We start from the raw sequence: 72,089 nt of genomic DNA, 5'->3' as shown, positions 1-72,089 counted from the left end.
CTGACTGGTCACTCTGTGTCCATACTCAGGAAGCAGGGTGTGAGCAGAAGTGTGGCTGGGCTACAAAACCTCCAAGTCCACTCGTACTTCCCTTCCTCCAGTGAGGGTCTACATCCCCAGATGCCACACCCTTCCCTAACACCTCCACTAGCTGAAGACCATGCACTCAAAACACATGACACCAGACTCACCTCACAGGGGTGTGCCTCGTTCAAAATCGCATCTGGGATGTTATGTGGACATGGTGTCAAATCGGCCTGCTCTTTCGACAAGGTCAGGTCCTCAGGGTCAACTCCTGCCTGTGCACCCCAACACTGACAGCCTTTCCTGGTTGCTACAGCAGACACTGTTGTCATGGAGAGTCTGGCCTGCCCTCCTCACTCTCCCCTGACCTGGTGAGAGGCCACTAACAGGGCTGTGGCCACACACACCTCGCCCTTTGCTGTGGATGCAACAGAGGCAGCTCAGGTAGCCATGGCAACAAATGTAGGGGCTAGGTACCATGACTTCCCAGGTCTCACCCAGGTGCCTGAGCGACCTGCCCCCCACCCGCTCTAGCCCACAGCTGACTTCGGCTTTCCTCACTGACCTCCGGGCCTCCTGCTAAACACATCCTTCCCCCGACCATCAGCACATTTTCTTGGAGATGCAGCTTGAATTTTCTTTCTTGCCCGTTTGTCCCGGATACCGGTGAAAGTTCAGGAATGATGGGAAAGGACGACGTGGCCATGGAGTCTGTGAGGACCGGGTCCAGCTTATTTTGAAATTTAAATTCAGTTTTAAGTCATAAAAGGGCAATAAAAACCTTACGCTAAATAAGGAAAAGGATCCCATCGGGGGCCTAATCCCTGCCCCGTTCTGCTCGGCTTCTCTTCTTCATTATGCTTATATAATACAGTATGGTTTCTACTGAGTGTCTTCTTGCTGTTTTTACACTTCTTGCTTCACTGACTTTATTATCGGCGGAATTTTTGCCGCATTTTTTTTTACTCGGCCATAAATACTATTCAATTCAACAAATGCATACAAATGGTTTCCATTAGAATTTTAATCTACTCTCCAAATGAAAGAAAAGCTTAATATAAATCTTTTTAAATTACCAGAACATAAATTCAGGCAGGGACAGCTCCACCTAGACTACGCACACGGGGTCACATCCTGCTGTCCTCGCTCATAAATTAATTGAGGTCTCTCGCTGCCGTAAACGAACAGTGTGCATTCCGGAAAGATCATATCTGCCAAGATTGTAGATTGCTTTCCCTCCGACTTTGTAAAAGTCACAGCTTACAATACCTTCATTATGCCGATGAGAACGGCTGTCTCCCCAACTGGAAAGAAATCGGTGTTTTGTTCTGTTGGACCAAGATTTACAGAATGCAATTTTCCTCCATGCAGGAGATATGACAAACTTACTGGGGAAAAAAAATGTCATTTCACATCTCCTTTCACTCCGTCACCTTTTTTTTTTTCCCCACTGTGAGATGTGGACTCTCTCCCCTCTGTGAACGGGGCTGCGCTGACATTTAATGGCTAAGTGAGGTAGTCACCGGTGAGTGAGTGAAGGCATCTTTCCAAGGGGCTGAGCTGAAGAGAGTTCACGTCCTCTTCTTTCGCTCCTCTGGAGAGGTCCCCATGCCTGCTGCAGAGTGAAGGAAGGAGTCATTGGATCCTGGGACCTACTTGAACATGAGAACTCCCACGAGTCTCGACACTCCTTTGAGAACAGGCGAAGTGGCCTCAGTTTCCCAGGTGTTCCCTGCATCCCAGACTCCCAGCCTGCCTGTTCTGTCCTTGGGCAACAATCTCTCTCTCTCTCTCTCTCTCTCTCTCTCTCTCTCTCTCTCTCTCTCTCTCTCAGGAGGACAACTGAAGGGCAGAGTTGGGGCCTGGATTTTTTTTTTTTCTCTCCCAGTTTCTCATGTCATAACCTAATGCTGTCTAGCAGAGCTTCTGCATAATAAATCTCCTTTTAGCAACTGGGAAGGGGGTGGCGGGATGTGGGGAGGAAGGGCCCCTTATGTAAATGCATGATGGTTGACATGACCTCACTGAGAAGAAAGGGCAAGATTAACTGAGAGACCAGGGGTCAGTAAACCCCAGGAAACATCACTCTGCAAAGCCACTTCCCTGTCCTTGAGTCAAGAGCCACTGCTACGGATCTGGGCTCTCCGCCCAAGGCCCTACCATCCCGGATCTGTCACCATTTCGTCTCTGGGCTTTGGTGGGTGAGAAATCCAAGGAGGTGTGAGGAGGGGTCAGGAACTGTGCTCTGAGTTCTGAGGGCTTCTGTGAGCTTTTCATAGCAGAGAAGCAGCAGACAGCTAGGGCAAAAGGGAGACTCTCTCCATCCCTGGGGGTGCCAGGCTAGTCCCAGGTGATGTCCGTCCTGCAGCAAGGCTTCCCACCTGGGTGGCTGCTTAGCTGCAGTGGGCAGGAAGGACAGGACAATGTCCTGGAGCAGTGCTGTTCCCATAGGCTAGCGAGATTTCTGCACGTCTTTCTGCAAATGATGATCTCCAGCCACATAAAGTGGCCTAAGAGCCTCTTCACAAACAGAGCGGTGCTGGGCTGCTCAAGTGCTTATTTCTTGATTCGTAGCCCATTTGCTTCCCATTAGCAGTAATCCCAAGCCTGAAAACTCCAATCACTGAGTGATAATAGAAAGACTGCTCGGCCATGGATTCTCAGGAACCCCGGGTCCAAATGGATTGAGTCCTATGCTTAGCCATGAGCCTTCATTGTTTATGCCACAAGGGCCAGGGGAACATGTCTGCATCGCAGGATCCTAGGGAGCTGGTAGAAACTGGCCCGATGTTCCTGAGAGTCTGAGATCCTGAGAAAGAGAGAGACAGAGAGAGTGCAGAAGATACGGAGTGCAGGAAGTTCAGTGTATGTCTGTTGGATACGTAGTCGGGAGAAGGACTTACTATGAACTGAATCGCATCCCCCCCACCCCCTACCACCAATTTGGTTGAAGCCCCAATGTGATGGTTTTGGGAGATAAAGCCTGTGGGAGGTTGTTGTGGTCAAATGAAGTCTTTAGAGAACTGTCATCATGATAAGATAGATGTGACAATTATGTTTGAATCTGAACTGTCCCCCAGAAGCTCATGCTTTGAGTACCCATGCCTCAGAGCGTGGTGCTATTGGGAGAGGCTGTGGAACCTTTAGGAAATGGCATCGAGTTGGTGGAAATAGGTTATCAGGCCTTTGAAGTGTGTATTAGTCACAGTTCTGCAGAGGAACATGACTGACAGAATAAAAATGTATTGCAATGAGGTTTTGATTAGCTAATGTGATAGGTAGGTGTAGTCAGATTTTTTGGGGGGGAGCCACCAGCTCCCAAATAATAACACAGAGACTTATTATCAATCATGAAAGCTCGGCTTTCAGTTTAGGCTTGCCTCAACGAGCTCTTACAACTTAAATTAACCCATTCATTTTAATCTACGTTCTGTCACGTGGCCCCTTACCTCATCTTTCCACACAGCCATTGCTGCTTCTTCCACGTCCAGCTGGCAGCCCTGCCTTCTTCTTCCCAGGGTTCTCTCTCTTTAAAGACTTTATTATGTTTAAACATTGTTTTCTGTGACTGTCTATACCCATTTTCTTTCTTCAGCATCTAAGCACGTTTTAAAACATACTGTCCCTTTTTTTTTTTTTTTGAGGTTTTCTGTGTCATGTTACTCTAGACAGTAGGCCTTCTTCCTTTTTAAGACTGAAAATTCCACTGCATGGACATGCCAGTTTGCTTACCTGGCCATCCATGGCGGGATAACCCCTGCCTCTTCGCTATTGGGAATGTTACTGCCATGAGCATGGGTGTGGGGTTGCTGGTTTATAAATGCCAGGCATTCTGACATCCCTCACATCTGTTATCTGCCCTCTCACTCCATCTAGCACCTCCTGAGATCTCTCTCATAAGCACCCTGGGACCCCAGCACTGATGTCCTACAGCCAGGTCAGCATTTACCCTGGCTGAATTTCTTATCTGCCTGTCCCACATGTTCAAGACAGGGTGCTAATGTTCTCCTGTCACAACTGTGGGATGCTGACCACCCCAATACAGACTCACAGAGAACTCGGGAAGTCTAAACTTGACTTGACTCTCTAGAGCTTGCGATTCGATTCTCCCCTGAAAGCTGGCTGGTGCTTCTCTGAAAGTGGAAACCTGCCAACCCACAGCTCAGGGACACTGACAACTCACTTGGCCGGTGAGCAACGTCACAGCTGTGTCCAAGAGAGGAGAGGCAGGAGGAGCGAGTAACAGGCAGGAAGCCCACTCCGGGACAATGAGGCTCTGAAGAGTCCTGACTGAGCAAGCAGGCTAAATTGAAACATCATCCCAGTGCCGCAGAGTGATTGCATTGAGGCACATTGGCAAAACATCAGACAGCAGGCAACATGGCTGCCTGTGCAGGGGGCTCCAGCTGACTTCCTAATTGGGCCAAAGCTCCTCCAGTGTTCTGGAGTCCAGCAGCATCAGCACCACTGGCTAAGACACTAATCCTTGAATCAATTAAACCGTGTTGCCAAAGCGGCATGTCATCCTTCCCTGAAGCCACGGGACTTCTTACTCTTTGTGATCAGTCACGGCTTTGAGCCCCACATTCAAGGCTGTGACCCCAGGTAGCTGGGAGCCTGTTGTAACCCTTCCTGAAATCCTGGCGGCTTCTGCTCACTGTCCATTTTGCTCTTCACTTAGACACTCCCAAGTGATGCTTCATCAAGGGGTTGGACGACACGGTATGTTCATTCCATAGTAATCCTTTCTGCATGCACACACCATTCGCCATGAGTCCCCAGGGAAGGAGGAAGCTGCTTTCTACCTCTTAGAGTTGGAACTGCATTCCCGAATCCTCTACCACTTCATCTCCCCGCCACTGTTTGAAATATAAGTAGTTACTTAATCAAATACGTGATACTCCAATGGGGCTGCAAAGGCCTGGCTTGCCTTCGCTGTTGATTGGTTGGTGTGGGTTTTTTGGGGAAGGGTCTCACTATGTAGTTCCTGCTGGCCTAGAACTCATCGTCTTCCCCCTTCAGCATCCGGAGTGCTGGGCTCACGGGTGGCAATTTTTTTAATACCACTTTGCACTTCCCCCATCTTGCATGTCCTGGATGTGACATGGAGCTGTTTGTAGGAGTAAATGAAAACTCAGGGGCACCCTTCCCCCCAACCCCTCACGCTTGGAAGGTAGTACTGGAGAAGGGCTGAACTCTGAACTTGCCAGTTCCTCCTCCCCTTCTGTCTCTTCTAATAACCCACGAGAAGCAAGGTCACAAAACACAAAGGCAACATGCTCACAGTATGGAGTTTCCTCTAAGTAATACTTTGCTGATTCATTTTATTAAGAAATTAAATCGTTGATCTGTTCGAACTCACATTAATAGATATTAAATGTTGCTTATTATAAAAATGCTAATAAATCATTACTTTTTGGTTGTTGGTTTTGTTTTGTTTTGTTTTTTTTAACTAACCATCAAATGGCTAACAAATTAAATTTAAATCACCAAGTCTGATACTCCTAGAGAGGGATCACAGAGGGTGGTACATTACAGAGAACCTGTTTTTATTTTTGTTTCGTTTTAAACACAAAGAGCCGGTGCTGACTCCTGGCTGGCGCCTTCCTGGCCCCTTTCCAGCCCGGCAGTGAGTTTCTGCAGGGTAGCTGACCAAGCAGGGGCTAGCTACAGTCTGGAGGATGGCAGGGATACCTGGGCTGCAGAGTCTGGATATGATCTCAGCCTCATTAGTCCTCACTCTAACCATCCGAGCTAATCAGCACAGACATGCGCTGCTCAAGTGTTAATCACCCTGTGTCTTATAGCCTCTTCCAGGATTGCCATGGGTAATTAAAAGCTCCACCACGAAGGCCAACCAACCTCGCCTGGGCTAGAGCAACTGTGGTCCGCTTTTGAGGGGAAAGGAGGCAAGCATGAGGTTTCCCTAGGTGGACACAGTTTTAATGCAAACTTAGAGCCCAGCATTGTAGCAGTCTGCCCAGACTGCTGAAAATCCCACCCTCTTGAAATGCACCCCATAACTCAACTCACTGTACTGCCTCTTATGAACGTGTGAACACAGGCACGCTAACAGGAAGAGTCCTTGGTACTCTAAATTCGTGAATCAGTAATCGACTGTTCCATTTGCTCAGCATCAGCAAACCACCATGGCCCGGGTATATATCAAGCGGCTCTACCTTTCTCCTTTTGCTGAAGAGACAATATTAATCACACTTTGTGTAGTCACCGTAATACAAGAGATAGTAATACAGGTGAGGAGAAAACGTGTTCCTCGGATTTCTGTGAGTGTAATGCAACACTTGTAAGAGAAGAAAGGTGGGCTGGGGAGATGTCTCGGCAGATAAAGTGCCTGCCACACAGGTGTAAGGACCTGAGTTCAAATCCCCCAGACCCATCTGAGGCAGGACACAGTGGCTTCCCTCTGTAATCCCAGAGCGTCTACAGGAGGTAGAGACAGAATCTCTGGAGTCCCTGGGCCAGCTGGCCTGGAGTTCACAGTGGGGAATTAAAAGCAATTCTGTTTCTAGGTAGAAGGCCAGGACAAATCCAAGGTTGTCCTCTGACCTCCACGTGCGGGCCACGTGCGTACACTCGTGTACACACAGACATACACAGTTCGTTTATTTTTTATGAGGCATGATTTATTTTTTGCTCACTCCCTCCCAAGTTTTGGTCCATAGTTAGCTGGTCCCAAGGCAAAGCAGTATTGCCTGGTGGGAACACAGTGGTACTACTTCCTGGTGGGAGCTAGCAGGACTTCCTGGTGGAAGCAGCTTACCTCGAGGTTAGCAGGAAGCAAAGAGAGGAAGAGCTAAAGTCCTAACTTCCTCCTGTGAGACCCTACCTCTACTTCCTAATAGCACTGTGGGTGAAGAAACTGAAGATCTGAACTGCAGATACACCTAATGACTGGGCAGGTCTAACATGCCCTTTCAGGCTGGAAGCACTGCCCAGCTCTACAGTCTGGGGGCAGATCTATAAAAGTGGGTTCTACCTATCCTTCCTCCTCTTCCTGCGCGATCTTTCCACAGGCCTAAGCACCCCCTTCTATTTCCTCCCCTTAAAAAAGACTCTTAGAGTGGGTTTTGTACCTCTTGGCTTTTCGCGCACAGTAAACAGCACTGCGTAATGAATAACGTTATGCCACTTAATAAATAACACAGACTCTTCTGGGGCATCACCATTAGCAGAACGATTTCCAGGATCACCTGTTTGCCTTTTGCGCTGTGCTGACATTGGAATGGATGCAACAAACCAGAAGTGAAAAGAAATGCTGGGGAGCCCATCAACCCCTGACATCCAAAGCAGGAGTGTGGACTCTGAATGGTTACAGTCAGGGAAGGAGAAGAGAATGAAAAAGGTGAACTGCCTTTAAAAATCTCCTGGGTTGGGGATTTAGCTTAGTGGTAGAGCGCTTGCCTAGCCTGGGTTTGATCCCCAGCTCAAAAAAAAAAAAAAGAAAAGAAAAGAAAAGAGAGAGATTCATGTATGTATGGGGGCTAGAGAGATAGCTCAGAGGTTAAGAGCACTGCTTGTTCTTCCAAAGGTCCTGAGTTCAATTCCCAGCAACCACATGGTGGCTCACAACCATCTGTAATGAAGTCTGGTGCCCTCTTCTGGCCTGCAGGGATATGTGCAGACAGGACACTGTATACATAATAAATAAACAAACAAACAAACAAATAAATAAATAAATAAATAATCTATCTTTAAAAAAAAATTTCCCAAAGGTGGGGAGGGGGTGTCGGGGCTGGAGTGTCAGCTCAGTTCTTCCAGAGGACCCAGGTTCAATTCCCAGAACCCACATGACAGCTCACAACTGTCTGTAACTCTAATTCCAGGGTGATCTGACACCGTCACACCAATGCACATAAAATAAATTAAAATGAAGTATTTAAAAAAAAAAAATCTCCCAAAGGTGCTAAATCTTGGCTGTGGAGTCACTAGCTTTTGAACATTCCGGGGATAAAATGGAAAGTTAATCATAAAGCTCTTCTGCTAGATGCCAAATACAAAGGCTGTCTTCAAGAAAAGCATGCTGCGGTTGTTTGAGCTATAAGCTAAACTAGCCAGTCTGTTCTGATGAGTTCACTGGTGATATCTGCTAAAGGGCTTTTTTTTTTTTTTTTTTTTGTATCAAATAATGAAACGTATTAATAGTTAAATTATCCATGTAACTTGAACCAGTATTTTCCAAATCATCAAAACACATTATGATGCCATTCATAAGAAAAACACCAGTTAAAAATATAGGGCTGGGGAGGGTTCAATAGCCAACACTGCTTATTGCCGAGCCTGACCACCTGAGCTCAATCCACAGGTCCACAAGAGAACCAACTCCTGTGAGTCCATTATTCATCCCTTGCAGGGACGGGGCTTCCCAAGTCTTGTCATTTTCCCAGACCACACTTGGTGGTGTGTGTGTGGGGGTGTCTACCACCTGAACAGCATCCCAATGAGGACCAAGCAGTTGCTACTGCTTATGTGGCACCAGGGCAGGGCCTTGTGAATCTTATAATTTCCTGAGCTTCCTCCACCTTGTAAGGTATATGAGCTTTTCTCCTCCCTGCAAAAAGGAAATATTTCAGTCAAGAGGAAATAGCCACACAACACCAACATTTTTCAAAGCTACAAAAAATGTAAGGCGATGCTACTCTTTTTACTAAACATCTTTGGTTCTTCTGGAGGATTCAATAGTCCTTTCTCATAAAAACATACTATTTGTGTTAACGTGAGGAAGAGTTGTCACTGTTACTTTAAATGAATTAAAACACAATTTAAATTTTTAATGCACTACACACCAATAGCTCTAATATGTGTAAAGGAAAAGTCCATTGGTATTTTCAATAATTTTTAAGAGTGTAAAGGGACCGTAAGACTAAAGTTTGAAAAATGCTGATTCCAAGGGATTGGCTCATAAGGGAACAGGAGAAAGCAGTTTTCTGAAGAATCAACACCCCCCGTGGGAATGTCCTATATTTAAGAGGCTAAAGAGACATGACGGCATAGGCCACACTAAGCCCTAGATGAGACTGTACTTTGGAAAAATGCTACAAAGAAAATTATTTGGTCAAATTTATAAAGTCAATAAACACATTGTGATGATGTATGAAAATATCCCTGTTCTTAGGAAACAGACACTAAATATTTGAGGACCAAAGGCTATAACATAACTCAAACTCAAAAAAAAAAAAATGTTGTGTCTCTCTGGGTGTAAAATTCTTATGATAATCTAAATAAATGAGGTTCTTCACAAAGGAATTTGAAAGTTAATGTAAAGTACACAAAGACCTTATAAAAGACATATCATTTTTCATCTGAACAAATATTTTAGTATGAGGATATGAGGAGAAGCTGAGTAAAAATTATATAATCAGACAGCTACCCAATTTTCTATGAAAGGCTATGCAGCGGCTATTACCATGATTTATAGCTGTTATTCACCTTTCTCCACACAGCCTCCATGATAGAGCTTTGGATGCTGAGTACCCTTGCAGCTTCCCTTGCAGCTAGGAGTAAACCATCTGTGACCAATGAGATGAAAGAGAATATTTGCTGGGGAAGTTTTGCTTTCCTAACCAAAGGGACAGGCTAGAGATGAGAATCTTAACTACCATGTACTACCACAATATCCCCCCCACATACACACACACACACACACACACACACACACACACACACACACACCCTTAGATTCTCGCATTCAATGTGACTTGAGATACTTGGACTCTACAAACAAGCTTGACATCAAGTAAATGCTGGTGAAGACAACATCAAGGGGAAAAGTCTAGATCTTCATTGACATATTAGGCACCTGACCCACTTCTAGGCAAATGCATAAAGCTACACTTTGTTTTATGTGAAGGAAGAGTATCCTACTGTTCAAGCCACCGAGGCGGGTGTCTGCTGTGAAGCCTACCCATTCAGGAAAAGGCTGCAGAAATAAAGCAGGAATCAGGCCACATAGCACTGTGCAGAGGAAGTGACTCCAAAACAGAATGCCTACTTAAAACCTGGACCGAATGACATCCTTAAATTCTTAAACAACACCAAGATGCAATCATTTCCACTAACCAAAGTTAAAGAACCAACACAACATTAAGTATTCCGCAGTGATTTAAGACTAAAAGGTTAAGGCGGCTTCCAGTCAGATGGGTTTCAGCACAAACATCATTCTCAGTGTTCTGCCAAAAGCATCCATTATTGCCAAATTCCTAACTCAAAACCATATATAAGAACACTGTAACTCAAACACAGAAGTTAAAAACAAGACATTTAAATAGTAATCTCCCTTCTCTCTAAAAGATAAATGTGCCTATTAACCCCAGATGCTAACAGGGAGATTTCTTTCTCTTATATTCTAAATGACAATTTTTCCCCCAAGCCATTCACAAGAAAGTTGACCTTAAAAAAAAAAAAAAAAATCAGGAGGCTGGCTCCTGAACAGTTGCTTTGCTTAACTGAAGTGTGATCAGGTTCATAACTCTTAAGTAGAAATATTAAAAACATGGATTAAGCTGTGCGACACATGGTAAGGAGAGGTGGTGGGATATGGCGAGGCAAAGCATGTCTTCTTATGGCCCTTATCATCTAGTTAGAGCAGGAAGCCACAAACACGAAATGAAATGTTTCAATATCATTTCCAGTCAGTGGAAGAGACGTCATAAAACAAAGCTCTTTATCAGGAAGGCTGTTGGTGGCATTATTTGCAGCAGGGTCTCAAAGAGGAAAATGTCAGCTAGAGAGGAAGGTCTGAGGGATGCAGAGAGAAGGCAGAACCCCAGCTCAGTCCTGAAAGAGGTACAGAAATGTGTGGATGGTCAAAGGACACACATTGAGAGTCAAAGAAAGGCTGGTCTCAGAGCCAGATGTTGGGTTGGGGAGGTCGCTAGTGGAGAGAGTACTTGCTGTGTGCACGTGATGATAGAAGGAAGTTTTCCTGTATCCAGCCAGTCCCGCGGCTGCTTGGTCCCAAGTAAACACACAGAGGCTTATATTAATTACCAACTGTATGGCATATGGTTCATGCTTCTTGCTAGCTAGCTCTTTCATCTTAAATTAACCCATTTTTGTTAACCAATGGCTGTGGCTTCTCCTGCTCTTTCACGTTTTGCTTCTTCTGGCGGTGGCTCCCAGCATCTCTCCTGCTCTGCCTTTCTTCTCTATTCCTCTATCCCTCTTGGATCTCCCGCCTGGCTCCATCCTGCCCTGCCATAAGCCAATATAGCTTTATTTATTAGCCAGTTGGAGCAACATATATTCACAGCAGACAGACAAGACATCCCACAGCACTAGTCTGCAACCTACCCTAACAATCTAGGTCTGGTGGGGCACGCCTGTAACCCCGGGCAGAGGCAGGGGAATGGAGACAGGGGGACCTAGGAAGCTTGCTGGCTAGCCAATCTAGCTGAAATGGCTGTGCTCCAGGCTCACCAAGAGCCCGACACCAAGAATAAAGTGGAGAGTACTAAAGGAAGACATCTACCACTGACTTCTGTCCTCTGCACGCACAGGCACAGGCAACCATGGCTGCACACATACACACAGATGGAAAGACCCAGGTGTGCTGGTACATCCCTATAATCCTAGCACTCATGAATCTGTGGCAGCGGGATTTAGAGCTGGAGGCAAACACAGCAATTTCCACATGAAACCCTGTCTCAAAACAGTAACAAAATATAAGCGTGTTGGGGGGGGGGGATGCTGGCTTAAAGAGTCTTTAGCAGAGATTATGTGTTGCAGGACAGGGAGAAAGGAAGGCGCAGCAGGTGTCCAGGGCTGAGGGAGACAGCACAGGTAATGGGAAAACACAAGAGAAAGGCAGTCAAAAGAGCAGCAACCCAAGTGGCTGCCAGTGGATGAATCCATAACAAAAGGTGTCATTTTACATTTCTTCAGTCTGCAACATGGGCTACAACACATATGAATCCTGAAGGCATCATGCTAAGTAACACAACTCATCACTGGAGAATTCTGGGATTCCATTTACAGAATGAGTGGTGTTGTGGGATAAATGCTTTTGTACACTGGTTTAATAAAACGCTGATTGGCCAGTAGTCAGACAGGAAGTATAGGCGGGGCGAGCAGACGAGGAGAATGCTGGGAAGAGGAAGGGCTGAGTCAGGAGTCGCCAGCCAGACACAGAGGAAGCAAGATGACAAGGCAGAACTGAGAAAAGGTACCAAGCCACGTGGCTAAACATAAATAATTATGGGTTAAATTGAGTGTAAGAGCTAGTCAGTAATAAGCCTGAGCTAATGGTCAAGCAGTTTTATAAATAACATTGAGCCTCTGAGTGACTATTTTATAAGTGGCTGAGGGACTACAGGGCTGGGGTGGGACTGGAGAAACCTTCCAACTACAGGGTGGTCTGGGGTAGTCAAAGTCATATAGAAATTATGGTGGTGGTTACCAGGGACCAGGGAGAAGAGGGAGTTAGTTATTAGGGGATGTGGAGTTGCAGCTTGGAAACCACTTATTCTGGAGGTGGATGTGCACAACAGTACTGAGATCAGTACCATTGAGCTTAAAGACGGCGAGGATGACAAACTCTTATGCTACACATATTCAAGAGGATTTGTTGTTGTTGTTGTTGTTGTTGTTATTGGTTTTCAATGAAAAGGAACAGCAGCACGCAAGATGTGAACCTGGCTTGTGAGGGAACACAGTGCTTGAATGGAGATTCGGTAGCCGATGAACACAAAGGGCAATGTTGTGGTGTAAGGCTCCAGAGCTCCCTGGGCTCCACGAAGCAATTCCCTCCCCTGCTTAAAAAGCAGATAACGCCTTTTCCCTTGACCAACAAAAGGACCTCTCTCCCAATTTTCTCTGGAAATATTGAACTCCATCTCATCAAAGATGGGAACTTTTCAAAGTCTTTGACCTTCCTGAGAGCCTGGCTTCTACAGAGTGACCTGGCTCAGGGGGGATGGCAACACCAACCACAGACACTATCAAGGCCATGACTCCGATGCCTGAAGCCCATCCCTCAGTTCCATGAAGAAGACGGCTTCATCAGTCTCACGCTCTAGTATCTGGCCATCAGAGCACGTTGGAAGCCGAAGTTGGTAGCATCAGAGAAGCCAACCCATGGTCAGCACTCGGTAAATATTTGGAGATTCATCCTCTACTCTCAGAAGAGATGGTGCTATACTACTCCATCAGCAGGTCTCAAAGAGCACTGGCTAGAACTCTAGAGCAGTTCTCATGTAGGTCAACATAGGTGACCATCAGGTAAGTGATGCCTTTTCCTGTAAATGTCATCAGGCCCCAGAGCACTGGGCCTGGGGACATTTTGCCTGCACCTCTGCAGCTCAGCACAGCTCATCACCCTATTCCCAGATGACATGGGTTTGCAAAGTTCTCTTGAGTTCCAGCCCTGCCACTGAGCCTAAGGCAGGCTGTCCTGCTAATTACTTACAAAGCTACCATTTTTAGAGCGGCCTTACTGTTTTTAAAAACATCACCTACAAATAATAAAACCTGTCTAGTACTAAAAGCAAGACAATCTTCTCCCTGAATTCCTTGGACGCCTTTGCAAATACTTATCACCCACCCCACCCCAGACAGGATTTCCTGTGCAGCCTGGGCTGGCCTGGAACTCAAGCAAATGATGGAATTAAAGGCATGGGCCACTTTTAACCTTCCTGTGTAACTTAGGGTGGACCTGAACTTGTCATATTCCTGCCTCAACCTCCCAAGTGCTGGGAATACATGTCTGCTTCTGCATTAGGCCTCATCCTAGGTATTTCTAATCCTCTGGTACATATAGACATTGGAAAATGAATAGCTATCCCTGGCACCTAAGAATTTCAGATCACCGGACACAGGAGCCTGGTCTTATTAACGAGATTTTTCCCCCTCTGGTTTTGCTTGTCTTATTTTGCTTCACGTGCAATTAGGAAACGTGGCTAATAAGTTAGATCGTCTTCTCTGCGAGGTCTTGTTGGACTTCAGAAGGCTTTAAGGACATGTGCAAGAGGGGGCGGGGATGTGTAAAATGTTGGGAAAACGGTGCTTACCATTCCACTCTAACTTCTGTCTTTTAATGTGGTTCGGCCATCGGTTCAGTGAAAGATGGCTTCCTCATTGTCATCTATTAGCCATGACAGGTAGCCACAGTGGCTCTCAGATACAGCCTCCCTCCGCCACAATTATCCAGCAATGCCTGCGAGGCAAGAGTGCTCAGAACAGCCTCCTTCTGGACTGTTCTTCCCAAAGGCAACAGTTCAAAGCACCCCTCTATTAGCAGGAGCCCTGACATCTGCAGAATCCTCTGGACAGGACAATTACATTCCTCTTGGAATGATGGCGGAAACGAAGACATAATTACCTGCAATCCAGTCACCGGGAATCCAGGCTCAGCAAGAGTGCAGAGGTGGAGGCCTGTGCGCCCACATCCATGGCACTAGCACCCCACAAACAACTCAGCCACCACCTGCATACCTCTTCTCCAAGAGAAAAAGACGTGGTTTTTCACTACAATTCAAAGCAACGAGGCAAAACAACACAGTATCAAAATCAAGTAAATGTCCTAGTGGCTTATTAGCCCCTAGACCGATCTGCAAACGGCACAGGAAAATGACTGTTGAGAACAGGGTTTACAACTTAACAACTCGCAGCAACAGAAAATGAGACCGCATTTTCTGTCTTTGTCTCTTTTCTGATTTCTTCTACTTTCCACAGTTTGAAGTAAACCAGGAGCAAGGAGAAGAGAAATAAACCAAGAAGAAGAAAAATAAATAAATAAGAAGGTCATGGAGAAAAAGGAGAATGAACGGGCTTGGGGGCCGGAAGTGCAAGGGAAAGGTATAATCTCCAACCTATCAGATGGGCTAACCAGACCCAGGCCTGGAAACCAGGTAGCAACAGAGCTTCCCCTATCATGAAATCCAGCCATAAAGGACCACAGACAAGGGAGATGGCTCGGTGGGTACAGACACTTGCTGCTCGAGCCTGAGCTCAGGCCCTTGAACTCGCACGAAAAGCTGGGCGTGACAGCACACATGTGAAGCTCCTGGGTTTGCAGAACAGCAGCAAAGACAAGAGAAATGCCTCAGAACAAGGTGGAAGGAGAGAACTGAAGGCCAAAAAGTTCCCTTCTGCCTCTACAGGTGCTCTGTGGCACGGTACATACTGCCACACCCCCCACACCCCCCACACCCCCCGCAATATACACAATTTTAAAAGACTACAATGTGTTTAAAAAAAAAAAAAAAGGCACCCCTCCCCCATCCCGGAAAGACCACGGCATCAATACTTCCGATACACTCTGAGCACAAACCTGTGTAACGTGCTTTGCAGACAATACAGAAACAATACAAGCAGAGGGCCGAGCATATATAATAATACAAAAACGATCATGTTTTGGTGCTGGTAGATTTTAATAAAATTTTAATAATATTGGCAAAGAGCCAAATGACAAAATGCCCCAGAATACATAGTAAAAAAAAAAAAAAAAACCCCAAAAGACTCAGAGACGAAATAAAAACTCATGAGGAAATAAGAACACCCTAAAAGGTAATCATCTTTAAGATAAAGAAACCATTTTTATCAAAGGCACCGAGCATGTTTAACAGAAGTTAAATGAAACTAAAAACAAAGCTCACAGCGGAGCACCCCCCAGCCACACTGATCATGGAGTGGTGGCTGCCTGTGTGGCTGAAGGCACAAATGAGGCGCAGTCACCAGTGGTCTGGAACAGACCACCTCCAGTACACAGACTTCCCCCCAATTCTCTTACAGGACGGGAATGAATGCACTCTCTGGTTATAGGGCGTCCTTGGAAACGAACCATGTTGGTACCCAGAGCAGGAGTGACATGTTTCCACACAGCGGGGGGAAATGGGACTGGGTGGGGGGAGGGATGCCCCACGCCACCCATCCATAAAACTCCAGCTGTCACCACACAGTGCCTGGTCTAGGGGGAGGGATAAGCTGCCTCCTCTAGGAACCACTTATCACGGGGATAAATTTAACAGTGCGGTGTGACCAACAAACCAAGGATAAGAGGCTGGAACCACAGGGGTCGCCACCCTCCAGAGGGATAACGTGCCAGGGCTGTGTGTGAGGCAGGGAGGCAGGAGCTCAGAAGGTATTCCTGGTTCAGTTGTGCTGATCTTCTGGAGGGACACGTCATCCTTGACCCTCTCTGGGCAGGTGGGTGACAGTTCCCCTCAACTCTGCAGCAAAGATTCTCCTGCCTCCGTCCCACATGGTGCTGGCGTGACAGGGTATGCTTCATTTGGGCCAGATGTTCACATCACTGTGAGTCTGCTAAGAACACAATTCTCTGTGTGTCCTAGCGAAGGAGCGGCTGTTGGAATTTGGTGGGTGACGGAGAGCCGACATTGTCCTAACCCGAACCCTCACCCCAGCCAGACGGTCGGCGAAGGCGGAAAGACATTCACTCCAGCCCCGTGGGCAGGTCCTTGGGTTCCAAATCAAACTAAATCAACAGCTTCAGCAGATGTAGATCCGTGGGACGGTGGGGACGGGAAAGAAGATTCAAGGTGTACGTGTGCCACGCCGGCTATTAAAAAGTTATGCGCGATTTCAAGATGAAAGGCACCAGAGGCTTCTGAGAGGAGAGGAGCCCTCTTCTTCCGGGACTTAACGAGACGGAACTCACTGAAGCTTCTGACTCGGCTGGATATTAATTGAGTCAAAGTCAATGACAATCTTGCTGTACTTGGGGGTGAATTTTCTAAACATGAAAAACAAAATATATACAGGAATTATCCAACGAGTAGTTAAAAGTGATTTGTTTATTTCAGCTTCAACTGTATTTCCAGGGCAGAGAAAAGAAATATCCTGGGATTCGCTTGATATCTTATCTCTATAGGAGCCAATTATAGTGCCCCATACAGAGAGGAACACAGAGCAGAAGAGGCTAAGACAAGATCGATGCATGGGGTGGCTCGGCTTGTGTGTTCCTCAGCTATCCGAGTTCATGAATTATCCGGGAGTCAAAGGATTTCTAACAAGTTAGCAGCACCCCATGATATCCGATTACAGTTTCCCTGTCATATTTATCTTATTTTCTAGGAAATCGCGGCAGCCAACTTGCGTTGCTCTAAAAGCAAACACAGTACACTTTCTTTTGCATCTGAGCTATAGAAAGACAACTCGCAGAAGCGGGGGCAGGGGGATTTTCTAAATCAAGCTCTATGAATGCAGATGTGGCTACCCTAACTGAAGATACTTGGGGACTTTTTCAAACAAGTAAATAAGAGAGCCCGTAAGTAGCGTTCCTCCATGGTCTCCGCTTCAGTTCTTGCCTCCAGGTTTTGACTTTACTTACTGCCCTGGCTTCCAGGATGCTAGACTGTCACCCGTAAGCCAAACAAAGCCTTTATTCCCCAAGTTAGTTTCAGTCAGTGTTTTATTAAAGCAACAGAAAGCAAACTAGGAACATACAAGGCACAATAATTCAAGACACGCATCCTGCAAAAATCATGGTTCCAACTGGGTATGGTAGGTGGTGCCACTCGGGAGACTGAGGCAGGAGGCAGCCTGGGTTACACACAGCAAACTCAGGGGCAGGCAGCCTATTCATACAGAGACCCTGTCTCAGAAAACAAAGAAACTACCCCACATCTCTAATTAAGACAACCCACGGGGCAAGTCACCCATCCTACAAGTCTTTTTTTTTTTTTTAAGCTGAGGATCGAACCCAGGGCCTTGCGCTTGCTAGGCAAGCGCTCTACCACTGACCCCAACCCCGTCCTACAAGTCTTATCACAGCTGGCCAGAAACACACTTTGCAAAGCTTCCCGTTCTGAAAACAGTTTTCTGCTGCTCATAAAAGATGGGAAAATGCACCAGTGAAAACATAATCTTCACTCTGCAAAGGATAATCAGACATCGCAAGGGCTTCCTCTCTTAATTCAAACCGTCGTTCAGGAAAGCATTCCTGGTGTCTCACCCTGGCAGGCCGCTTTCGTCCTAAACTATCTCCACCAGCGCCCTCACATATGCAAGATTCATAAAGGCCTGGCAGGGCTTGCACAGAAGTGGTGAATTTTTCAATTTCTTGCTACTTGCATAATTAGCCTTCGAAAGTCACTCATATTAAAATGTAATCATTAAACAGGCTGTCTCCAGATATTTTTTTTTACTCCTCCATACCTAAAATAATCTTTAGGGGCCTATGCCGTCACATTCCAAAGACATTGCCACCACGTGTGGGGACACAAGACTTCAGGCCAGGCCACGCGCATTTCTGCACCACTTCCCCGACCTACCTGAACGTAACGCCGGCCATTTTAAACAAGAGTCTAGCGGCCGTAGTCTCCTCACTGTCGTGGTATTTATCCGACATGAAAATGACTTCTTTTATACCTGAAAAGGTAAGAGTGGAAGATATGCACGGACACAAAATTCAAAAGACAGGCAAAAGAAAGAGAGCCCCGCGCCTGTGATTAATTACCTTTTTCGAGGGAACTTGCAGACAATGTCCAGTTACTGAGCTACTCATCTATGGCTTCCCAGAACAGTAGAGGGGACTGTATTTAATCTGCCTTCCAGTCTTTATGGATTTTTTTTTTAAATATACAAATGAAAAGTGAAAACATGTCAAGCTGTCAAGCCGTGATCTAATTAACAAACTTTCTTTATGGCGGGTAAGCAACTCTTCTTTATTTACAAAGGAACTACTCAACTCAAGGAGTGGGAGGGTGCTGGCCAGTCCAGAGGTCAGCAGCATTAGGCATCCAAGAAAGGTTCAGCTCTCACTGTGCAGGGCAGGTCTGCCTCACAATCCCCCTAGGCAGCACGAAGCCCAGCCGGGATTCCTAAGTGCCTTCTCCTCAGGGCTGCTCTGAACCCCCTTCAGAAGGGATGAGCCCACACACCGCTCTGAGCATGCACCTGCTGCCAACCTCTTCGCCTGTGACCAGCAAAGGAGGCACCCCCAAAAGACAGGTTAATGGCAGCAGTTTCATGGGCACCCACGGCTGGGGTCAGCTACCAGCCGACTTCTGCTCTGACACCCAGGGGGCTCATGATAAACAGCCCCTTTAGCCCACACATGTGGCTAAACATGCTAAGTCTTTAAATCTCAAACTGAGAGCTTTATGGAGGTAAAGCGTAGCTCACTCTTAGATGGGACAGTTCAAATACAGGTGCAATACACAGACTACAACTTGGTAGGTTTACGGCGGCTCTGGCATAATAAAAGAAAAGCTCAGAGTAACATTTGAGTCTCATGGTATTTATATGCAAAGATATGCTTAGATCCTCAAATATCTACCACGTATTAGATACAAATTAAAATTTGATATACAGACTCCCAGCTGACCTTGTTTCTGACAGAAGTTCATTTCCCTCCCTCCCCCTCCTAATCTATGCACAATATGTCAGAGAATGGCAAATTGACAGTAATTATATGCAATGCCTGTGTTGTTTTTTGGCAGCTTGCAGTTTAAGAAGTTGCAAACTAAATTAAAAACATGCTAAGAATCACAGAGGATGCAATTAGTCTTAGAATACCTGGCACCACTCAAAAACAAAACATGGCAAATATCCTGCAAAGTTGATAGTGCAATTAATTTAGATCTAAACAATAACAACTTCAGATCAAACACACCTGCGCGGATTTGCTGACGCGCAGACCCCAATGCAAATGTGACAAATGGGAAGGCCTGGTTCCTACCTGCCTGGATGATAAGCTTAGCACACTCATTACATGGGAACAAGGCGACGTACATACTGCAGCCCTTCACATCCGCCGAATTCTTGTTCATGATGGCGTTCAGCTCAGCATGGCACACTGCGGAAGAGAAAGAAAAGGGTTTAGGCTGCAGCTCATGGAAGTAAGTCTGTCTCCACCTCCGAAATAGCACAGAATAGACTCAATAAAAATAAATTGATTAGAAACAGCAACCCTGAGACTACCAATAAGGGCCACGTGGTCGGTCTGAGTGGTGATTACCAGGAAGGGGAGGCTGTGGCAGCAGCTGGCCTTGGTGCATGAGCACCTAGAGCACCAGGAGGGACTGAGGTCAAGTACCTTTACCCACCCTAAGCAGAGCAATACCTCACTGCTCCACAAGACCCTGGGGTATTGAAATGCCCACATACAACGGCTCATTTGTGTGTTGATCTGCACACATAGGGATAGTCAGCATGGCTGTTAAGAAGGCAGGGGGGCATAAGGACACAGGAATAAGAAGTGAGGCTGAGAATTTCTATCCTGGGGGGTCTGCTTCCGCTCCTCATGCTCAGCCCTGAGCCCCCCCCCCGGGGGGGGGGAGGGAGGAAGGGGGGAGGGGAGAAAAGAAAAGAAAGCCAGTGGATAACCAGCTATTATCTGTTTTACAAACACACTCATCCACTTACGGGCAACGAACAGTCAAGTTCTCCACATACGGATCCACCCCACCAAGGATTCCAAAGGATCATGTGAGCATCCTTGACGGAGTTAAGGGACACAAGAAGCACCCTCCTGTCTCTCCCTCGCTACCAAAGCTGATATTCCCTGTCCTGTTAGGGTGGCTGTTGCTACTCCCTAGTCACAGGGCTGAAATAAAAAAAAACTCCAGCACAGAAATAGTTCGGAATCTCTCCGCCTGCCCAGCAGGCTTTCCACCTGAAGGTTTTGGGTGCGTTATCTACAACTACCCTGCATACTCCTTATGACAATTACGTGAATATTTATCCCCAGAGGAACTTCCAAGTTCGTATTTATTCCGTACTGGAGAGTAATGGTCTAGCCTTGGGAACTTTTTAAAGAAAATCCCCAGATGACTCAAATGTGCAAACAAATTTGGGAAGCCCTGCTCTACAGGCTTCCCTGAGATCCCAACATATATTCCACACACAATACTAAAACAAGCACCCGCAGCGTGAATTGAGTCTCTGATCATGGTCCAAACCATACATAATTCCTAGAAAACAAGTATGGCTGCCTCCAAGGATTTCCTCTACCCTCCATCTCCAGTCACCAGCTTGCCATATTCAACTTTCATCAATTGAGGCTGTCTGTGCACACTGGCCTAAGCTCACGACCTTGGACATTTCAATCACTACTTGCTCACAGAGTCAGGCACATTTATTGAGAATCTATTCAGGGTTAGAAGGATGAAGGAGGCACATTTATTGAGAATCTATTCAGGGTTAGAAGGATGAAGGAGGCACATTTATTGAGTTAGAAGGATAAGGACCAGCCTCCTGGTTTTGCATGGAACAGCAACTACTTTTATAGTAGTAGCCAGGCAGTGTTTTACCAGGAAGCTAAGCGAGAGCTCTCTCAGGAAATGTTTGTGCATACCAACATCCTCAAACTGGGAATTAATTCCATGTATTAAGAGTTCTCAGCATGAGTGAAAAAAGGAATCGTGTCTGGCAATACAGGGAGCTAAAGGAACAATCTGTGATTCATCAAATCACAGACCATGAGAGAGCAAGGGCTGGCCAGTGGGGCTTGAGTCCAGTCTCACTGCCTGGTAAACTCCAAGGTCATGGGAAGACAAAAGAGAGCTCAGAAAGGGTTGGAGTGGCCACATGGCCAGTGGACTTCAAGAGGTATCCATGGCCCCTTCTCCCCTGGTGACCAAGACGGCAGGGTGGAATCACAGAGTTTAACACACCGCTCAGTGTTAAAAACCATTAGCTATAATTGTTTCCTCTATGCCCCCCTTGGGGGCAGAGCCTTGCCCTCGAAGTTCTTTGTAGCTCCCCCGAGCCTAATGGCATGCCAGGAACATAATGGTGTTAAATATTTATGGAATAAATAAAGGAGGAAATGCAGATCCCAGTTATTGATGGTGACGTTGGGAAACAGCAAAAGTTCTCTTCTGTTCAGATGTCAAAAATGGGCTTTCCTCATCTAAGAAGTGTTGTGTGAATGGTGCCGGAGTTCACACTCAGAACTTGGAAGACTCCAACGTGTGATCACACAGCATTCTGGTATCCTCCTCCTGAAGAACTGCCACAGCAACCACACCAGAACCAAGTTTATCATTTGTGGAAATCACCCGAAGAAACAGACCACCTCGGGTAACACCTGACACGGCAGGAAACGGGCAGTGTGCAGACATAAGACACAGGATTCTAAACAGGCATCCTTTATCCTATCAAAAGTCACGGAAAATGCAAAGCTGCTCACTAAGAGAGGATGAGGTCTGCGGGGTGACATGAATGAATGTGGGCTCACACCCCACAAGCTTACACCTTCAAAGTCAAATGACTGAATGATCACCAAAAAGAAAACCGTGTGCTCTGAGGAGAGGGGCCGACAGACCCCCACTCTAACTGCTCTTGCTCAGTCCTGCACCTCTTTCAACTTTAGAAACCACAACACACTGTTCCCCAGACTCCCTTCCCTACCAAAGGCCTATCTGACTAATACCAGCCTCCTGGGGTGAGAAGGGATCCAGAGAACCCTCAACCTGGGAGAACCCCCTCAACCTGGGAGAACCCCCTCACCCTGGACCTGCCCATTTCACTCCCACCTTCAATCTCCCCACACCCAATCAGAGCCTCCAATCTTCCCTTGTGACTTTCCCGCCTAACACCTGACTGACGCTCAGGCAGGGGTCTCCACAGCCTCTGTCTGTGGAGAACCACTGAGTTGGGCCTCAGGCCTAGAGCCCCACACTGCCCTTAAGAAGGAACAATGGGCTGGGCAACGTGGCGCACGCCTTTAATCCCAGCACTCGGGAGGCAGAGGCAGGTGGATCTTTGTGAGTTTGAGGCCAGCCTGGGCTACGGAGAGAGATCCAGGAAAGGTGCAAAGCTACATAGAGAAACCCTGTCTCGGGAAAAAAAAAAAAAAAAAAAAAAAAAAGGAACAACGGACCAACCTGAGTGCACTGGAGTGAAATGCTTGGGGCCTCTTTCTCTGCCACCTACAGACATTGAAAGCAGGTAACCTCTAAAGCTGCTGCTTCAAGCCAGAAAGCTTGCTTCAAACCCCCATGCCCAGCCCTTCTGGTGCTGGTCCTGGATAGGAAGGCCACAAATCCAAGCATCTCTCCCCACAACTTTGAAGTCTTCCCTAGAGCAAGGCAGAAGGGGGGAAGGGCTTTCCAGGGGACAGCACCCATGCTCAAGGCCCAGCTTGCCACCAGAAGGTCTCTGAGCTTTCAATAAAGTAAGTGCTCTGTTTACGCAATTAATACCAGCTCTGGGAATGTGTCCTTCGAACCAAAACTAAAATAAAGTAAAAGCAGGCTGAGACACAGTTCTGTTGATAAAGTGAGGTTGGGAGTTCAGACCCCCAAGGATCCACATAAAAGCTGGACACAGTGGTACATGTCTGTAATCCCAAGAACAGCCACACAATCTAGAGATCCAGGGGGCAAGCGGATCTCTAGAAGCCTTCCAGCTGGCCAGTGTGGCTGAGGTCCAAGCCAATGAGCCTCAAGTCCAAAGTGCCTTTAGATGGATACCCAAGGTTCTCCCCGACCTTCACACATAAGCCATAACCCACACCTGTGCGCATACACACCCACCCACCCACAAAGAGATGATGATGATGATGATGATAATGATGATGATGATGATAATAATAATAATAATAATAATAATAAATGGTAAAAGCAATTTTTAAAATATCAAGTCCACTGACTTTTGGCTTTTTCCTAACGTTCCTCCATCCTCCAGGACAAGCTGTCACTAACAAAACAGGGGCTCCTCTCTCGGCCCAGCACAAGGCTGCAGCCCTCAGCCCCGGTGCTGAGTGGTGACTTCCCTCTACCCGGCGTTCTCCCTTCACCACACACACACACCACACACTCATTCCTTCAGCAGAGGTCAGGCGCTCAGTGCTTTAACTTTCTTTTCAAGAGGAAATCATTTCAACAACTGCTAGTCTAATTTTAAAAATAACTGTCTCATTGTAATGCAGATATAACCTCTAGTTTTCTTCTCTCCAATTTTTTTGGGGGGTTAGGGCATATTAATTATACAGAATAATAGGTTTCACTGTGCCCTTTTCATACATGCATAGAACACTCTTTAGTCATATCCGCTCCCTGTATTAACGGCCCCACCCCACCCCAGCCTTTCCCTCCTCTCTCTTCTCTCCCTGATCTGAGTCCTGGTTTCTAACAACCTTTCCTTCTTTCTCATGCCCGCCACACCTCGTGTCTGTCTGTCTGACTGGGGTATTTTGTTTTCAAAGGCATCGTCTTGCTATAAAGCCCTAGCTGGACTAGCACTTACCATGTATCCTGAGCTGGTCTTGAACTCATGACATTGCTTTCTTTAGCCTGAGTCCTGGGATTACAGGCATACGGAACCAAACCCAGCAAGTCACAAAATCAGTTAAGTGGGTTTATTAGCAGGTTTTGCTTGCTTGGTGGTATCGGGGGATACCTAAAATCTGAAGCAAAACTCACAGCACGCCTGTGTCCCAAAACCAACCACGACTGGTTCTGTCTGGCAGTTCTGGTGTGAGATTTTATAAGGACAAAGAACTTAGGACGCACAATGCCGAACAAGTATTCGCAAGGCAGTCCATAGTGTCAAAAAGGATGAATTTTCCCATTATTAACTAGAAATCCATATCTACAGCTAAGTAAAAACTTAAGTCCCCAAATAACACAGATATCCAATAATTCACAAAGGAGTGACAAAAACCCTTTAATTATCCCCAACATCATATAAAAGGAACAAGTGCTGAAAATTCCCGATTAATGCATACAAAGCGTGGGAGTCAGAAGAGGGCCTGTTCCAGGTGAGTATGAGACAATTCATACACTTCGGTCTTTTCTTTCTTTTTTTTTTCTATTACTAACTGTCAGAATTCAGAACTGCATTAACCTTGGCCCACTGAGAAGAGATTGTATAATTAGAAAACTATATTTTTCAAATTCTCTCTCACTGGGGCCTGATTAATCCTCACTGTCTCATGTAGGCGGTTCTGGGGAAATTTGACAAATTAACAGGATGTACTCCATCCTTGTTAGATTTAAGAGATTCAGCATTGTATAGATCTGACTTCCATCACATCTGATGTGAGACTAATACAATATCTATTTTAGACACCAGAACTATCACAGCTACTCAAGTAGACAAGGAACAGAGAAAAAAGAAAAGAAAAACCATCTGAACAATGCTAAACAAATTCTGAGTGCTACACATATAACCTGGTGATCACAGTGTCACCCCCCAGTGACCTTAGTCTCCTGTTGGGACATGAGAAACACTGGAGCCCCATAAAATCTGGACTCCGAAAAAAATTTGTACACACACACACATATCACTTGTTTCTAATCCAAGACAACCAAGACAAGTTTCTCTTTTCTTGGACTTTACCCTGCAATTAGTAACTGACATGAAATGGGGTACCCCAATTTCAGGCAGATTTATACACATTATAAACAAGCGGTCCCGCCTCTGTTCTGATGACCCCACTTTTTTTGTCATTATTCTCCAAATTAGAATCTAAGTGAGTTTACTTCGGGGGGTACCATAGTGTCAGAGCCACTAAGTGTGGGCACATCTCTAGGAACACGGCTAGGTCCACCTCTGCCCTCACTAATGTGCAGATACCGGGTGGAAACTTCCACCAAGGGGAATGGCACACACTTCTCCGAGATCCATTTAAGGAACTTGCTTCCCAGTGTCTAGAACTAAAATGGAGTTTCAACTGCTTATTTCTTCATTATTGAAAGATACCCTGACAAGGCCTCGTATGTCACTGCCAGCCTTCCAGGGACCTCTCCTTCAAGTCAATAATTAACCACAGCCAAGCCCCTGAAGTTACACTACCCAAGACACTGCCTGATGCCAAAGGCTTCCTTTTTTATGGCTACCCCCAAATCTGAAACTAACATTTCTAGAATGTGCTCCCAAACAATGTCACACCTGTGTGGTAGGAGGCATGACTGCTCACAGACCACTAGGGACACCAGGAATGTTAATCACACAGGGCTATCTCCTCAAAAGACAAAATGAATACCTGTTTTTCCATCCAGACGGTTGGGAGTGGATGCTGTTAATGCTGTCTGCAGAGCCAGGCCTCATCCAAACCCCCTCTCCTCCCCCAGAATGCTTATCCCAGACTCTCCTTCCCCAAACCTTTAGCTTTCTCAGTCAATAGAACCCTTCCAGGGGAGAGATGTCAGATGTACTTTATAGCCTGCCGACCTCTATGCCATCTCAGTCAGAAACCACACCAGATCCTATGCCCTAAAGCCACAGAACCCATCTTCATGATCACATGTATTTTGCAAAGGAGTTTTGATGAAGTCACACCTTCATCCTCCTACTGGGAATTAAATTACACAGGAGACATTTTTCCCAAATTGTACCATTTAAATATGCTTACAATAAACCGCCTGGTGTCCGACTCCACAGCAGTGGGTCTCAACCTTCCTAACGCTGCGATCCTTTAACACAGTTCCAATGTCATGGTGACCCCCGACCATAAAAATATTTTCACTGCTGCTTCATAAACTCTCATTTTGTTACTGTTATGAATCGTAATGTAGATATCTGTGTTTTCCGATGGTCTTCGGAAAGATCCGTGATAGAGTCCTTCAATCCCCAAAGGGGTCACGATCTACAGGTTGAGAACCACTGCTCCAGAAGGTTTTGACCCAGGACCAGCTAAGTCCTGCTGACCTGAGCTTCATTGTTTTAACCTGGCCTGGATCATTTCCCTGCTGGCTGTGACACTTGCAAGGGAACCCCCACCCCCAACACACATACACACCTGTACCCAGTCTTCTCCTATAGCAAGGTTTATAAAACTGTAAAGTAGCAGGCTGATAAGTTATCAGGGTTTCCCAAGGATCTGAAGCCCCAGCCTCTCAGAAAGATAATACTCTGCCTTTCTCTGTGCACAGCACATGAAGAACATCTGAAGAACCAAGAGAAACCCTTGCAACAGAACAGAATTATGCTAACGAAGCCTTTGTTACCACAGGTCAGAACTTGGCAGAGAAAATGGATGGCTTCAACCCTAGGAAATCCCCATGATGGGGAAGACTGCTGGGAGATGGACACCAGGGTCTTCTTTTTTTTTGTTTTTTGTTTTGTTTTCGGAGACATGGTTTCTCTGTGTAGCTTTGCGCCTTTCCTGGAACTCGCTTTGGAGACCAGGCTGGCCTCGAACTCACAGAGATCCACCTGCCTCTGCCTCCCGAGTGCTGGGATTAAAGGCGTGTACCACCACCGCCCGGCTAGGGTCTTCTTTGATGAGCAGACATGACTGAGGAGGAGAGCACTTTTGCCTGGCCAGCCAATGGACCATGTGTACAAGCTAATGCCTCTCCCTTCCCCTGGCCCCACATTTAGCCAGTGGCCTTTCTCCTCAGGAGATCATGGAACACAACCTCACAGCCTTCTGGCATCAAGGACACACAGAATTCTTCGAGAGACAAGATAGTATAGCTTGTATGTGCCAATGAAAACAGGAAACTGAGATAATTCGGAGAGGCCCAGCCCTAGGCTGGGAAAATGTCTATTAACTTTCTATTTCCACCCTGTTCCCAGAGAAGAGGTGACGTTGGAAAAGAACCCGGATCTAGAGTAGACGGCACAAGCTACTCTCTCAAAAGCAGCCAAATCCCCCAGGTTCCAAGCAAGGCTCGAACTTCTATAGCACCCACAAACTACCCAAGCTCTACCGCCTGCTGCAGCAACTTCCTGGGGCCACGCTCAGAACAGGACACCCCAGTTCTCAGAGCTGCTGCTGCCTGGCTCTGCCGTTCCCCGCTCCTTCCTCCTTGCGGCACCCACATTGCTGTCCATCACCCCCCACCTCCTCGGTCCCGGACACTGATGGACTTCAGTATGTATGAGCTTCAGCCTTCCAACCAGAGACACAAAAAGAAAAATCCTCCCCCCCCCCCCCCCCCCGGAATCACAATCCAGTAAGAGCACAAGATCCACCTGGTAACTAAAGTTAGTGTTGCTTCCTACCCTGTAGGGTGGCCCCAGAGTAAGCAGGTGACCCTGGGTGGCACACTTCAGCTGGACCACAGGAATGCATGCCTCCCCCCCTGCTGCTCTGTTTCCATCCCATCCTCTACCCCCTTCCTCTGCCTCTCAATAGAGCTGCTGGTAACAACTCAAGGCACCCAGGGGAGCCACTTAGCCCCAATGGTAGTGCTTAGGGCTAAAGACATTTCTGACTGTGGTGTTTCCATTATTGATAATAAGGCCCCCAGAACTCTAATTACATTGCTTCCCTATGTGCTAAGGGCACACAATCAGGTCAGGATGGGGAGGAGGCAGAAATAACTGCATTTTTATCCATGGCTAAGCCAGGCCAACTCCGTTCCTATTGTTCACATGAAATACACGTGTGCATTGCTGAAAAAGTACTGGAAAGGTACCAGGGGCGAGAAAGCACCAGCCACCCTCGGACAGTCTCTCTGTAAATATACACAGCCGGGCTTCAACACTTCCCTCATGGGTCCCCAGCTTTGAAAGAGTGAATTGGGAGTGCACTGGGCACTGGAAGAACAGTCAGGATCCATGTTCTGGGGTTCATTAATTCCAGCTTCAGGCAACCCTGAGCGAATCTCAGCGTGGGGGGCGAGCAGGATAAACTGACCCAACTCTAACTTGGGATTTTCCAATCCATGCAGTCCCTCAAACTGCCCTACATTCCTAGGATGGTCCTCCAGCAGCTGCTCCCAGGCGTCAGCACCCTTCTCCGGCTCCAGCTCTTTCAGCTCATTTTGAACTCATGGGAACCGCTGTACTCACGCTCCAGTGGGGCTCCAGAACTTCTGTGGCTCCTGTCACCTGGTCCCTCTCTGCCCTGGGTGTCCCCACTAAACAAGAGCCTTGGGAAGCCATCCCGTCCCCTGTCCTGAAAACACCTCACCTCTTTTTCCTTCTCTTAGTTTTCCCACTCTAGTGGATGATTTTTATCAACTAACGAATGCCTGATACAAAACAAGAAACTAAAAATAAGAACTCCCGTCTCACAAACTACACGACTCTGTCTCAGTCCCACACGGTTCTATGGTGGGGCCCTGTCTGCGCCACACACTTCAAAACTCTACCTAAATAGTCCCCCACTTCCTCCAACGTGCCCCAATTTGGCTCTGAAGGCTACCACTGCTCAAAGGGCAGTTGGCCACACCAACACCTTGATAAACACAGACTCACTTACACTACAGAACTCTTGGCGGACCTGGGCATAGCAGAAGGCTTCAATCCCATCCCCCACCCTGCCCTCTTTTGCACCCAGCTCTGGGACCCTCCCTTCAGCCACCCTGCTCTTCAGCAGGCCCTTCCTCTTACACCCAACAGCCAGGTGCTGGTACACATCACCCAGGGAGACACTCAAAAGTCCAACCCAGCAGGGAGGGTGTCACCAACCTGGACCGCTTCCCCCACCCCCCCCCCCAGCCCCGTGCACACGTATGTGTGGAAGCCAGAAGCTGACACTGGAGTGTCGTCCATCATCACTTCTGTAACTGAGTTTTTGAGACACAGCCTCTCATTCAACCTGGGATTCGTGGATTTAGCTAGAAAGCTAAGGAGCCCCAGGATGCTCTCGTCTCTGTCCCTTAGCACTGGGGTGACAGATGTGCACCACCACAGCTGGCTTAATGTGGGTGCTAGGGTTCCAAAGTCGGGGCTTCACGCTGTGCCATCACCCCAGTTCCTCACTGAGCATCCTTTAGAAGGGTACTAACCCAAAGCTCTGCCCTCTTGATCAGAGGGCCCCTTAATACCACCACGTGGCGCTGGGCGGCGGCACACGCCTTTAATCCCAGCACTCGGCAGAGGCAGTTGGATCTCTGTGAGTTCAAGGACAGCCTGGGCTACCATGTGAGTTCCAGGACAGGCTCCAAAGCTACAGAGAAACCCTGTCTCGAAAAACCAAAAACAACCACGTAGTCCATGTAAGAGTTAGGGGAGGGACATAGTCAGCCCCAAGCACCAAACAACAATCTTTTAAACCCAACCTCCTCAGCCCACCTTCGCTCTTACAGCCTGGGCTACTTCTTTTCTCGGCACACATCATCCCACCAGGAATGCCTCACCCATCCCCAAACACCAACTTGCCCCACCTGACCCTTCAGATCTCTGCTCAAGTTACTCCCTCGGAAAGGGGCAGCCAATAATGTCGGTTTATTTCTCTCACATTAACATCTACCTCCTCCACAATGAACTTGCAGGTGCTGAGAAAACGGACCAGAGAGCATGTGCATTCTGTTTACTGTTGGCAGAGAGCATGTGCATTCTGTTTACTGTTGGCACAGTCCTGGCATGTAACAAATATACAGGCATGATGTCCCGGAGTAGCGGGCGAATGGATACACGAAAAAGCACTGTGCAAGAACCAATGACTGATAAAAATGTATCTCTAAAGCCCCAGCAACATGACTTGAGAGGCTGGCCTCTTCATGAGCCGACAAACTCAGGCTGACAGCAGAACAGATGATTCGTTAGTATTTATTTTAACTCCCAAAAAGGCGTTAACTCATTTGCAGAGGGGAAAAAAAAAAAAAAAAAAACCAGTCAAGGGTTCCGCTTCCCTTTATTCACCTAAACTCAAAATTAATGTCATTTCAACAAAGTCTTTTAATTGCAGAATTTAAAAATTCATACTCAGTTATCATATTCAATATTTTAAATGTACTATGGCATCTATCATTTGAAAGAAGCAAAGACATCAAATGTGCCCTTCCATCGAGGAGCTGGTGCGCGGCCCTTCAGGTGGTCAGCATTTACCACCGGCGTCTGCCAGGGCCCATCTCTGTCCAGATGAAGATCACTACTGCTTGATTCACAAAAGGGTTTCTCAAGTTCTTTCCCTGATCTTAAAGTCACCTCTTTCCTCCACTCAGGTCATGTGGTCAAACGCATTGTCTCCCGCTTGTATATGGTTCCCAACCTTGTCTAACTAACTTAAGGCCTTTTAATCTCCACATTTGCAGGTAGCCTGTACCCCTTAGCTACTCCCTCCTACTCTTTTTTTTTTTTTTTTTGAGCTGAGGATCGAACCCAGGGCCTTGTGCTTGCTAGGCAAGCACTCTACCACTGAGCTAAATCCCCAACCCTCCCTCCTACTCTTGAACACTGTCTCTAACTGGTTTGTGTTTACCTTAGAACTGCGGAGCTGGAGACGCAGCTCAATGACAGAGAACTTGCCTAGCATGCACAAGGCCCTAGGTTCGATCCCCAACATCCCCAAATGGGATCAAAACTAAAGGAAAAGGGTAAGGGAAGTAAGAAGCCTGAGTCTATCTACTAATTCATCCTCATGTACATAGGACATTCTCCTTGTCACTCACAAACACTTTCATAGCCCACAGCCATGTCTGAGCATGCCTTTCGAATTCAGCAAACTGAGCAACACACACCACACGCCATAGGTTACATGGTTAGTATTTTTTCCTTGAAATTACAGATGGTAGCGTCTTCAGCAATAATCTGTTCCACAAAGAAACGTAGAGGTCGGGAAGGTGAAATATCTCAGCAGGAAAAAGCTGCCACGCAAGCCTGTCAACCTGAGTTCAACCCCAGAACCCACATAAAACCGCCAAAAAGATGCAAAAAGCCAGCTGCAGTTTTATGGACATCTGTAAACCCAGCATTCTTATGGCCAGTGTTCTAGCAGAGGTGGAGACAGGAGAATCATCCAGCAGCTCTCAAAAGCATGCACAGGCACACACAGAGGCAACGCAATTTTTTTTATTAAGCTGAGAGACAGAATGAGACTAAGATGTACACGCCAAATGCCATGTCTAAAAACTCCACTACCACCAGGAATAACCAAAGCAGATGAGGAACCCAGGGCTCCTGACGGCTGGTCCGGGGTCTTTTCACGAGAATGGGATCACTGCTCTTTTCAGTAAACTGGGGTTTCCTGAGCTGATATCACAGACATGCACAACCCCATCCAGACAGAGATGTCTTACAACGGAAAAGCAAAGGGCACAATATAGACATAAACCCTCTGAGAACCAGGTTTTCCTGCCTGTGAGCTGGCTGGTTTTCCATCAACTTGAAACAAGCTAGTCATCTGAGAGGAGGGGGCCTCAGTTGAGGAGATGCCCCCATGAAATCAGGATGTAGGGCATTTTCTTAATTAGTGATTGATGGGGGAGGGCCCAGCCCATTGTGGGTGGGGCCATCCCTAGGCTGGTGATCTTGGGTTCTAGCAGAAAGGCGGCTGAGCAGGCCATGATCCCAACACTCAGGAGGCTGGGAAGGGGGAGTTGCCATAAATTGCCTAGAAGCTAACATTGGCTACATAGCAAGACCCTGTCTCTTGGGGGGGGGGGGCTGTAATTATTATCATCAGAAATTTTCATTTAACCAACTCTCTTGGAAGCACTAACTTTTCTGCAAACCTTTTACTTCAAGGTAGAGTACAAGACTCCACACTTCTGGTCATCAGCCTGAGAGCCGTTACTATGTCCAGCTTCTCTTTGGAATATGGAGACATGGGTATTTTTATGGCAAGGTCTAATCGCCACAGACAGGCATTTTAGCTTTTCCTACATCTGCTCTTTAGAATAGGGATTATTTTGTTACAGAACAGCCTTTCTAGCTATTCATAATGAAATGATCACTGATGCTTTAAATATAATTAACCCTGTGCCAATAAAAAACCAAAAAACAAAAAAAAACGTACTTTATTTGATAGAAAGAAATCAACTACATCAACAAAAATTATTTGTTCCTTCCTGAATTATACCTCAAGGTGAAATAGTCTTATCTCAAGTTGGGTAATATAAATGACAAGGAAAAGACCCAACACAGACCTGAGTTCCCACACCATGGTAGCCTGCCTGCTGGTTCATTAAAAACAATCTACCTGATTTCCATCCTTCACAAGTGTTCAAAAGTTTTTCCATTGGGTTACATTAGTTATTTGCACAGAGGTCCCCAATTAGACCACTGTCGGGCCACAGCTCCTGGACGGCCAGGCAGGCAGGGGAGGAAAGGCAGGAAGCTACATACAAAATGAAATTCTTCAGCGAAAGAGACAGCAAGTCATCAAATGGACGGATCTGCCTAACAAAACCAGAGGGCGTTCGGTTTCAACCGGAAGAACAAATCTGATCTTAATGACTAAGAAGCTCTTAAAAGTGGTGAGGAAGTCACAGCTTTGAGGAGGATCAGCCTCCTAACTTCTTGATAAATTAGTTTCTCAAGTCTAACCTTTTGGATGCCAAAGAAATACATCACACGCATGGCAGTCAGGAAAATGTCAGTGTTCAAGGTGGGGGGGGGGGGGGTAAGGCAAATGGCCACGTAATCACTAAAATGACATCTCTGCATGCTTAACGATATGCTAAACATGAGAAATAAAGATTAAATTTAAATGCAGAATTTAAAGAGGCTTTGCCACACGCTGGCAAAAGTGGTGAAAGTCGCCATGTGGATCTGTCACCTTAATTAATTCCTGGTTTTTTCAACATTTCATTCCCAGCACCACTTTCTCTCTGTGCGAGCGCATGCCTATGCACGCGCATGCCTATGCACACGTCTGTGTGGGTATGCGTGCCTGTGCATACACGGAGGCCAGAGAAGGACCCTGGGTGTCTTACTACATCACTCTCTGCTTTAATTCCCTTGAAACAAGATCACCCACCCAACCTGGAGCGAGGCAGGTGGCTAGCAAGCCCCGGAGACCCTCTTGTCTGCATCTCCCACAGCACTAGGGTTGCAGGGGTATGCAGCTACGCCCTGCTCTTTGTCCTGCGGGCACCAGGCATTTAGACTCAGGAGCATCATGCTAGCGCAGCAGCAAGTGTTCCTAGCTGCTGTACCATCCATCTCCCCAGCCTCGGCAGCGGCAGCACCATGCGTGTTCTTTTTAGAGTATTCCTGCGGAAACAGGAACCGATTCCGGTAGACTCACGGCTCCATTTCTGCCCAGTGCACTCAGAGTGAAGGGGCCGCCACCCACTCCTAGGGACATCGAGACTGGGGTCCCTAACAGGACAACAGGTGATATGGCCAGCATAGCCATCCTGCTGCTTCCTGACCCAGGAAGAGGCATGCTCACACACCAAGTCCTTTTAACAGTAAACGGTGCGGCTGCAAAGAGCAGGGCATCATGGGAGTGTCACAACCACTTTGTAGAATTCCCTGAAGCCCACCAGGCAAAGAACTCGACTCTACCACAGCATGACATCTCTAAACCGTATCATCCAAACTTGCTACAAAACCCCAAGGAACAAGCCATCTCTGACTTACCAAGAGTATTTTGCCTCCATTTTACAAAATGTGGTGTTTTGATGAACTGTGCGTCATTGTAATGAATTTCACAAAAATGTCAGCTGAACACTTCATCGTGAGTTTAGCAACCTACCTCCCCTTCATAAAAATAAAAATCTCCCCGAGTCTTTTTAAATGGCAAATTAGATACATGTGCTACCTCCTGGTTTTTGTTTTTTTTTTTTAATTGTTGCTCATCCGGAAATTGCTCACTTGAACAAGGCTGCCTTCTTCCTGACGCTGACTGGCACAGACATCACACCAGCTTTTGGATTTTTTTCAGAGGTGGGGAAGGAATGAATGGGAGAGAGCAGTTTCTTTAGCAGGGGGATTTTCCTTTTCCCTATTAAAATTTAATCATAATCAAACAGTTTCATGAAGTTTTGATCCTAAGGCTGGAAGGAACGAAAACACCCTTTCAAAAGGCCTCTCTGGAGAGACAGCCCAGAAAAGGCTGTCTTTCTAACACGCTACCAGCATTCTGCGTTTCCCCTTCTCCCCACAAAGCGTCAATCACGGCTGATGACTTCAAGCTTGCGGAATGAATAAAGGGGAATGAAGCTGCATTATCACTGGTAAACTCAGATTTACATGACTTTTCAAGGCTCCCAGCCTTAGTCACTCTGGGTTGCTCTGACAAAACACCACACTGAATTCTTACAGTTCTGATATGACTGGAGGCCGAAGATCAACAACATGTTGACTTCCGGTGAGGGACCAGGTCTAGGTTTACAAGCCACCATCTTCAAGTGGGGGGGGGGGGGGGGGGGGGAAGCAAGCCTTCCCTGGGGTCCCCTTGAAGGGTACACTCCCCCGTGATGACAGTACAGGAAGGCTCAACCTTCAAGGCCTAATCACCTCCCACGATCCCCACCTCCAAACACCATCACTTTGGCATCAGGCTGCCAACTTAGGAATTCCAGAAGCGACAGGCGCAGCCCACCACACCCCTCTGAAGAAACGTGAACGGACGTCATACATATGGAAGTGGCTTTCAGTTTTATACTAGGCCAGGCCACCACTCCCCTCCCCAGGTACTTGATCTCTGCACGACTGAAAAAAAAATAATCAATGTCTTAAAGAAGATGAATTCCACAGCAGACATGCAAAACGCCACAGCAGTCAAAGGCTCTCAAAACAACACAGGCCACTGCTTCAGCTGTCCACCGGAACCAGCTAAGAACCCTATTGGTAAACACAACAAACTCTAGTTACAGACAGAGAAATGAAGCTGGAACTCACCTGGAAACCTCCTCTCTGCTAGCTAGCTTTCACAGTGCTGGAAGGTTCTATGCAGGCCACAGAGAGAGAAAAGCCATCAATGGTATTACCCAACAGTGAACCAACTCCTCACACTAGAGTACCAACCCTCCAGGCCAGATGGACCACTGGTAAAATAGTGGCCTGAGGTTATGGAGATAACCAGTCACTCCTGGAGTGGATGTGTGGCCAGCTCCACAGGAGGGAATTCATGTTCCACACCATAAGCTTGGACAAAAGCTCTTGGTGAAGGAGGAGATGACCCTGGAGAGGACCCTACTACTACTGTCTTGCTAAATGGGCATGTTGTCAAACTCTATTCTAAATATTCATGTTTATACATGTAGATAAATGCTGACCTTAACCTTGGCCACACAAACTTCTCTGTGCATTAGTCAATAGTTCATGCAGACACTAACAACTGATCAAAGTATGGAGATAAGGTGACTATTGGGTGCTCAGTGCTAGATGGGACATCCGTATCAACACTTGCCCCCACCAAGGCTCAGGACATACCTCAGAAGGGGAGGCGGAAAGAATGTAAGAGGTAGGCAATGGGGAGATGCGCTGTGACATGTCTTCTGGATATGGCATGACTGTCATACTCAGGAACCCACCGCAGCTGTGGTTACCTGCACAGGATTGGTCCGCTGAGATCAGTCAACATTTGAACCGGCACCACTAACTGTACTCAGTGGGTTACCAAAGATAAAAGCGAGGAAATGAAGGAGGGAGGCAGACATTTTAGGGTGTCTGGAGGACAAGTAAAAGACATACCATTAAATACACACACACACACACACACACACACACACACACACACACACACACACACGAAAGAGACCCTGCCCAGGAACCAGATGTTACTCTGTTGGTTAAGCGGCGGTGCTTGTGGCTGGCTGCGGCAGCCATGCCGACCAAGGAGAGTGCTGGATGTATCAGTGATGAAGAGTCACGAGCATGGTTACCTTTCTAGAGCTTTATTGGGAGAGAAAGTGGGGGAGAGAGAGAGAGAAAGAGAGAGAGAGAGAGAGAGAGAGAGAGAGAGAGAGAGAGAGACCCCACTCATGGAGGGGGAAGAATATGGAAGGAGAGAGAGCAAAAAGAGAGAACACAGAGAGAGCATGCCCACTTTTTAGGCTGGAACGCCGTCCCAGGCTGGTAATTAAGGGCATAATCCTTACACACCCTGCACATGAAACATCACAGAAGGCACTTGGGAAGGGGTAGATGCAGGAGCTGTAGACTTAGACGCCTGTGGAATATACTAGAAAGAACCTAGTGTGGTCCCAGAACTCTTCCCAAGCAAGCACATGTAAATGCCATCTGATAAATAAGATATTACTGTAAATCCTGGTGACATGATTCAGACCTTTGGTCATTAAAGATCTGAAGCTTTTCTATTTAGATGAAGGTCTCAGTATCAGACACTTTCCCCATTACAGTAACAGTGTCCCTGACAGAATCATCTTGTCACACTAGAAAAGGCACAAGGACAGGACCAGCTCCTGCCTGTGGAGGCTGGAACCCCTTGCTTACATCATGGAGGATAACAAATACAGAAGGAGGAAGGCTGGAGCTCAGCCTCCCTCCTTTCCTCAGCCCGGGGGAGGTGCCACTCACATTCCAGGGCAGGTCTAACCCTTTCAACTACTCCTCTCTCACAGACAGACACACCCAAAGGTGTGCCTCACAACCATACCTGACCTTTCTTAATCCAACAAAGTGACAACAGAAATTTGTCCTTACAGACCTGCCGACTTAGCAGTTAAGAATGATTTCTAAGGGTTCCATGTATTGTGGGGGGGCCCAAAACAGCTTGACCATACAGTTGCCATGATAGGCTTGGAAGCCCAGACACAGCTTCTGTGACAGGCTTACTTAAGGCAGATAACACCCAGACCCAGGAAAAGCCATAAGCTGACCCTACCCAGGGAGGGCCTACATCTAAGAGGAAGTACCTGACATCTCAAACATTCCAACCATTCGAAAAAGTTAGATAAGGTGGCCAGATGTCCCTGAGTCTAGCACACACCTTTTTCTGTTTTACAGATAACCCTGGACAAATATCAGCCAATCAGGGTCCTAAGCCTGGATATCCCCTCCCCGCCAACCTCTGCTATGATAAAAACTCTATCCGGTCTGAGCTCAGGGCTCTCTGATCTCACCATTGCACCAGACAGAGAGTCCAAGCTCTGGAGCCTGAAAATACAGGCTCTTTGCTTTTACACATGGGATTCGGTCTCTGTGGTGGTCTTTTGGAGGTCCCCTCGATCTGGGCATAACATTATCTATCCTTTCTTGTGGAGAAGCCTGGTCAACATTAACAGATGCGGGGGAAGAAAGGAGTTACAGCATCCAGTTATGGATTAAATATAAATCCTTATTTATTTTATTTTTATATTAAGATTTGTAAGCTTCAACGGAAGTTTGAAAAAATGTCTCTGAACATTCTCCTAGATCCCAGGCAATCTGAACATTCACCCCTCAGTGGCTTGGAAAGCCCTGGAAAGGCAGGACTGAACACAAGTGTACACGTCATTATTTAGACCTAAAGCCCATCATTACATGTGTTATGATGGTAGTAATACTAAATGCCTTTTAAAAACCATTTAATATCTTCTACAACTTTTATGGCACATCAAATTACAAGGTTATTCTCGTGAAAGAAAATTGTCTACACTCTAACACAGCTACACATAAAATGAATAATTGATGAACAAAGGCACAGAGCTCCGAAAACCTGGAGGTATCCCATAGATGACAAAAAATAATGTAGACCGACAACCGCTGCTCAGAAACCCAGCAGCTCCTCAGTAAAGAACAATCAGTGGGTCTGGTTCTTCCTGGGAAGTCGCTCCAAAGGTACCCTCCCCACCCTTGACCAAAGTGACAGCTTCCGAACAAAGCTGGTCACTCTGAGGTTACAGAGCGCCAGGCAGTGGGGAGAGAGGTGTGTGTGCATGTAACTCGTCCAGAGCATTATTACAAACACGCTCAGGGCTCTCAGTGACTGAAGGCACAGGCCCCACTTTGAGAAGTGCCCAGTGACCTACTAGGGACCCTCCACACTGCACTCTACATCCACTGGTATCTTTAGCAACCAGCCTGAGGACCACAGACTGACATTCCATGTAAGAACTCGTCCTCACTGGAGCTCGGGGGAAGGACCATACGTCACTGTCCCGACACCCTGAAATATTGACTGGAGTAAGTCATACATTTCAATGTAGATTTTCAACATATCGACCTTTCCGCTTTGACCGTTCTTAGACGGGACATCGAACTGTACTGTGAAAAATTATTTTTGCACAGACCTCAAAACAACTCATCATTCCCCCCCCCCCCTTTCTTCCCATCAGAGGCTTAGGGAATCAAAACCAGGATGACAAGGTTTCTAAAATATGCAAACACATTCCTTTCGCTAGGCCTGGGGGGATGGGGGGGTTCACACACTGCCAATTTTGTCTGAGATCTTGCCACTCCTACCAGGGGTGAAATTAACTGACTATTCAATCCCCTTAATCAGGAAACTATTCTTTATGCCCTGGAAAAGCATGGATGCTTTGTAGCTGTCTCTATCACCTTTTACTCCTTCAATTCCTTTTTTTTTTTTTCCACAAACATGCAGGATTTGCCTGTAAGCAGTTTAAAAAGAAACTTCTGGGGCTTACTTAAGAAGATTAAGGTCCAAGAACATTAGTAAAAAATACATAAATTAGACTAACGGCAACCATGGACTTCCTCATGAGGAATACCCAGAGGAAAAGCCTACCAGGGAAGAGTCAACAAACCAGACAGGTCTTACATCGACACCTTGTTCTTGATTTCCGGAAGGCACAATCCTTTCCATTTAGACGACCTTAATCTGCTTTGCTTCCAACAGAGTCAATCTGTTCATTCTCAGACATAAATACCAGGTGTAATGTTACAAAAAGTCAGAAACGGAAATATGCCACCCAATGTGGCTCTCTTCTGGAATTAGCTACCCAGAGAGAAAAAGCAAAGCTGATTCTCCTCCTCCACGGGTCTCTGGAGGGATTCAATTCCCACTGGGGCAAAGACTGGAGGACGAGCCTGCTAGGGTATCAATCTGCAATGTCCCCTACAGGCTTATGTTTTCAGCACCGGGGTCCATAGCCTGTGATGCTATTTTCAACAGTGTACAGCTTTTAAGAAATGGGGTTTGCCTAGTCAAATGGCTCATGGATGGTGGACCTTTAAAGGTTATACCTCCCCACAGCTCTGTAGAGGTTGGCTTCTGGTCCACAGGCTGTGAACTAACACTTCCTTACACTTCCGGGGCCAAGGACAGAGACAACCCAATGCCATCCCCGCCATGATGGACTTAGAAACGGAGCATCCCATGAAACCTTTTCTCCCCTAAGTCATTTTTGTCTGTTTGGTCACAGCAACAGTAAACTAACACAGCACCTCTCCTAATTTCAAGGTAAGCAGCCAAAGAGCCAAGGCAAAGGTGTTCCTTTCTACACTGCTGCCTTTGGTTTTGAACATAGCCCATGATGGCACCAGAGACCCAGGCAACAGAAAGAGGAGCTGCACCATCCACCTCCTGATGCTCAGCTCAGTCTGGTACCAGCTTCCCAGAGATGAACTTGACTCGTTCTTAAGAGGCTGAATGTATCCTGTCTCTCAGCAGAGCAAGGGGAAAGCCCTGCCTGGTTAGCAGAAACACCACTTGGCAAACTGATTCTGCTTTCCCAAAGTAAAGAAATGACCTACAGAGCCACGGGACCTGGGTCCCTGCTCTCTCTGCAAAGGGCCAAGGCCTTCATTGCATACTACAGGCTCTTAGGCCACTGTGAAACATTCCAGACTCACAAAGGCAGCAAGGCCCAAGACCTCAGGGCCAGCTTGCATAACAATGACCAGGCTTCCATCAGTGGCTGTCTTTGAAACTTTAGGAATGGGCACAGGAGGGGCTGGAGGGATGCCTCAGCTCTTAGCAGCACTTGCTGCTCTGGAGGTGGACCCAGACTGGGTTCTCAGCACCCACATCAGGCAGGCCCACAAATGCCTTTAACTATAGTTATAAGGGGACCCAACACCCTCTTCTGGCCCCTGCAGTCACTTGTAACTATGTATTGCGAGATAATGTGATGACATTGTGTAAAGATATGTCACTGTGATTGGTTTAATAAAAAGCTTATTAGGGGAGCGGGATTTAGCTCAGTGGTAGAGCACTTGCCTAGCCCTGGGTTTGGTCCTCAGCTCTAAAAAAAAAAAAAAAAAAAAAGCTTATCGGCCAAAAGCTAGGCAGGATTTTCAGGGCAGAGAGGACACTGGAAAGGAAGAAGGGAGGCAGACAGCATGGGCTTTACAAAGTAAAGGTAACGGAGCCATGTCAAAGAACACAGATTAAAAAATATGGTCGGGCAGTGGTGGTGCACAGCCTTAATCCCAGCACTCGGGAGGCAGGGCCAGGCGGATCTCTGTGAGTTCGAGGCCAGCCTGGGCTACAGAGTGAGATCCAGGACAGGAACCAAAACTACACAGAGAAACCCCAAAAATTAATTAATTAATTAATTTTTAAAAAAGATATGGGTTACTTTGGGTTATAAGACCTATTTAGAAACAAGCCTAAGCTATCGGCCAAGCTTTCATAACTAATAAGATGTCTTTGTGTCTTGATTTGTATGTTCACTAGAACAGAGAAAGACTCATGTTGTGCAAAAAAAACTCATGCAGGTACACATACATGCACATAAATAAAAAAAGGAGATTAAAAAAAAAATCAAAGAATTAATTAAAACATTATTTAAGGGTTGGGGATTTAGCTCAGTGGTAGAGCATTTGCCTAGCAAGCACAAGGCCCTGGGTTCGATCCTCAGCTCAAAAAAAAAAAAATATTTAAAAGAAAGAGTAACAGGAAGAATTTATAAAAAAAAAAAATTACATTTTTCCCCCTTTCCATCTGTTGATAACTAAAAGGGAAGACTAATGAAGCCCTCTTCAGGCTCTAACAGGAAACAGGATGGAGTCTGAGGCTCCCTTACCATACGGGTATTTAGTATCCAGCTTATTTTCTGCTGTTCTCCTCCAAGGCAACAGGTCATCACTGCACCCATTTGGCATTCCATTGTACCCGATCCCAACAATCTTGTTTTCTGTATTCACAATGCAGGCTCCGACCTAGAGAGAAACATTGCCCAAAGGTTTGGTAACTATGAAAAGCTGGTGTGCCGCTGGGCAGGTAGCACAGAAGCATGGGAGAAGACCCTATGAAAGGCAGCAGATTACCTCTGCAGTGTTTAAGCTGCCAGAAGTCCATTTCCTAACCTGCTCTTTGTGTACATCTCCACAAGCATCTGAACATCCTCCCACAAAACCAATTTACCTGGGAACTTGGATCCTTGCTCCTTTGGGCTGATAAGAAGGCCACCGCCATGAAATACTCAGGCCATTCCAGATAGTCATCCCGTTTTTTGCAGGAAATATCACTCATGTTGGGTCTAGAAGTCATATACCACTAAACATGGAGAAGAACGACCGTCAATCTGCTTTCTGAGTCAATGCATCCGTCCTGAGCCGTACTTCACTGAGTAGAAATCACAATGGGGTCCCCACCTAGACTTACGAACTTCACTTCTAGCTAAAGCAGGCATCAGCATTTTACAGACCCAGAACTCAGTAAATTTGCCCCCCAAGCCTAGTGTAGATAGGTAGGTAGGTAGATAGGTGATAGAAAGACAGATAGACAGACAGACACATAACATTTGAATGAGGCCAGTTGGGGAACTAACCGGGTGATTTTTCCCTTTCCTTTCTCCTTTGTTCCTACAAATAAATCAATTAATCAACTCTGAGAACTGAATCAAATGGAAGAAAACGCTAATACTAAAGCCAGGTTCTGTAACATGGGCTTTTGGACCAGACCTAGATGGTCTCTACAATGTGGGGAGGAGTTTTGAAAGGGTGGGAGGAGGCAGAAGAACTTCAGCTAAAGAGAATCCTTTCAAAAATAAACTAGGTCAGGACCCCCTCCACTGGGAAATCTTAAAGGGGGAAATTTCTCAAACTTCCCCCTTCAGATTACAGGGCAGTAGCTAGCAGTGAGTACACAGGTATCAGGAAGTACAACTAAGAGCCAATGCCCTTGCAACCCTGCTCAAGAGGAAGCCAGGCTGGTTGGAACCGGCTTCCCGCCTGCTTTAAGGTTTGGAGTGGGAGGATGGGAAAGGCAGCGGAAAGGAACACATGTCTCCACCCCGGGGCTGCCCGGGGCTGGCTTCCAAGCTCCTAGGGGGCTCTGTACCCACCCATGAGCAGCTTCAGAAGGAGGACAGTGAGGCTGAGATGTCCCCAGTCCAGGGAGACCCTGCTACAGCCCGGAGAGGATGCACACACACAGAGTCCTGGCAACTGCCCGCCAACTCCGCTCCGGGATCTCCAGTCTCCACCCTCCCCGCCACGTGGGCGCCAGGAGGGACTCGGGGGACACAGCCTCGCTCCTCCGCGGCGAGCCCGCGAGTGGCCGTCCACGTGCGAGCGGAGCGGAGCGCAGTGCGAGCCGGGGGTGCCCCGCGAGGGGACGCGCCGATCCGCCGCCCCACCCCGGGTGCAGACCACGCTGTCTCACCGGCCCGGACCGCCGCCGCCGCCGCCGCGCTGGAAGTCGGGAGGGAGGCGGGGCCCGTGCGCGGCGGAAGGGGCGGTGGGGACGAGCAAGGCGAGCAGGGCCAGCTCCCTGCTCGGTCCCGAACCCCCGATTGCCACCGCTTTGGGTCCTGGATGCAGAGTGGCGTCTGCAGTCTGCTCGGCACGCGTGGAGTCAGCAGCAGACCTCTGACCCGCGGCGGCAGCGGGACCCCGGCGGCTGCAGCGGTGACTTTTGCGGTTTGCCCAGGGCTTCTGTTTGTTTGTTTGTTTGTTTGTTTTTGCACTGGTGGTGCAGGCGGGGGGGGGGGGGGGTCTCAGGAAGGGACCGCGCCTGGCCACGCCCACGGGCCTGAGAGCCCGGCCTTTGTAGTTGTTGATGGTGAGTGATCTTCCTAGCCCTCCGAATCCATCACCAACCAACTTAAGGTGTTACTAAAAATACAGAAAGGTGACTTAAAAAACAAAACAAACAAACAAACAAAACCCTAAAGATTCTAGGTGCCGGGGGCCTGAAAGGGACAAGGGATGAAGGGACCTGGTTCGGGTCTCTGTAATAAGCCCGACAGGCTGTGTCCTAGCCAGCGATGGCTTCTCAGCTACCTACTAGAAGGGTGTAGGGCTTGCAGCTGTGCCCCGGGGCCTCATACTTCGAAACTTCATTTGCATTGGCTTTTTTTGGTTGACCAGGTTTAGAATTTCTACTCCAGTCCTGGGAAAGACCCTGAAATGCAAGCTAATGCCTTCTCCAATCACTCAAGGTGCACACACGCTTGCTTTGCAGTCCCCTGGTAAAGTTTGTGGCAGTCCTATGCCCCAGGGAACTACATCTGATTTCCTTATACATCGTTTACTGGACTCAGGTGTTAGACTTTCTGGAGGAACTTTTGTTCCAACACAGAATGACAAAATGTTTGTCTTACCCACGGGGCCTGTGGCTGCTACCCACACTCCATACCGTCACTCCATAAATAAAAGCTACGGTAATAATCATGAGTTCTGATCTGCACATCCCCGATCTCAACTGCTAATCCAAACAAAAGCTTGTTAACTGTATTAATTTAGCCTCACGGAGGAAGAATAATGAGAACAAACAGCCGGTTCTACCTAATTTCTCACTATCGCGAACACATCATTCTTCATCTCTATGGTCCAGCCTGTAGATTCCATAATTAAATTATGTACTGCTCTTGGTGGATACCAGGAAAGCAAAGGGGGGAAATATTTCATTGTTAGCTATAGATTTTTTTTTTTTTTTTTTTTTTGGCCTTGATAAAACTCGGGCTTGAAAGAGCCACATAGATTAAAGTGATGATTTTTTAATGTCACGTTAACTTTAGTTGACTATCACGTTGTCACTAAAATTCATTATGTCCCGAGCGAGCGGTTTCTCTTCCCCATCCAATGCTTGGTCTCTGTCACCCTCATCAATAGTCCTTGAGTCTTGTTGGGTTCATTTTTCTTCTTACCAACATGCAACTAATACATCACCAGATGCTGCTGGTCCTTCAACCACAACATCATTAAGCTTTCTTCCTTCCTCTGCCGAGTAAAGACTGCCATACATAATTTAGTTACTTCTCATCGTTCTCCATTTTGGTCAGCTCACACACTCCCCCCTCTGCAATAAATTCAGGATCCTGCTTGCTGCAAACAAGTTACCCTCACTGTTCCTACATTCCGCTGAAAGCCCTCCTCTCAAAGAGGGCATCATCATTCATGATCCAGGAAACGCTCCTGATTCATGGTTTCACAACTAGAGGTTTTCAAATTTTCTGCACCAACAGTAAAACCCGACAGCCAAGTGAGAAAAATGCCTGCCTTCCCATGTCTTGCTCATTAACACCTTGTAACTCCAAGCGTGACTGTGTGTGTTAAATCTCTTGCTAATACCTTACATTTTGGCTTATAATTTGAGGCTCTAGCTTCACCTACCACATATACACAGGGGTTTGCTGTATTTTTCAGCCATATCTAGATTTCAGCTCCCTAGGCAAGGTGAGGGGATGTCACCAGGGATAGACGAGTCAACATGGTCGCAAGGGCTCTTAGCAGACTTTGGCCCACTCCTCTGCTTATGGAATGTCAGGTTAACTATGTGTTTTACATTACTTAGAATGTATTTCAGTAGTTCAGGAGTGTGGAAGCCCCAGACTGAAAAGACCAGTCAAAGTAAAAGTCTTCTGAGGCTACCCTGAAAGGGACTTGGATGGCATTTATAGATATTTGTCCTACCTGTGGTGTTATTGTGTTCCCCAAAATATTGTGCACCCTAATAAACTTATCTGAGGTCAAAGAACAGAACAGCCATTAGATACAAAGGCTAGAAAATGGTGGCACTCACACCTTTAATCCTAGCATTCCAGAGGCAGAAATCCCTCTGGATCTCTGAGTTCAAGGCCACATTAGAAACAGCCAGGCTTGGTGACTCTCGACTTTAATCCCATGAAGTGAGCCTTTAATCCCAAGAAGTGAGCCTTTAATCCCAGGGCATGACGGCTGAAAACAGAAAGATAAATAAGGCGTGAAGACTAGAAACTAGAAGCATTTGGCTGGTTAAGCTTTTAGGCTTTTGAGCAGCAGTTCAGCTGAGACCCATTTGGATGAGGACTCAGAGGCTTCCAGTCTGAGGAAACAGGATCAGCTGAGGAACTGGCGAGGTGAGGTGGCTGTGGCTTGTTCTGCTTCAATGATCTTCCAGCGTTCACCCCAATAACTAGGCTCAGGTTTGATTTTATTAATAAGACTCTTTAAGATTCCTGCTACAACCACCTCACAATTCTCCTACCTCTTTTGTTTGCCAAGAAGGAAAGTTTTTCTTTTTAACCAAAGAAACAGAGGCGGAAGTATGGGAAGTAGTCAATAGGTGCGTCAAGTTTGTTATGAGAGGGAGAACATTGGGCTTTAGTCAGGCCAGACTATGAATTACTTCACAGTACTAGTGACCTTCAAAATGTACTTACCCGGGCTTCTGTTGAATTAATGATATGCATCTAATCACTTTGAAGACTTTCATCTTCCTGACTCTGCCTTCCCGGTGCTGGGAGTACTGGTGTGTAATCAGATCAACATGCCACCAAGTGAACTACATTCCCAGCTCAATACCTGTGTTTCTTTTAATAAGCCAGCAGCTGTGGGTAGAAGGACCAGTGTTACTACTGTTTTTCAAAGGATTAGTTATTTTATGTTCCCACGCTGCAGTCCAAACAAAAATAGATTGTTTAAACCTAAGGGAAGATTGTATTGTCTCCTATATGACAAGAAAGTTGATGATGTTGTGGAATATTAGTTTAAGATGTATTACATTCGTTTATGCTGTTTAATGATGCAAAGATGTGTTGCATTTCGTTTATATTGCATTTGTTTAACTCTGTAAAGCTGTGATACTTTGCCTGCCTAAAACACCTGGTTGGTATAATAAAGAGCTGAATGGCCAATAGCTAAGTAAGAGAGAGAAATAGGCCAGGCATAGCTAGAGTTTTCCTGCCTGGCCCACAGTCAGGACAAATCTCTCTCATCCGCCAGGCCCATAGACACTCAGAACCAACCAAGTAAACACACAGAAACTTACATTGTTTAGAAACTGTATGGCCATGGCAGGCTTCTTGTTATCTACTTCTTCTATCTTAAATTAACCCATTTCTATTAATCTATACTTTGCCACGTGGCTTGTGGCTTACCGGTGTCTTTACATGTTACTTGTCATGGCGGCAGCTGGCAGTGTCTCCCCCAGCCTTCACTTCCCAGCCTTCTCCTCTTCCTTGTCCCGCCTACCCCATCCTTCCTGCCTGGCTACTGGCCAATCAGCACTTTATTTATTTTAACCAATCAGATCAACACATTTGACATACAGAACATCCCACAGCAGCCAGGCTGGCGTGCAGAGAGAATAAATAGGAGGAAAAATCTAAGGAAGAGTGAGGAATGAGAAAAGGAGGAGAGGAGGACGCCAGGGGCCAGACACGCAGGGTGCCACACAGCCAGCCATGGAGTAAGAAGGAAAGAAAGATATATGGAATAAAGAAAGGTAAAAAGCCCAGAGGAAAAACATAGTTAAAGAGAAACAGGATAATTTAAGTTAGAAAAGCTGGCTAGAAACAAGCCAAGCTAAGGCCAGATATTCATAAGTAAAAATAAGTTTTCATGTATTTATTTGGGAGCTAAGTGGCAGACCCCCACGAGTTTAAAAAAAAAAAAAAAAAAACAACTAAAAACAAAACCAACTACATGATAATATAGAAACTCAGTGTATGATCTCATGTATATATATACATGTTTTCAAGCATGGGGTCTGTTGTATGTATGTGTTCAATGACAGGTATACAAAGTAGTGATAAACATGACAGAATATGCCTAGCAGAAATAAAAATCAGAACTCTAAAATAGACTTTGTTATAAGTTCAGGGTTGCCAATTACCTTTATTATTTCATAACTACAATGGAGGCCAGTAGAGAAAGGTTAATTGGCATATGTAAAGTGCAGATGCTTTGCTCTTGGTATGTGTATATATTATATATAATATAAAAATATACATCACATACAATATAAATATATAATGTATTATACACTATATACTATATAAACATCTATATATAATCTATTATATATGGAGTATATACCCCAGTGAGGTCTTTGCAATGAGTTATGAAAGGTACAATGTGGCAAAAGCCTTCACTAGCCACTAACTTCTAAATAAAATTTAACAGGGGCTTTCATTTACAGCGATTTTTAGGCATTCACCTTGTTCTGTTTGTGTATCAGTAAATATATTGATCAGTAAATATTGGCTGGCTAAATAAATCAGCAGAAAAGAATTGCTTTATACCAAGCCATGTGTAGTTTCCAACACATAAAGCAAAACTTTGCAAGCTTTAGTTATTCCCACTACCTGCCTCCTCTGTGTTTAATAGAGGGGCATTTGGCACACAGAGGGGCATTTGGCACACAGAGGGGCTGGTGAGTCCAGCAACAAAGGACAAACAGCAATGTTTTCAAGGCAGAAAAATCCATCTCTGAGGGTTTGCTCTCAGCCCCAAACTAGCTGTTTGTAACCCCAGAAGTAAAAGCAGCCTCGAAGGCTGTCTGCCTCCTTGTATTACGCCAATTCTCCTGGTGGCTTACTTTTTTTCTACAGACCTGAACTTGCAGCCTCTTTCATATATAACTGGTTGAAGCTGATGGAAATTACATGTCTTATCACTTCTTAAAGGGGGAAAAATCATAAAATGTAAATCTAAAAGAAATGGGCAATTTTCTTGTACCACTTTATACTTCTGTGTAAGTTACCAAGTGCCAATCATTCCACTTTTTAAAATTCAGATTTGTCAAGCAGCGTGTAGGCTCTCAGTATTGTACGAGAAAAGATAATGCTTCATGTGGAACTGCCACTTATGCTGCGTCTGTGGAAGTGCCAACCTGAAGAGACGTGATCAGATTGCTGGTTTTACAGAAATATTAATGATCTCATTAAACACACCCTCTGCTCTGGGGTCACCGTGGATCTCCTGAAAGGTCATAGACAAGGTATGATGGTTCCAGATACAGAGTTCTTTATTGACATTATGCTCACCACTTACGTTGTGGCGTGTGTTTTAGCTGGAATCACAAGGCGAACGCCTAAAAATTATTGTAAATGGAAGCCCCGACAAATTTTTTTTAGAAGTTAATGGCTAGTATAACCTATGTGCCTTTTCTTAAGTCACTGGAGACCTCACCGGGTAAACTTCTCAAACAAAAAGGCAGGAGTCAAATCAATATTTTAGTGTCGTAGCCCCCCCCCCACAGAGGTGTTTGTTGAGGGGGACATTTGTGATCCTACCCTGACAACATAAATAACTAATACCATTGCGGGAGAGGGGGTAAAAAGATACACACAAAATGATAAAGGGAGCTCTTCCTATTGTTGATCCTATTTCCAGGGAGAGGTGCTAAGCTTTGACCCAGAAGGGGACAGAGAACAGAGCCCAGGTCCTGTCTGTGGCCACCGCCGCAGTGTTTGATAGATAACTCTAAGATGGTGGAAGGTCAGACGCTGTCGGCCTCGAAGCTTGGTACGATACCGTGATCCTGGTAATACTGCCTTCAAATGAGCCCTGGATTTGAGAGCTGACTATCAGCCACAGGCAGCGAGTGGCAAGGCACTTGTGGAATCATCCCTAGGAAAACAGTGAAATTTAATAGTTTGGTGGTTATAGTAACCACTCTCCTGCAGGAAAAAAAATCAATATCGACACAGTGTTAGAATCACACCAAGGGCTCCTGAAGGGAGCTGAGCCATTTCAGTGAAGAATAAACCCGGATTCATTAGAGGAGAGAGTCAGAATGTGGTAGGAGGTCAAACATAAATACACCCTGGGCTCCATTGTCCAGAAACCCAAGATGTGCTTCTCTCAGGACCTGAGCATTTTTTAAAAGCAGAGAATTTACAGAGCTGGAAGTGACCTTAGCAATCATTGAGTCCGGCCCCTTCTTTTTACAGATGAGGAAATACCAGCCCCGGAAGATTGCTGGCCTTGCTGCAGTCCACACAGCTGATCTGCGAGATTTCTCTCGCGGACTCTATGAATCAAACCGCAGCCCCGTGGAAGGGACCGCGTGAAGACTTCAAGGAGCAGAAGGTCAAATCGGCCTCTGTGCGCTCTCTTTGTCTAAGAGAAACCGATGTCATGTGTTTGAAATATTAATGATTAAGTAGCAGCGTTAGACAACAGCGAAAGAGGCGTCCCCAAGCAGAGCAGGATTACTTGGAGGTTCGGGGTGTCGTCCGCCTCAAAAGCAAAGCCCCTGCTGCCTGTCTCAACAGTAGGCTGTGAGCACGGGGCTACCCCTACTCCATTCAGTATCGCTTCTTAACATCCCAACCAATTCATAAGCCACCTTCATTGGACGGGAGCGGGTACGCATAAAATAAACACGTGCCTGTAGTTCCAAGAGGCTGGAGGCTGGAGGATCATGAGTTCAAAGCCACCCCGGGCTATTTAATACCTTTAAAGCCAGCATAGGTTACATAGAAAGACTCTGTCTCAGAAGAAAAAGGACAAATAAAAATAATTGAAAGATGCCGGGGGGTGGTGGCGCACGCCTTTAATCCCAGCACTCACTCGGGAGGCAGAGCCAGGTGGATCTCTGTAGTCCGAGGCCAGCCTGGGCTACCAAGTGAGTTCCAGGAAAGGCACAAAGCTACACAGAGAAACCCTGTCTTGAAAAACAAAACAAAACAAAACAAAACAAAAAAAAAAAAAAAAAAAAAAAAAAAGAACAAAAAAGAAAAAGAAAAAGAAAGAAAAGTATTACCTAATCATCCAATTGGGGGGTTGAGATTTAGCTCAGTGGTAGAGCGCTTGCCTAGCAAGCACAAAGCCCTGGGTTCGATCCTCAGCTCTGGAAAAATGAAAAGAAAAAAAAAGAGATAAAGAAATCAGAGCGTGCAGTAGTCCACCCTCCAGGATTGGAGAAGAGAGTGGCTGTATTTGGCTTAGAGACTGATAGCTGGAAATTCAGCCTGGCTGCTGAAAACCAAGACTATCTCTACAGTAAGAGAATGAGCACCCAATCTTAGCTCTTAGTGACATTCTCATTCATGTTCATGGCTCCCGGTTAACCCAGGGGAGATGCTCTCAAAGCCCTTCCTTCATCGGTTCTTCGGCACTGCTCACCCATGCCACTCTCGTGTCACAGCATGAATGATACACGTTGGTAACAGATGAGATAGCAAGTTTACATCTCCGAGTGTGACTTTGGCTTGAAGAAACCCATTGTGTTTGTAATAGCTGCCATTCTAGAAGCAGTTATGAACCAGGTCCCCGCATGGAGGAAAGAATTTCATTTTATAAAAGGGTGAGAAATTCTATTAGTGATTTTTTGGTGGCATATTTTAAGTGGGTTATTATTAGGTGGAGCTGACATTTTACATGCAGAAATATTCTTTACTTGAGAGTCAAGTGTCATTCAGAAGAGGGAAAAATTATTTAGGTTTTTTTTTAAAACATTAAGAACCACTCCCTGCACACACACACACACACACACACACACACACACACACACACACACCTTGAAAATCTATCCTTCTAAACACCTCCATCTGTGGAGGAGTCGAGGCTAGAACTGATGTCTGTGATTTCTCTTTGATGGCAAACACTATCGCCAAAATGGAATGACTTTGGGATATGTCTATAAACACTGATCAGCAAAGCAGATTCTTCATTGCGCCCACAGCTAGACCCCAGCACTGATGGGCCCAAGCCCAGCTGAAGGTCAGTATTAGTCATTCCCAATGCATCGCACAAAGAATGCCCCCCTCTACCTCATCCTAACAGCACTGGATATTACAGGAGTACCCAGGATGCTTGAAGAATTTTTTTTCACTACATTTGCCTTTGCAAGTACATATTTGGCTCAGCAGAAGCTAAACATTTTAAGAACACAGTAAGAAATAGGCCAGCAAACATCAAAGCGTTATAGCCTTTTGAGGAAGCTTGATGGTCTTGCTGGTACAGCTCCCTGTGATACGGTTCAGTTGTGATAACAATGGAAAGTGTATCAGTGCAAACTGCTGATGAGACCATCAGAAAATGTAGCCAAGGGTCTTTTAAACACATTTAAGAACTGTTCTTTTGAACTGTGCCTCTTAGCCTTGGAAAACCTCTTCGAGATTTTAAACAGGGCTTCGGCTGAACTGCCGAGCGAGAACCTGAAATTATCTTGTGCGCTGGAATCAATATCAAGCGATATTTTCTCTTTGAGAGAAATTCAATCTGACAGAAAAGAATAGGGAGCAATAAGGAAACTGGGACCCTGGTGAAAATGCTTGCCTTCCAAAGATGCCGTAAAGCAGTACAAATTAGGTGATGTCACCAGAGGCAGAGAACCATAGTGACAGAATATAATGTATCTGCGCATCAGAATACTTCATTATCACTACCACAGGTCACTAAGCTTCACAAAACGCATCCATCAGCCTTGAAGGCCATTTGCAAGCCACTGCTGGTAGCTAGATGGCGCAGTGCAGCGAGGGAATGCTCCCCCCCCCCCCCCCCCCCCCCCCACCCCCACCCCCAACGCAAGGACAGCAGGGTTCAAACGGAGGCCTGGGCACACAGCCCAGGCTTTGTTAGTCTCAAAGTGCTCTCTAGTGGCCAGATGAACACAGACAGATCGTGGGTACAGGAGTCACTTCAAGAGAGGATTCAGAATGCTAACTGTCCTGGAAAGACAAGGGAGAGCCAATGCCCTCTGGTTTTTCATCTCCTGGATCCATGGGAACCACTGATGAGTGAACGCAGGGGGTTTGTGGATGGTGTCGCCAGCCACCAGTTATTAAACTCAGCGGTTCTGTACTGCAGGTCAGGACGTGCCAAATCAATGGGAAAGGGTGTGGGTTTGGAGGGCTCCCCCCGAACATGGCCCGGGAGGCTCATCAGTGCAAGGCAATCCTGGGGAGAACACCAAGTCCCGTTCAGCATTGTCCTCTCTCTGTGCTGTGCTCCAGAACCATTTTAGGAAAAGGGAGGAAGTTTAAGACCAGAAGCCCCGTTACATTCCAGGCAGGGCCCACACCTATTTCTAGGGTTTGGTTAGTTCTCACAAGCACCCTGTTGTGGGAATCCTTTCCAGCACCCACGACTCCCACCTTAAGGCGGCAGTTGACCAACCGCAGGGGGAGGACCAGGGAGGAGTCACAGGAAGAAACAGGTGCTGGGACCACATCAATGTCAGGTGTGTCCCCAGCCCTACCCGTGTCATGTAAAGCAGTAAAGGTTTGTCCAGGAGGACTTATCTATGGATACTGGAATGTGATTCCATCCGATGTTCACATGCCTAAAATATCGTTATTTTGATTTCATTTTAGTCAGTGTGTGTGTGTGTGTGTGTGTGTGTGTGTATGTGTTTGTGTGTGTATGTGTGTGTGTGTGTCTGTGTGTATATGTATCTGTGTGTGAGTGTGTATATGTGCCTGTGTGTGTGTATATGTGTTTGTGTGTGTGTCTGTGTGTATATGTATCTGTGTGTGAGTGTGTATATGTGCCTGTGTGTGTATATGTAACTGTGTCTGTGTGTGTATCTGTGTCTGTGTGTGTGTGTGTGTGTGTGTGTGTGTGTGTGTATGTGTGTGTGTGTATTTGTGTGTGTGTGTACGAGTCTGCAGAGGGCTGCCCAGGCAAGCGCATGCAGAGGCCATAGCCGGATATAAAATATCTTTCGCTAGTGTGTTCTACCATATTGCTTTGGTACAGCATCTCTAAGTGAAGGAGAAGCCAGGCATTTTGGGTAGGAATACTGGTCAGTGAGCTCTCAGGATCCACGTCTCCTCCAGGGGCTGAGGTTAGAGGTACACGCAGCCATGCTCAGCTTTTTACACGGTTGATGAGGATTCGAATTCAGGTCCTCGTGTTGGCAGAGCAAGCCCTCTTACCCACCGAGCTATCTTCCCAGGCCCTCATATTAGTCATTTTTATATTTATTTATTCTGGTTTTTCGAGACAGGGTTTCTCTGTGTAGCTCTGGCTGTCCTGGAACTCACTCTGTAGCCCAGGCTGGCTCAAACTCAAGAAATCTGCTTGCCTCTGCCTACTGAGTGCAGGAACTAAAAGCGTGCATCACCACCACCCAACTGGACATTTTAAAAGATTAAAAAAAAAAAAAAACCTCAACACTATACTGGGCTCAAGGGCTACAAAATCAGTAATGTGGTACCCCACAAACACAGTGGGTCTTGCTGGCTATCAGCCATAGTTTTGTCCAATGACAAACAAATCAAGTCTGAACCCCACAGCCTGTAAGCAGTGGTCTCATCAACTGCTTTAGCCTGGGTATTTGTTCCCTCCAAAATGTATCTAGAAATTTAATCCTCAATCAAGGCCTGGTGGGACAGAACTGTAATCTCAGCAATTGAGGAAGTTGACTCAGGAGGATCTCAAGTTCGAGGACAGCCTGAACAACTTAGTGAAACCTTGCCTCAGAATGTGGGGTAAAGAGAGAGCTAGGGGTGTAGTTCAGCAATAGAGCACTGTCCTCCCATGTGTGAAATCCAGATTCAACCCCCAGCACTAACAATGAAAGTTAAGAAAAAAAAAAGAAGGAAGTTTAATCCTCAAAATTCTGTCAATAGGCTTTGGGAAGTAATTAAATGTCTGTTAGAAGAGACCATGAGGGTTGGGAATTTAGCTCAGTGGTAGAGTGCTTGCCTAACAAGCGCAAGGCCCTGGGTTCGATCCTCAGCTTAAAAAAAAAAAAAAAAAAAAAAAAAAAAAAAAAAAAAAAGACCGTGAGTGTGGGATATTAGGGACCTTATGAAAGGGGTACAGACTCAAGTTTGTCGGCTTCCTGGCTTACCAGGAAATTCCCTGAGCTCCCTTGGGATTCTGTAGAGGGCCCACTAATGAGAATGGCCTTACCGTCTGCTCCCATCCAGTCCTGAACCTCCCGGCTTTCACAATCATGAGCCAAATGGACTGTGGTTTATTATAAAGGATCCAGTCTGACTGTCGGGTAACAGCAGCAGCATAGACCGTGCAACCAGTCTGCCTGTGGCTGGTGCTCCCTTCAGTACACGGGGGCAACAGATCTGCTCCCACCAGCCACACTAATTATTTTTTGTAAACAGAAAATAAAACCAAAACACCTAATAATATCTATAGTCCTTGGATTGCTGAGACCGCTCGGCGCATCGAAAATGTTTGTCATGCAAGCTTGACAATGTGAGTTGGATCCCTGAGACCCATATAAAGATGGGAGGAAAGAACTGACTATATAAAGTTGTCCCCTGCCCTCCACACATGCATCCTGGCACGTGCATGCCCCACCCCACACATCCTATACATATATAACATATAATAGTAGTATAGAGAAATAGTACCTATGATATAAGCACTCGAGAGGTAGATGAAGGAGGAGCAGAGGTTCAAGGTTACCCAGAGCTATCTATATTGAGTTTGAGGCTCTCTGGACCATGTGAGACTCTGTCTCAAAAAACCAAAAGGAAAAAGAGGAGAAGAAAGCAGAAACAGAAGATCTGTAGGGAAAGCAAGGTCACGGCGGGAAGAAAAGAGAAAAGCCATGACAAGCTGTGTCCAGCGGTCCCAGGAAAAGCACGGCGTAAGACTGCAGTGTTCCTGAAGCAGATGGAAAGCTGGATGCCATATGGTGAACGCATTAGAAATTCATGGAAACGGATATAGAAAAACCCTCACAGGTGTCCAGCCAATCACCTTTAGCAGTAGGGAAATCCTCCGCGTAGCAGGAGTTACTTGTCAGAGCCGGACCTCCAGGAAGCCAGGCTCCTGCTTTCAAAGGCTTCAGCCATTTACTCATTTGCACTCTGAGCAGTACTTGGGAGCCCTAAAACCCAGGTGGGCAGACGAATGTAAAATTTCTGACTTTTCTAGAACGTACATGAGCTTCTTAGAGCTCTTAGTCAATCTAGAAAAAAAAAAATGTGGACATTGTCATTTTGGGGTTTGGTTAAGCACTGTCTTCCCCAACTCTTTCTATCCAGGAAGAGAGATGCCAGCGTACACACACACACACACACACACACACACACACACACACACACACACACGCACACAGTTTCAGAGTGGAAGGCAATGCTATATTCTCTGGGAGAAGGAGTTTGGTCCTCAGAGTACACACACACAGGTACTTGGCTTCTTTGTCTCCCCAGTTGGGGACATCAAGACCCTCTAAGATGGAATGGGCCCCTCAAGGACCAGGAAGTTCCCTCCTTTCAAACTTCTGGATGTCCCGTTGTCTAGCCCTGCTGGTCAGTGGCTCAGGCCCTCTCAGAACAGCTATGGATGGCAGCTCCCATACTCCGCTGCTATAACACACTCACACCCACACCCTCACAATACACACTCACACACACAAACACACTCACACTCACACACTCACACACACACACTCACACACACAAACACACACACTCACACACACACACACTCACACATACACACACACCCTCACACATACTCACTCACACACACACAAACACACACTCACACCCACACCCTCACACATACTCACTCACACACACACACAAGCACACACTCACACCCTCACCCACCCATACCTTCTCTCCCCACACCCCCTCCCTGCCCCCCACACGCACGTACACTGGCTCAAAGGACAACAGTTTAGGTCCCTGTTCTCATTTCTTGTCCCCAACAAGAAGCAAGCAGCAGCACCCACGCTTATCTGGAAAGAAATACAATGAACAAATTCACAGAACAATCTCTGAATCCTAACCCTAACCCTAACCCTAACCCACAGAAGGAGTGAATGGAAATGTGAGAAGGCTGCATGGTGTATGGTTCTGAAAGAGAATTCAGCCTCTGTAGGAAGACAGGAGAGAAGAAGACCAGCTAGCAGACAGGATGTGCTGGTTTGGACCAGGTGGAGAGAACAAGAGATGGACAGAATGCCTCCTACATCACCGGCATAAGCAACAGGTGGAATAGAGACTCGAGAATTTCTCCTTCTTCTGGTTTTGTTTTGGTTGTTGTTTGTTTTTAAACACAGGATCTCACGCTGTAGCCTAAGCTGGCTTGACACTCACTACATCATTTAGGCTATGCTAACACACACTATTCTCCTGCCTAAGACTCCCAAGTCTTAGAATTACAGGTGTGAACCACCATGACAGACAACATTCTTATCTTAGTTTATTTTATTATTATTATTATTTTTTGAGACAAGGTTTCTACCTCACTGTGTAATTGATGACCTTGAACCTCACTGTGCAATTGATGACCTTGAACTTCTGATCTTCCTGCCTCTCCTCCCAAGTGTTGGGATTAGAGGTGTAGGCCACCACACATGGTTTAAGAGGCGCTAGGGATTCAACTCAGGGCTTCAGGAATGCTAGGCAAGTACTCTACCAACTGAGTTCTAACCCCAGCCCTGCAAGATTCCATTTTCTAAGATAGAAAAAATAAATAAATAAATACCTGGTCTATAGATGAAAGGCTACAGAAAACCCCAAACTCTGATTAGGGATGAGACTCTTTCAGATGTCACCAAGACATCTGAGTCTAGACGCCGAGTCAACCTTCTCCTCTGTCCACATTTTCCAGGGCCATCAACTTATATGCGCCAAAGTAGGAGTAACAGCTTCGGGCACTGGACAGAAAGGGAACTCTCGGACAGCCCAGTGTGTAAGGGGATGGGTGACTAGGATACTCAAAGAGGAAGAAAGGATGGCCAGAGGTGGTCGCACCAAAGCTTTACTTGGGGAATTACTGCTGGCTTGGGGATTTCATGATTGACATACGTCAATGAGTTCTGGAAGGATTAATAAATTGTAGGACATGTTGCCAAGAAGCATTTCTGGAAGAAGGCAGTGTCGATAAGACTCAAAGAAGATAGTAAACCGGGAGGGGAGAAGAGGTTATACGGTGACTTGCTATAAAAAGGGCTTCTTCTAATCCTCTGTCTTGGTCCTTTAACTCACAGAAAGAATGCCTCAGGAAATTCCACTCCTTCCCCAGCAAGCCTTGCTTTTCTCACCTTTCAGAAGAAGGGTTTGCAGAGATTCTTAACTTGGGGCCATACACCAATCCCTCCAGATGAGACCATGGCTACGGGATAAGTTTCAAGAGAACAGGAGTCCTCATCCAGGCAAATCATCTTCAAAAATATCCTGTGTATCTGTGTGTACCCATGAGTCTTTCTGCAAAGTGAGTGTTTTAATGAACTTCTTCTTCAAGACTATTGATCCAGGGCTGGAGAGATAACTCAGATGTTAAGAGCATGGGCTATTCTTGCAGAAGACCTGGGTTCAATTCCCTGAATCCACAGGACACCTCACAACCATCCACAACTCCAGTTCCAGGGGATCTTATGCCCTCGTCTAACCTCCATGGGCTCCATTCACATGCATGGTGCACAGACATACATGCAAGCAAGCAAAAGTTCAAACATATAAAAGAAATCTAAAACTAAAATATTTTAAAGACTATTGATCCACATTCGACTGGGCAATTTTGTGTGTCAACTAGACACAAGCCATTGAGTCATCAGAGGAAGGAGCCTCAGCTGAGGAAATGCCTCCTTGAGATCCAGCTGTAATGATCAATGAGGGAGTGGGCAGCCCATGGTGCGTGGTGCCATCCCTGGGTTGTCAGTCAAGGATTCTATAAGAAGGTGGGCTGGCTTGATGCAAGGGGGAGGGGCTAGATCTGGCCCCAACTTGGTATGCCAGCCTGTGTTGACTACCCAAGGGAGGCCTTACCCTCTATGAGGAGGGGATGGGGATGGGATGGGGGTAGGTAGGGGGGAGTGGGAGAAGGGGAGGGAGGGGGAACAGGGATCAGTATGTGAAAGGAAAGTTTTTTTTTTTCTTTTTCGGTTTTTCAAGACAGGGTTTCTTTGTGTAGTTTTGGTGCCTGACCTGGATCTCACTGTAGATCAAGCTGGCCTCGAACTCATAGAAATCCACCTGGCTCTGCCTCCCGAGTGCTGAGATTAAAGATATGCACCACTGCCGCCCGGCTGAACATTTTTTTTTTTTTTTTTTTTTGAGCTGAGGATCGAACCCAGGGCCTTGTGCTTGCTAGGCAAGCGCTCTACCACTGAGCTAAAGCCCCAACCCCTGAAAAAAAATTTTTAATAAAAAAATTATATAAGACAATGGACTGAGCAAGCCATGGGAAGCAAGCCAATAAGCAGCTCCCCTCCATGGCCTCTGTATCCACTCCTGCCTCCAGGATCCTACCTGGTTGGAGTTCTTGTCCTGACTTCCTTCAGTGATGAACAGCAATGCTGAAGTGTAAGCCTAATGAGCCCTTTCCTCCCCAACTTGCCTTCTGGTCACAGTGTTTCATCGCAGCAATAGAAACCCTAACTAAGACACCCTTTTTATTAAGAAATTCCAATGTCAGCTGGTAAATTCCCAACATGGAGGAGGCAGAGGCAGAGGGAATGCTATGTTTGCAAGGCTCATAAGGGAACAAAAGACAGTTCCAGGAAATAGAATGGCCCCACCGCAGCCCAGATAGCCGATAAGCATTGCTCTGTTGTGCAAACCCCCTAGCTTGTGAGGCACGTAGGGGAACAAAGGAATTCAGCTAGAAGGCAAAGGTGTAGAGATAAGCAGGATGTCAGGGACAGACCACCTGGCGTCAGTACGGGAGGAATTCTAGATAGGGGTTGAGTCAACACACATATCTGGTTACCAAGGAGACCCACAAACCGCCCTGAGCCTGAGTTCACGCCCTATTGGATTTATACTTGTATACTCGCGCCTCGCTTTGTCCAATTAGAGCTCTGTAACCATTCGCGCCTTGTTTGAATTATCCAATCAGAGCCCTTTGACCAATGCTTTCTGCTTCTGTACCCGCGCTTTTTGCTATAAAAACCCATCTCACCAACCCAGAGGCGCGCAAGTCTTCCGAGAGGCTTTGTCGCCCAGGTACCTGTGTTTGAATAAACCTCGTGCTGTTGCATCTGATTTGTGGTCGCTGCGTGCTCCTTGAGACGGGGGTCTCACCTGAGGGGAGATCCCTCCGGGGGTCTTTCAGCAGACGTATCTCTGAGTTCGAGGTCACCCTGGTCTACAAAGCAAGTTCCAGGACAGCCAGGGCTGTCCAGAGAAACCTTGTCTCAGAAGAGAAAGAAGGACGGAGAAAGGGATGAAGGAAGGAGGAAGGAAGGAAGGGAGGGAGGGAGGGAGGGAGGGAGGGAGGGAGGGAGGGAGGAAGGAAGGAAGGAAGGAAGGAAGGAAGGAAGGAAGGAAGGAAGGAGGAATTCTAATGTGAAAAATTTCTAGGGGGCTGAGAAGGAAGCTTGAATGATAAAAATGCTCTGAGGCTCTGAGTTCAAATCCTCCGCATTCATGTAAAAATGCCAGGTGGGACTGTGTCCCTGGTAATCTCAGTACTGGGAAGGAAGGGGGGTCCCTGGTCAGATAGTCCAACCAAACTTGTGAGCCCCAAGTTCAGTGTGAGACCTTGTCTCAGAAATTAGGGAGGAGGGGCTGGAGATAGCTCAGCTGTTGAGAGCACCCAGGACCCAAGGTCCATTCCCAGCACCTACTTGGCAGCCCGCCACTGTCCACAACTCCAGGGAATCCAACACCTTCTGGCCTCCTCAGGCACCAGGCACACATTGTACAAATACATATATGCAGGAAAAGCATTCATACACATGAAAAAAATCTTTTTTAAAGAGAAAATTAAGGTGGAAAGAAATTGAGGAAATCATCTAATGTTGACCTATGTCTTATACGTGTACACACATACATGAACATACATGTATACATACAACATACATACAAAAGCATTTTTCAAAACAAACTTGTTAAAAATGACACGCTGTGGTTATATATATGTAGAAACATCACCGTTGTAAATTATTAAAATTAATGTTTTAGCAATGTTGGTGGAAATAAAAGCAATTTATAAAAATAATATGGATTTCTATGAAACTGGTTTAAATTCCCAGAAAGCACGTAAAGCTACTATGTAAAATAAATATAAGAAATAAAATGCCAGATAGATAGATAATAGATAGATAGATAATAGATAGATGATTACTAGATAGATAGATAATAGATAGATGATTACTAGATAGATAGATGACAGATACAGATGATAGATCAGATAGATTATAGATAGGTAGACTATAGATGATAGATAGATGATAGATAGACACAGAAGATAGATGACAGATACAGATGATAGATTAGATAGATTATAGATAGGTAGACTATAGATGATAGATATAGACACAGAAGATAGATTATAGGAGATAGACAGCTAGATAGATTATTCATGATAACTAGATAATGATAGATATAGGTGACGGATGGATGGATGGATGGATGGATGGATGGATGGATGGATGGGTGGGTGGAAGCATGGATGGATGGATGGATGGATGGATGGATGGATGGATGGATGGATGGATGGATGGATGCATGGATGGATGGATGGATGGATGGATGGATGGATGGATGGATGGATGGATGGATGGATATACAGAAAACCAAAACCATTACAGGGTAGATTAAAAGAGTTTGAAATAAATGAAGGAATGTATAGCATATTTATGGGCTGGAAGATTCTGTAATGTAAAGACTTAAGTTCTTCCTCAGTTGAAATTTAAAATCAATGCAATGCCAATCAGAAGCCCAACAGGACTTTCATCGTCCTTGACAGACAGACAGACAGCTCCTCTTTCTCTTCTCTTTCTCTTTCCTGCCCTGCCTTTTGCATAATTAACTAAGGACAATGGTTTCTCCCTGTCAGAGCAGAGGTACAAACATACAGAGGGGAGACCAGAACGGGCCCTCTTTAGTGAACTGGATATTGATGTGAACTCATTGTCTTCAGTATACATAAACTGACATAGAGATTAGCGCTACTAAAACCCAGGATTTGGCAGAGACTGCTACTTGTCTAGTCCCAAGTGTTTCCCAGTGACAAACCTTGAGAGTACAATACCCCCATTCACATCTCTATTTCTATTTCACCAGATGTAGATCAATTTAAACACCAAAGATCATCTGGGGAGAGAGAGCTCAGTCAGTAACTTGTTTGCTACAGAAGCGTGAGAACCTGGGTCAGATACCCAGGACTGACTCATGTATAAAACCATACATGGTGTCATGGGTTTGTAATCCCAGCACAGGGGAGGTGGAGACAGAGGAATCTGGAGTTCCCTGGCCAGCCAGCCTAGCCTAACTGGGGAGCTCAAGGGTCACAGTGAGATACCTCAGGATAGAACCTGAGGAAAGGCACCCAAGGTTGCTCTCTGGCCTCCAGGTCTACTTGTAGATACATAAGCCACACATGCGCCCAAGGACAAAATACAAAATAAATGACAATGGTAATTGAATACACTCCACTGAGTAAAATGGGAAGGTATCAGTAGGAGCTGTTATAAATTGAAAGCCTATTAAAGACAGAGGGGGTCTGTGTCACTCCAAAACATGATCCCAGGGCCACCTAATAATAACCAGTGGTCCTCAACCTTCCTAATGCTGCGACCCTTTAATCCAGTTCCTCATGTGGTGGTGACCCCCAACCAGAAAATTATTTCAGTGCTACTTCGCAACTGTAATTTTGCTGCTGTTGTGAATCGTAATGTAAATATCTGATATGTAGGATAGCTCATGTGCGACCCCTGTTGGGGGTGTGTATGTCAGGACCCACAGGTTGAGAACTGCTGACAAGTCAAGGGTTGACTTCACAGTTAGAAGTCTGACAGACACTACATGAACCAAATGGTCAAGGTTATGATGTCTAATGGTGGCAAACATTGAAATCCTGGGCCCTGTGAGAGGATGCAAGAGCCCACACTTCTTGGTGAAATTATTAAGGCCACTCCACCTAGTTAAAAAGGAGGTTTATTTTGTGGGGTAACTTATAAGTGAAGGGATAGGTGTAGTGCCCTGGAACTCCCAAGTTGGGTAACTGCAGCCCTGCTTGCCGACCTTGACCTTGATGTCCTCCCTATGCTGATTCCCTGCTGGTCTCCACCCTCCTGAATGCTCTCTGGAGGTTCTTTGTGTATCCTGCATTTGGTGTAAATAGCTTAGATGCAAGAATGTAGAACATTCAGTAGCAAACTTCTGCCCTCCAGGGGTTCTTCCATTGTGCTGTAAGCCTGTATTTAAGGTTCCCTCCCTTCTTCAATAAATGGCATTTGGCATCCTTTGGCACATATGACCGCTGTCTTTTGTCTCTCTCTCTTTTTTTTTGATCCACAGGCCCTCGCTTGGAAATGGGTGGTGGTAGTGCAGGTGCTACCGCAACAGATAGGTAGGTTGCAGGGTCTGGGATGGTGAAGCACAGTCCAGCGGTGTTCTCTGGAGAACTCTGCTCAGTCTACCTCCAGCGTCCAGGGTCCAGGAACCCAGAGAGCTTTTGATAGAGAATTACATGTTCACACGTTTGGGCTTGCCTGGCGGACCACCTAACTATTTCCGGTGTAGAATAGCCATCTCTGGGTCAGACATCTTGCGGGACTGGGACTCTGTGGCCTTACATGGTTGCGTAATCTACGCGCATGCGTGGAGTACCCACAGGAGTCCCTGTACACATGCGCGGCCCAACCTTTAAAAGGCCGGCGCCATCTTGCATGAGCCCTCTCCTTATCTCCTCACCCACGTATGTTTCACGCAGGCCTGTCACCTCTATCCTCTTTAATAAAACTCTTCTGTGGTCTTGTCGTGTTTGGGACATGTTCCTAGCGCCACTTAAATACTAAATACTAACAGCTTGCCCATCTGGATCCCAGGTCTTCAAGGTCCTCTCTTGGCTCCGCCTTGTAGGCATGACCATTACGGAAGCCTCAATAGGGGTTGGAACTTCCAGATCAAAGCTGGAATGGCTACCCACTATACACAGTGGTTCTGTGTTATTCCTACCAAGAATGGATAACCTGAATCTCGAAATGATCCAACAAGGACAGATCTATATTGCTGGGCATTTGACAGAGCAGCTGGACTGTGGTCTTCATATGCATTCAGGGGCCATCTGAGGAGGCGGCCCCTGACTGATAAAGTGCCGAGTCCTGGGGACAGCTGGTGAGACCTGATGGCAGATTCCAGAGCTGAACTCCTGATTTGGATGGCTGTGGGTTGTACAAGAATGCCCTTGGTGGAAATACACTGAAGTGTCCAAGAGTGACGGTACAACCCACTCCCAGATGGCTCAGAAAACAATAGTTTTTGCTTCTGTACTTGAAACTTTTCTTTGAGTTTGAGATTGTTTGAACATTTAAAAAAAAGTAAATTCAATTAAAATACCCATGGAAGTATAAACACCCTAGAAGAGCCGAGGTGCCGCCAAAGGAGCACAAGTTGGGAGAATTTGTGCTACCGAATATCAAGAGGTCTTAAGGGATGCTAACAAGGACCATGTGGTACTTAATGGCACAAGGGTAGAGAAATGGACTGATGGAGCAGGCGAGAGAACACATAAACAGGCCTGCTTTAAATGGAGACTTCCTAAATTACTAGTTAGTGCTACCGAACGAGGGGGAGGGGGGAGGGAATGCGCTGGGTTAATTAGAAGACCATATGGAAAAAGTTAAACCCTGCATACTACCAAGCACATATACAAAAATTAAATCCAGGTGGATTGCAGAGCCAACGTGGGAAGTGAGCAGTAAAGCAGAATTTTCTGAGATGGTGGACACGTTCTCAAGTTAATTCTCTGCTACCTTATGCACTTAGACACTCAGTGCATATGGCTTGTGAATTCACTTTCAACCAAATCATCCTGTATGGGCAGTCACTATGCACTGGACAGCATAGATTTTTCAAAGCAGTTGAAGAAAATGTCTCTATCATTTTGTCCTTGGAAAATAAAAATACTTACAGGGAAATGATACACTGTACTTCATGAAAATGAAGAATGTTTGGTCTTGGACCATCAAATTGACTCAGCAAGTACAGGTGCTTGCATGGAAGCCTGGCCACCTAAGTTTAACTCCCAGAAGACAGAGAGAGGCAGACAGAGAGCAGGGACCCACAAAGCTGTTCCCTAACCTCCATACACGTGACATGGTGTGCAAACCCGCTCACACACACATACAATAATAAATACTTTAAAAAAGAATGTCTATTCTTTATTAAAAGAATGAGGGCAGGCACGATAGCGCAAAGAAAAAGCATATTATATACTTGATACAGGACTCAACACTCAGATCCCCAAAGAAGTCTTCCAAATGGATAAGAAAAAGACAGTCTAGTCGGGCAGTGGTGGTGCATGACTGTAATCCCAGCACTCGAGAGGCGGAGGCAGGTGGAGCTCTGTGAGTTCGAGGCCAGCCTGGTCTACAAAGCAAGTTCCAGGACAGCCTCCAAAGCTACAGAGAAACCCTGTCTCAAAAACAAACAAACAAACAAACAAACAAAAAACAAAGAAAAAGACAGTCTAACAAAACAAAACAAACCCACACAGGGTGTTCTAGCAAAGACCTTACAAAAGGCGATATATCCTTGGTATTATCATCAAGGAAATGAAAACTAGAAATCCAACCATATAATGCCATCTTCGTGATAGGTTGACTAAAATTAGAGGAATTTAAATGGAAGGGTGTATGGTGATATTTTATTTGTGCTGAAATGTGATTTTATTTGTATGTTAATAAAGTTGCCTGGGGATCAGAGCTAAGAGCAAGCCATTAAGCAGAAGTCTGGTAGTGGTAGCACACGCCCTTAATCCGATTACATGGCAGGCAAAGTCTCTGTGCGTTCAAGGACACAGCTAGCATGGTGACACACACCTTTAATCCCAGCACAAGCCATAGAGACCTGGAGGTCTGTATAGACAGGCAGTGATGAGGAAGTCATGTGGTTGGGTTTAGAACCAATGAGAAAGCAGAACAGAAAGGCAATAAGACACAGGAAGAAGGTCTCTCTCTCTCAGGGGAAGGACAGCATCGAGTGGTAAGATAAGGTGGTCTTAGTTCTTGGCTACTGCTCAATCTCTGGGCTTTTAACTCTTATTTTGGCTCTGTTTCTTGTTTAATAAGACCATTTAGAATTTCATCTACAAGAGTGGGCTTGAATGAGTAGAAGCTGGCCACTCTCTTGTGTCAGAGGTGACAGCGTGCCCTCTTCAGGCTATTCTGGACAACTATCTGGCCTTACCTGGTAAACTGAATGTATGCATCCCCTATTACCCAGAAATTTCATTTCTAGGCAAATATCCACATAAACATGTGTGCACACATGCCAAGAAACATGTTTAAGAATAGCTATCTCATTATTATTCATAATAGTGTAAAATAGGAAATAATCCACCAGTATCTATCAACAATAAAGTGGTAACGAAGGGTTGGAATGATGACTTAGAAGTGAAGAGTACATACTGCCCTTGCAGAGGACCTGAATTCAGTCCCCCAGTACCCCGGTGGGTGGCTCACAAGCCCCTGCTGCTATTCCAGCTCCAGGGGACTCAATACCTTTCTTTTACTTTCTGTCTCTGTGAGCATTGCACTCATATGTTCAAACCTTCCCCATTACATACACACACAATCGAAAATAAAATCCTTTAGAAAGCTAAACAGAAGATTGCTATATGAATGCAGCACACTATTTATTATATAGCAATAAAGATCAATGTCGTACTAATCTGGCCAGTGCGGGTAAGCACGTAGAGCAAAGGGAACTGATCCAGATAGTAGATTCTTCATCTTCAAGGCCACCTTTCCCTCCGTGCTCTGCGTTTTTCTGCCTTCCCAAGTCTCTTTCTTCTCTCTCCCAGGCTGGGGTAAGTCTGCAAGTGAAGAAGAGGAAGGGCCATACCTTCGCACAGCGTCACTTGTTACTGGTTCCCAGTTTTTTCCTCCCTCAAAGAAACGGCATCACTGCATCTTGTTAGTGGTCTGAGATTCACCTCCACGGTGTCTCTCCCCTTAGTCTTGAAATGTTAACAATTCCAGCTTCTTGCCTAGGCTTCTTCATCCCTGGAGGCGACGATTGTGTCCTAAATCTGCTGTCTTCATGGATCTCTTTTGGTCTCCACAATTCTTTGGTACTCAATTAGAAATCATTATATTAATTTATTTTCGAAGGTCAGGGTATAGCTCGGTTGGTAGAGCGCTTGTCTAGCACACACACAAGCCCCTGAAATTAACCCTCAGCACAGAAGGAAAAAAAAATCTCTGCTGAAATAACTGGTATGATGTCTCCAAATCGACCCCCTAAAGCTCAAAGCTCAAAATAATAGCACAATTCCATTTATATAAAATTCAAAAGCAGGCAAAACTAGTGGGATCTTTAGGGAGAAGTGTGGGGGCTCTGCCTAGGAAAGATATGGGGTGAGGTGTCTCCTGGGAAGCTGGCTGAGTTCTCTTTGCTGTCTTCGATGCTGATGACACAGTGTGCCCCTACATGATTAATTCATTGAGCTGCTTGGTCATGCTGGGCACTTTTCAGTGTGTAGGGTTTAAAAAAAAAAAAAGACTTTAATAATAATGTTTTAAAATTACACCTCTGCTAGTTTTAGAAAGAAGAGGGATTCCTGAAATGGAAAAATAGCATCTTGTACATGTGTTGTTTCCCAGTATAGACTACTTTCATCAGGAGCCATGCCACTTACATGACAGAGACAAAGTCCCAATGCTCAGAGATCTCATGTTGACCTAGATGTGACTTATGACCTGGAAGAGCTTCATGAGCTCTCCAAGAGTTTCTCTCACACACTGAGTCTTAAGAACCACTAACATGCCGGGCAGTGGTGGCACACGCCTGTAATCCCAGCACTCGGGAGGCAGAGGCAGGTGGATCTCTGTGAGTTCAAGGTCAGCCTGATCTACAGAGCTAGTCCAGGACAGGCTCCAAAGCTACAGAGAAATCCTGTCTCGAAGGAAAAAAAAAAAAGAACCACTAACATTGACCGTGTTGTATGTCTCTATTGGACACTCACTACAGGCATGGTATAGATTATAGGAACAAACATTTATCAGATGTTTTGGAACAAGTACGAAGCTATATCCACACACAAAGAAAATATAAAGTCTGGCATGCCCCTATGAAACCATGCATTGGATTTATCCATCCCCATTCTCCCAGGTGAAGGATGTCTTGTGACATTTTACCAATCACTAATGGAGCTGTAATAATGTGAGATTTCATGATTGACTTTCATCCCTTTTTGAAGTAAGCACTGGAAATCTGGAAAGTGGTTTGGATGCTTGATTTGGACTACATGGCAGTTCTTGGCTCTGGCTCCTTGGAGACTCTGGTGGTAGCTCTGAAAACTATGAGCATCTGCAAAGAAATGGTTTCTATATGATTTCTAGAGAGTTCTCTCTCTTACATCTGTAAACTTGCCAAGGATCTGTAGCCTCTTGGATTTATAGGATTTGTCCTGTAGAATTTCTATGTTTGGTAGAAATCTTAACTCCAGAAGCAGGTAGGGTCTTTGAGGTTTTTGGCTAACCTGCTTTGGATGTCTCAGAATGAGGGAACATCAACAATAGAAAACTCAGGGGCTCCCATTCCAATTCTATTCCCAGCAACAATGGGAACCTGATTCCTTTATAGTATTATTTTCCCAGTATAGACTTCTGACTTCCATGTAATATTATGAAGTTTTATATTTAATATACCCATTGTTATCATGGAACAAGATATGACCTGAAGAAATCCCAAAAGAATTTAGATTACATTTTAGAATTGAGATCTGTATCAACAACTACGATAGTAACTGAAAATCTACCAGGGTTTTCTCTAATAATAATACATGTTGTGTTGAATTCTTTTTATTTGATTCATCACACAGATGACTATATCTGAGGAAAATAATGGGTTTGGTAATCACATGAAAACTAGTACGACATATGCTAAGTTCTACTTCAGTATGAGGTCTGCAGCCAACAAACATTAATAACTGAGTGTGTGCTTTTATTCACTGTAAACTGACATCCAATAACAAGATCACCAGACCCTCTGAAGCTTCCTGCCGCTGGCAGAGAGGAAACACTCTAGGTGTGACTTGAAAATCATAAGGCTGATAGTTGTGGAGTCCCTTTATACAGTAAGTTACATAGACTTTTCAAGGAAGTGGTTCACCCTTTACATGACTTAATAGTCTTACACCCTCCCACACACAAAAAAAAGAGAGAAATCCAAGTTGCCCCTAGTTTCATTCTGTGGCTGTGGTAAATATCATGGCCAACAGCAACTTAGGATTGTTATTCAGGTCACAATGCATCACTGAGAGAAGCTGGGGCAGGAACTGAATCAGAAACTGTGGAGGAACACTGCTTACTGGCTCCCTCCCTGGCCCATGCCCAGTTAGCCTCCCTATACAGCCTAGACCACCTGCCTAGGGATGGTGCCGCCCATAGTAGAATGTGCCTTCCCATATCAATTACCAATCAGGATAGTCTTTCACAAACATGGCTCCAGGCCACTCTGATGAAGGCGATTCTTCAGTTGACTCTTCCCAATTGATTTCTAGGTTGTGTCAAGTTGATGGTAAAAATAATCCACAATGCAAATTGATTTTAAGTTGTATATTACTTATACTTTTCATCAGAAACTTAAAATACCAATCTATTGACCTTTCCTGGTAAACTATACTTTTAGATAGCCTCCCTTCCTAGAAACTGCAAAACTAATGTGCTAGAGCAGACACCTATCTGAAAGACTGTAGTGATTTGTGAAGGACATCATTGTCATTCACTTGACTGAGCTGAGCACTTTATGTGAGATAGCAACTAATTATCACAAAACTCAGTAGGGATGTTGCCATCTGCATTAGAAATGTGAGGTTAGAGAGGTTAAGTTATGCACCCCAGATCACATGAATAGGTCGCAGAGCCAAAAGCAACTACCTTCTGTGGCCATTGGAATGGGATGGATACAGGCTAGGCATGGTAGTGAATGCTTTTAATCCCAGCACTTGGGAGGCAGAAGCAAGCAGATCTGAGTTCCAGGCCAGCCAATACCACATAGTGAGATCCTGTCTCAAAAAGGGGGGTGGGGATGGGGGATGCAGATGGAGCACATCAATACAATGGGTGCTGAGAAACCAGGCAGGTTCTGCCTTTTACAAATACTTACTATGAGAACTGTGCTGTGCTAAAGAAAAAAAAAATTAGCAATTTGTAAAGTGCTGTGTGCCGGATCATTGAAATAAGTTGCTGTATATACGTGCTTTCATTTAAGCCTCATATTAGCTGACAGCCTAATTAATTGCCTGATTTCTCATTTAATAAATGTGAAACATGAATCAGAGGCTTAGGGACCTCAATTAAGATCAATGGCACAGTGAAGACTTGAACTGAGATCCATTTGACTTCAGAGTCCATGTATTAAGCGTGCTGACTGACGTACTGTGTCTTGGGACGCACGTTGGTCACATTACCGTACAAGAGCTATTTAAAGAAGGAAGGGATTATTTTGGCTCGTAGTTGGGAGGTAGAGTCTCTCCTAGGCAGTGTAGTCGTGGTGGTAAGAGGAAGAAGGGAGAAGAGTGAACCAAATGTAGGTGCCCAGCTCACTTTCTCCTTTTTGTTCAGTCCTAAACCCCGACGTATGGGATGGCGCTGCTCCTTTGGCACTTCCTGCCCCGTTAAGAATATTTAGAAACATCCTTATGGACAGATACACCCAGAGTTGTGTTTCCATACGGATCCCAATTCCTACTAAATCAGTGATGGAAATTAACCATCACAGGGCACAAAATCATGCGTGTGGTGTGATGTCAATTTAATGGTAAAATATGTATCACAGTTACACTGTGGGTGTATGTGTGGAATAGACTGGAAGGAAACACAAAATAATAAAAAGTCCTCACGAAGGATCAGATTACAGATTACATTTATTAACTTCTGCATATTCTTCCCCTTCGGCTTCCTCCTTTCCTTCTCTGTCTTTTTCTTCTCCTCTTCCTCCTCCTCCTTCTCCTTCTGAGACCAAGTCTCACTATGTAACTTTGGCTGGCATGGAACTTGCTACGTAGAAGAGGCCTGCCTTGAACTCAGAGACCTGCTTGCCTCTGCCTCCCCAGTGCTGGGATTAAGACAAGTACCACTAAACCTGGCTTCTCCATATTTTCTTCTAGTTCTCCATTTTTCAATTTGTGATAAGTCTCTGCCATGTAATCAATGCGAAACAATATAAAGCAGGCACGTCGCTAGCATTTAATGCTAGGTATCCTCTGAAATCCACTCTTCACCGGTGACAGGCAATCACCTCTCCCTCACTGCTGAGTTTTCTTTTTTCTTTTTCTTCTTGTTGTTGTTGCTTGTTTTTTTGAGACAGGGTTTCTCTGTGTAGCTTTGCGCCTTTCCTGGAACTCACTCTGCAGCCCAAGCTGGCCTCGAACTCACAGAGATCCACCTGCCTCTGCCTCCTGAGTGCTGGGATCAAAGTTGTGCACCAGGACCCGGCCAGCCACTGCTCAGCTTTGTGTACCCGCTCACACACATCTTAGGTAACCTCAGCCTAACCTGGAGCTCACATAGAGAAGGGGTACTGCCACATTCCAGGCCTCTCCCTGGAGCCACACTTCACCTTAATTGTGTAGAGAATGCTTCATTTCTTTTCTTTCTTTTTTTTTTTTTAAGCTTTATTTATTTATTATGTATACAGCATGTATGACTGCAGGTCAGAAGAGGGCACCAGATCTCATTACAGGTGGTTGTGAGCCGCCATGTGGTTGCTGGGAATTGAACTCAGGACCTCTGGAAGAGCAGTTAGTGCTCTTAACCTCTGAGCCATCTCTCCAACCCAGAATGCTTCATTTCTGAGCCTCCTCTGGCCTTTCTCTTTCTCTAGATTAGAATCTGTGAGTCACCATTTGAACCCTGCAGCCCCTGCCCCCCGTCCTCTGCCCCCAAGCCCTCATCACATTCACCTGAAGATAAACAGCCGTCCACCAGCTCCATCTCTGCACCCAGAGCTATGCCAGATGCCTGCAACTGGTTGCCTTGGCCCTCTCTTTAAAACTCATGATTCCACACCGCAAATGGGCTTTCATCCTAACACAACAACCCAATGTGGTAGGTGACAGACAGGGTCAAGATGATTATCTAAGCACATGATGGAACATTGTGAGTACTGGCCCCTCTCCTTGGCTTTGGCTCTGCACTCACAACATGCCAACCCATAAAGATGATTGTCTTTCAATCTTTGTTTGCTACTGGGCAAAAAACTAAATAGACTCTGCACAGTCCCTTCCCTGGAGAAGATTTATTCCAGCAAATGATGTAGATCTTGATCTGTGTCTCTGCCGCTGTCCATGAGGTGATTCCGTGCCAGGAATCTCTGCCAGTCTCTCTGCTCTCCCATTTCCCATTACAGAGAGAAGAAGCTCCTGGGTCCAGAACACAGTTATGGCAGCTTCATTTCTCACACCGCTGGACTGACCACCTCTGTACAAATGGATGTGAAGGAGACAGCAGAAGCTATAGAAAACCGAGAGGGGCTGGAGTCAAATATTATGGGCTATCAGTCCCAGCGAAGTGTTGTCTAACTGGTGAGTGCTTCAGTTAGCAGAATCTGAGAAGTGTGAGCCTGTTCTTACATGGTCCTCGGGTGTTTCTAAGACTCCCCCCAAGAATAACT

The 72,089-nt window shown here is 45.9% G+C and overlaps 1 protein-coding gene across 1 annotated transcript; it reads right to left on the bottom strand.

Annotated features, from left to right (window-relative positions):
* Positions 1–15,496: 15,496 nt before the first annotated feature.
* On the bottom strand, positions 15,497–43,050 carry Dctd (dCMP deaminase). Its single transcript, XM_036166733.1, has 6 exons — positions 42,720–43,050; positions 41,798–41,929; positions 41,457–41,592; positions 19,682–19,798; positions 18,273–18,369; positions 15,497–16,732 (listed from the first exon to the last, which is right to left on the bottom strand). Exons 2-6 carry the CDS (start codon positions 41,921–41,923, stop codon positions 16,654–16,656), a joined length of 555 nt encoding a protein of 184 aa, XP_036022626.1. The 5' UTR covers positions 41,924–41,929; positions 42,720–43,050; the 3' UTR covers positions 15,497–16,653.
* Positions 43,051–72,089: the final 29,039 nt, after the last annotated feature.

Source organism: Onychomys torridus, chromosome 17 (genome assembly GCF_903995425.1).
Source record: "Onychomys torridus chromosome 17, mOncTor1.1, whole genome shotgun sequence".
NCBI lineage: Eukaryota > Metazoa > Chordata > Mammalia > Rodentia > Cricetidae > Onychomys > Onychomys torridus.
Note: the sequence above shows the minus strand (reverse complement) of the source record. Positions and strands in the feature narration are given on the sequence as shown.

Bases quoted from the DNA above. Each gene is read 5' to 3' on its own strand.
- Dctd (XM_036166733.1), bottom strand. From the start codon at position 41,923: ATGACTTCTAGACCCAACATGAGTGATATTTCCTGCAAAAAACGGGAT. The intron at 18,370-19,681 runs GTAGGAACCAGG...TTACCTTTTCAG, and splicing joins TAAGCTTATCATCCAGGCAG to GTATAAAAGAAGTCATTTTC. The intron at 16,733-18,272 runs GTAGGTCGGGGA...TTTCATGTTTAG, and splicing joins ATGGCCGGCGTTACGTTCAG to AAAATTCACCCCCAAGTACA.